We start from the raw sequence: 72,089 nt of genomic DNA, 5'->3' as shown, positions 1-72,089 counted from the left end.
CGGCTGCAGGCCGGTCTCCTGCTGCAACAAGGATGGGAAAGCGTGAAGTTGTGTCATCAGTCTCCGGGGGGGGGGTACAGTCACACCAAGCGTCTTCCCGGTAGACCGCCGCTGTCCTCACCAACCAAACCCTTGGGGGATATAGGGGTATTTAAAGTTTATCTCTAAGCAGAATCATTTTTGGATGGCATGTGGAAGGATTTGCCTCTCGGTTTTTATTCCTGTGTCCCCATAGGAGAGATTGGCCCCTTCATTTGTCCTGATGACCATTGTCACCTAGAGAGAAATTAAAATCAACATTTGTTGAGTTGTCATCCAATTGTAACAGCTGTCTAAGAGGGGATTTCCTCTCACTTTAGGAGATTTACTCTAACTTCATGTTGTGTCTATTGGACAGGAGGTGAAGGGAAATTTCCTCATACAGCAAAAAATAACCTGGAGGGGGCTTAACCCTTCCCTACACCATTCGAAGCCAAAAATGTAAATTTGAGTTAAACCATTGCACTTTCCATAAGATGGGTTCACAAAAAGAGCACAGAGACAGAGAAGAGACCCTCCAGAGAGATCCCCTAGACCTAGAGGAGAGACCCCCCAGACCAGGAGGAGAGACCCCCCCAGACCCTGAGGAGTGACCCCCCATACCTGTAGGGGAGACCCGCAAACCAGGAGGAGAGACTCCCCCAGACCCATTGGAGAGACCCCCCAGACCAGGAGGAGAGACCCCCCCAGACCTTGAGGAGTGACCCCCCATACCTGTAGGGGAGACCCGCAAACCAGGAGGACAGACTCCCCCAGACCCATTGGAGAGACTCCCAGACCAGTAGGAGAAACCCCCCTAGACCCAGAGGAGTGACTTCCTAGACCCAGAGGAGAGAGCCCCAGACCCAGAGGAGAGACCCCCAAATGAGGAGAGAGCCATTCCTGGAGGAGAGAGCCCCAAACTAGTAGAAGAGACCCCCATACCATGGGGAAAAACCCCCCTAGACCCAGAGGAGTGACTCCCTAGACCCAGAGGAGAGACTATCTAGACCCGGAGGAGAGAGCCCCAAACCAGGAGGAGAGAGCTCCATACCAGTAGGAGAGACCCTCAGACCAGAGGAGAGACCCCAAGACTCAGGGGAGAGACCTGCGGACCAGGTGAAGAGATCCCCCAGATCTGGAGGAGAGACCTCCTAGACCGGAGAAGAAAGCCCCCAACCCAGAGAAAAGACCCTCAGACCAGAAGGAGCGACCCCCAGACCCAGGGGAGAGACCCCCATACCAGGTGGAGAGATCCCCCAGACTAGGGTGACCAGACATCCCCGGTTTCAGGGGACAGTCCCTGGATTGAGGACACTGTCCCCGGACCAAGTCTGTCCCCAGTTTTGTCCCAGGATTGGATTTGAACAGGGGCTGGGGCAATTTCAAAGACGGTCAGTGCAGAACAAATGAAAAAAAATCTGAATTACACGCCTCACTCCTACTAGCTTAGGGGAGGGGTGGTCTATTTTTTTATACCATCAGGGAGGTGTGTGATTAGCCCCAAATTTATTCTGCAGCGGGACAACCCCCTCAAACATCCAGCCAAAAATATTAAGAACTATCTTTAGTGTAAAGAAGAACAAGGAGTCCTGTAAGTGACAGTTTGGCCCCCACAGAGCCCTGATCTCACCATCATGGAGTCTGTCTCGGGCTAAGGATTGGAGGCAGCCAAAAATCCACAGAAGATCCGTGCTTAGTTCTCCAAGATGTACAGAGAGCAACCTACCTGCTGAGTTCCTTCTACCTAGAAGAAGGCAAATGGGCGATCACCCCAAATATTGATCGGATTTGGATTTCTCTTCATCTATTTTTTGTTTTGTTAACCGATTCCCGACCGACCATATATTTACGTCACTTTGAAATTTGCCTCTGCCGCGAGCTCCGTGACTGTGCCCACGGGACCCCCGCGGACTCGATGTCCGCCGGTGTCCCGCGATCGGGTCACAGAGCTGCAGAACGGGGGAAGGTCAGTGTAAACACAACGGCCCAGATTCACGTCCAGCGGCGTATCTCTGCGGCGGCGTAACGTATCCGATTTACGTTACTCCGCCGCAACTTAGACGGGCAAGTGCTGTATTCTCAAAGCACTTGCTCCGTAAGTTGCGGCGGCGTAGCGTAAATCGGCCGGCGTAAGCCCGCCTAATTCAAATTTGTATCAGGGGGGCGTGTTTTATGTAAAACGACTGTGACCCGACGTGATTGACGTTTTTGCGGAACGGCGCATGCGCCGTCCGTGGAATTTCCCAGTGTGCATTGCTCCAAAGTACGTCATTGGTTTCGACGTGAACATAAATGACGTCCAGCCCTATTAACGGACGACTTACGCAAACGACGTAAATTTTTCAAATTTTGACGCGGGAACGACGGCCATACCTAACATTGGCTGCGCCTCATATAGCAGGGGCAACTTTACGCCGGGAAAAGCCTAACGTAAACGTCGTAACTTTACTGCGTCGGCCGCGTGTACGTTCGGGAATTCGCGTATCTAGCTAATTTGCATACTCAACGCGGAATTCGACGGAAGCGCCACCTAGCGGTAAAAAAAAAAATGCAGTTAAGATCCGACGGCGTAAGAGACTTACGCCTGTCGGATCTAACGGATATCTATGCATAACTGATTCTAAGAATCAGGCGCATAGATACGACGGGCCAGATTCGGACTTACGACGGCGTACATGGCGCTACGCCGTCGTAAGTCCTCTGAGAATCCGGGCCAACATCTCCCCGTTCTGCCTAGTGACAGGACACTGATCGTCTGCTCCCTCTCATCGGGGGCAGCGATCAAGTGATGTGTCACAGTAAGCCCCGCCCCCTAACATTTAAAATCACTCCCTAGGACACACTTAACCCCTTCCCTGCCCCCTACTGGTTAACCCCTTTCCTGACAGTCACATTTACACAGTAATCGGCGCATTTTTATAGCACTGATCGCTGTATAAATGTAAATGGTCCCAAAAATGTGTCAAAAGTGTCCGATGTGTCCACCGCAATGTCGCAGTCACGATAAAAAAACGTTGATCTCCGACATAACAAGTAAAAAAAAAAAATATTAATAAAAATGCCATAAAACTATCCCCTATTTTGTAGACGCTATAACTTTTGCGCAAACCAATCAATAAACGCTTATTGTGATTTTTTTTTTTACCAAAAATATGTAGAAGAATACGTATCACCCTAAACTGAGGAAAAAAATCGCTTTTTTATATATATTTTTTGGGGATATTTAAAAATATTGGACCAGATTCAGAGAGCAATTGCGCCTGCGTAACCATAGTTGCGCAGCGCAATTGCTTACTTGCCCCAGCGTAACGAGTGTTCTGTATTCAGAAAGCTCGTTACGCCGACTGCAGCCTAAGATATGCGTGGCATAAGGCTCTTATGCCCTCATATCTTAGGCTGCATTCTTGCGATGGCCGCTAGGGGGCGTTCCCGTAGTGGTCAGCGTATAGTATGCAAATTGCATACTAACGCCGATTCACTACGGTACGCGAGCCCTGCGTACGCAGTTTACGTCGTTTGCGTACGGCCTGTTTAGCGTAAGGCTGCCCCTTCTAATAGCAGGGGCAGCCAATGCTAAGGATACCCGTCGTTCCCGCGTCGTGAAATTTGAAATTTACGTTGTTTGTGTAAGTGAATCGTGAATGGCGCTGGACAACATTCACGTTCACTTTGAAGCAAATGACGTCCTTTACCGCAATGCACGTGGGGAAAGTTTCCCGACGGAGCATGCGCTCTACGATCGGCGCGTGGAACGCGCCTAATTTAAATGATTCCTGCCCCCTACAGGATCATTTAAATTGCGCGCGCTTACGCCGGGCATTTTGCCGGAGCGCCCACGCAATTTACAGAGCTACTGCTCCGTGAATCGCGTGTAGCGCAGAAAATTTGCGGGGGCGCAGGGCAAAAATGGTGCCCTGCGCCTACGCAAAAAAAGCGCAATTGTACCTGAATCTGGGCCATTGCTTTTTTTTTTCAAAATTGTCGCTCTATTTTTGTTTATAGCGCAAAAACTAAAAACCGCAGATGTGATCAAATACCACCAAAAGAAAGCTCTATTTGTGGGGAAAAAAGGACGCCAATTTTGTTTGGGAGCCACGTCGCACGACCGCGCAATTGTCAGTTAAAGCGACGCAGCGCCGGATCGCAAAAAAGTGGCCCGGTCTTTAGCCAGCCAAGTGGTCCGGGGGGCTGAAGTGGTTGATTAATAAAAAAATAAACGATTAACACTTCGATGTCTGAAGGCATTCTTCATTGACAGCATCACACCTGCCTAAGACTTTTGCACAGGACCGTAAATGCCATGAATATGAAGCGCGGAGCCCCCCAGGCTCCGGAAAAAACACAACACAATGGCGGTTATTATATTGCGCTGTCACAGATAAGATTGGCGGACAATGCGTTTTATTTACGTGACTTTGGCGGTTTTTTTTTTCATTTCTGGATTATCAGCCGCAGAATCTCCCGGGCCTGTCTGCTTCCCATAATAGATCCTCGTCTGTCCTTCACACCAAATCTGAATGGATAATGAGCTGTCAGCGCGGGCGCCATCCGAAGGGGGGGGGGGGACGCCGCCACACCGGCCACCGCGTCTATTAAAAGGGAATACCACCCACGGCTTAACCCTTTCCTGAACACAGCCCATGTGTGCCTAGGCTAAAGATAAGCCGATATCTCCCCCCCCTCTTCCCGAAAATGGAATCCTCCACTGGGTGACATCATTGGGGTAGATTCAGTAACATTTGCGCTTTTTTTACGTAGACGCAGGGCACCGTTTTTGCCCTGCGCCCCCGCAAATTTTCTGCGCTACCCTCGATTCACGGAGCAGCAGCTCCGTAAATTGCGTGGGCGCTCCGGCAAAATGCCCGGCGTAAGCGCTCGCAATTTAAATGATCCCGTAGGGGGCGGGAATCATTTCAATTAGGCGCGTTCCCGCGCCGAGCGTAGTGTGCATGCTCCGTCGGGAAACTTTCCCGACGTGCATTGCGGTAAATGACGTCGCAAGGACGTCATTTGCTTCAAAGTGAACGTGAATGGCGTCCAGCGCCATTCACGATTCACTTACGCAAACTACGTAAATTTCAAATTTCCCGACGCGGGAACGACGGGTATACTTTAGCATTGGCTGCCACTGCTATAGAAGGGGCAGCCTTACGCAAAAAAAACGACGTACGCAAACGACGTAAACTGCGTACGCAGGGCTCGCGTAACGTTGTGTATCGGCGTTAGTATGCAATTTGCATACTATACGCTGACCACAACGGGAACGCCACCTAGCGGCCTGCGTAAGAATGCAGCCTAAGATATGAGGGCATAAGAGCCTTATGCCGCGCATATCTTAGGCTGCAGTCGGCGTAACGAGCTCTCTGAATCAGGAGAAGTCGTTACGCCAGGGCAAGTAAGCAATTGCGCTGCGTAACTATGGTTACGCAGGCGCAATTGCTCTTTGAATCTGGGCCACTGTCTTCATCAGAGATCTCCGAAATTTAGATTTGCATCTTTCCCGGGAATATTGCAACATTGTATCCGGACTTCATTCCCAGATCCCGGGATCAGCCGCTTCGCTAGAACATTACATAGAACCCCCAAACACTGCGGCCCGGATTCACAGACAGCGGCGCACATTTATGCCGCCGTAGCGTATCTCCTTTACGCTACGCCGACGCAGCGCAGAGAGGCAAACACGGAATTCACAAAGCACTTCCTCCCAAAACTGCGCTGGGTTTCCTAGGCGTAAGCCGGCGTAGGTGGAAGTGGGCGTGAACCCATGCAAATGAGGCGTGACCCCATGCAAATGATGGGCCGAGCGCCAGACAGATACGTATCACGAACTGCTCATGCGCAGTGACGTGGACGCATCCCCCTGCGCCTGCTCACAACCACGCCGGCACAACTGCCTAAGCTACACCAGATCACCGCGTACGCCGTGAACATAACGTACGGCCAGCCAGACACACGTCCAACGCACAATACGCCGGCTTGTGTTCCCTGGTGCAGACCTGAGCATGTCTGTTGCCGGGTTGCACCTCATTTATGGGGAATAACTTTACGCCGGACATACAACTTACGCACATCTCGCGTAGCCTGCGCCGGGCGCACGCACGTTCGTGAATCGCCGTATTTCCCTCATTTGCATGTTTGAATGGCTGATCAATGGGAGCGGCACCATGCGCCCAGCCTAAATGTGCGCCCACTCTACGCCGGCGGGGTGTAGCCTGTTTTTAGGCGCATGTTGGTTTGTGGGTCTGCCGCACACATCGCCGGCACACATTTGCACTTACGTCGGCGTAACGTGTTATACGTCGGCGTAAGTGTTTTGTGAATCTGGGCCTATATGTGTTTTTGTTTTTTAGCAGAGACCCTAGGGAATACAATGGCGGTCGTTGCAACTTTTTATCTAGCACGGTATTTGCGCAGCAATTTTTCAAACGTGTTTTTTTGGGGGGGAAAAAACAGTTTCGTGCTTATTTTTTTTTTAAATTGTAACGTTAGCCCAATTTTTTTTGCATAATGTGAAAGATGATGTTACGCCGAGTAAATAGATACCTAACATGTCACGCTTTAAAAATTGCGCACGCTCGTGGAATGGCGCCAAGGTTCAGTACTTAAAAATCCCCATAGGCGACTCTTTAATTATTTTTTTTACTGGTTACATGTTTTGAGATACAGAGGGGGTCTAGGGCTAGAATTATTGCTCTCGCTCTAACGTTCGCGGCGACACCTCACATGTGTGGTTTAAACGCTGTTTTTATAGGTGGGCGGGACTTACGCATGCGTTCGATTCTGCGTGTGAGCTCACGGCGACAGGGGCACTTTTAAAAAAAAAAGATCACCGCTTCCCAGCCGTTTTGTTTGGAATGCAGAGGCCCGGCGTGACGTCATAACATCGCGCCCGCCCTCCGACGATCAAAGAGACTCTATGATCAGAATCCGGGGGGGGGGGGCGGATCCGGTCTCTGACTCACCGATCGCACAGGCCCCAGGGGGCGCTCATGCGGTACACAGATCGGTCCCGTCAATGTAAGGAGGTTCTCGCTCTGTGTATAAAAGACACCCGTCCATTCAAACCTCACCAACAGTGGCGTCGCTGGGGGGGGGGCTTCTGGGGCTATAGCCCCGAATCTGGGGGCCAGAGTCTCTTACCCGCAGGTGCAGCGGTGCCATACTCCGGCGGCAGTCCCCGGGTTCCTGCTCGCCACTGACTGACATTCCAGCGGTGGTTGGTTGCTAGGACCGCCTCCCAGCGTCTAGCAACCAATAAATCAGCAGCAATCAGTCTGGGAGGAGCCAACCATTCATGACACGGGGCAGTCAAACGCTGTTAACACACCTACAGGATGGGGGGGGGAAGGACTGTGATGACCTCATCAGTGTGCTGCCATTCATAGTCCAATCACAGGCAGAGGCGGGGCCAGGCTGTATTGCTTAGCTGCAGTGTTGTGAAACCCCCACAATGACCCCGGTGGGGGGAGACCATGTGACGTGGGATGCCTAGGCTTCAGGTCACATGACGGAGGCGGAGCTCAGGGAGGAGGGGGCTGTAAGCTGAGAGCAATGAACGGGGGAGGGGTTATCTGAGATCAGGGGGAGGTGTGTGGAGGGGGGGTGTGGAGTAAAAGGCGGGGGCGGGGTCTGAGAGGCGAAGTTGTTGGCTGGTTTCTATTGATACATTTCCTTTTTATATGACTTTGTATCTGATTGTATTTCCTCTCTGCGCAGATTGGATCTTTGGCTCCGCCCCCGACACCGACCGCGACAAGAGCGACATCAACTGCGTCAGCCGCAGTGGGAACGAGACCTGCGAGAACCTGGAGCTGAGCCTGTGCCCCGCCCACCAGGATCCATCGCCACCGGGAGACTTCCTCATCTGTATGGCGGAGGTTGGAGGCCGGCCCCCGCAGACCTGAGACTCCGCCCCTCCCCCCGTCTAGCCAGAATGAGCGATTTGTGTGCTACAGATCTCTGGCTCAGTTACAGGACTTCACCATGAACAGTGGAGGGGATATTTCCTGTGCCCCCCCCCCCATGTACAGTGTTAGGGATATCCTCTCTGCCCCCCCCCCATGTACAGTGTTAGGGATATCATCTCTGCCCCCCCCATGTACAGTGTTAGGGATATCCTCTCTGCCCCCCCCCATGTACAGTGTTAGGGATATCCTCTCTGCCCCCCCCCCATGTACAGTGTTAGGGATATCCTCTGTGCCCCCCCATGTACAGTGTTAGGGATATCCTCTCTGCCCCCCCATGTACAGTGTTAGGGATATCCTCTCTGCCCCCCCCCATGTACAGTGTTAGGGATATCCTCTCTGCCCCCCCATGTACAGTGTTAGGGATATCATCTCTGCCCCCCCCCCCATGTACAGTGTTAGTGTTAGGGATTTTCTCTCTGCCCCCCATGTACAGTGTTAGGGATATCCTCTGTGCCCCCCCCATGTACAGTGTTAGGGATATCCTCTCTGCCCCCCCCCCAATGTACAGTGTTAGGGATATCCTCTGTGCCCCCCCCCCCATGTACAGTGTTAGGGATATCCTGTCTGCCCCCCCCAATGTACAGTGTTAGGGATATCCTCTGTGCCCCCCCCCCCCATGTACAGTGTTAGGGATTTCCTCTCTGCCCCCCCCCATGTACAGTGTTAGGGATTTCCTCTCTGCCCCCCCATGTACAGTGTTAGGGATTTCCTCTCTGCCCCCCCCATGTACAGTGTTAGGGATATCCTCTGTGCCCCCCCATGTACAGTGTTAGAGATTTCCTCTCTGCCCCCCCATGTACAGTGTTAGGGATATCCTCTGTGCCCCCCCATGTACAGTGTTAGGGATATCCTCTCTGCCCCCCCCCATGTACAGTGTTAGGGATATCATCTCTGCCCCCCCCCATGTACAGTGTTAGGGATATCCTCTCTGCCCCCCCCCATGTACAGTGTTAGGGATATCCTCTCTGCCCCCCCCCCATGTACAGTGTTAGGGATATCCTCTGTGCCCCCCCATGTACAGTGTTAGGGATATCCTCTCTGCCCCCCCATGTACAGTGTTAGGGATATCCTCTCTGCCCCCCCCCATGTACAGTGTTAGGGATATCCTCTCTGCCCCCCCATGTACAGTGTTAGGGATATCATCTCTGCCCCCCCCCATGTACAGTGTTAGTGTTAGGGATTTTCTCTCTGCCCCCCATGTACAGTGTTAGGGATATCCTCTGTGCCCCCCCCCATGTACAGTGTTAGGGATATCCTCTCTGCCCCCCCCCCCCATGTACAGTGTTAGGGATATCCTCCGTGCCCCCCCCCCCCATGTACAGTGTTAGGGATATCCTGTCTGCCCCCCCCAATGTACAGTGTTAGGGATATCCTCTGTGCCCCCCCCCCCCCATGTACAGTGTTAGGGATTTCCTCTCTGCCCCCCCCCATGTACAGTGTTAGGGATTTCCTCTCTGCCCCCCCATGTACAGTGTTAGGGATTTCCTCTCTGCCCCCCCCATGTACAGTGTTAGGGATATCCTCTGTGCCCCCCCATGTACAGTGTTAGAGATTTCCTCTCTGCCCCCCCATGTACAGTGTTAGGGATATCCTCTGTGCCCCCCCCCCCATGTACAGTGTTAGGGATATCCTCTGTGCCCCCCCATGTACAGTGTTAGAGATTTCCTCTCTGCCCCCCCATGTACAGTGTTAGGGATATCCTCTGTGCCCCCCCCCATGTACAGTGTTAGGGATTTCCTCTGTGCTCCCCCCCATGTACAGTGTTAGGGATATCCTCTCTGCCCCCCATGTACAGTGTTAGGGATATCCTCTCTGCCCCCCCATGTACAGTGTTAGGGATTTTCTCTGTGCCCCCCCATGTACAGTGTTAGGGATATCCTCTGTGCCCCCCATGTACAGTGTTAGGGATATCCTCTCTGCCCCCCATGTACAGTGTTAGGGATTGCCTCTCTGCCCCCCCCCCCATGTACAGTGTTAGGGATATCCTCTCTGCCCCCCCCCATGTACAGTGTTAGAGATATCCTCTCTGCCCCCCCCATGTACAGTGTTAGGGATATCCTCTCTGCCCCCATGTACAGTGTTAGGGATTTCCTCTCTGCCCCCCCCATGTACAGTGTTAGGGATATCCTCTGTGCCCCCCCATGTACAGTGTTAGAGATTTCCTCTCTGCCCCCCCATGTACAGTGTTAGGGATATCCTCTGTGCCCCCCCCCATGTACAGTGTTAGGGATATCCTCTGTGCCCCCCCATGTACAGTGTTAGAGATTTCCTCTCTGCCCCCCCATGTACAGTGTTAGGGATATCCTCTGTGCCCCCCCCCATGTACAGTGTTAGGGATTTCCTCTGTGCTCCCCCCCATGTACAGTGTTAGGGATATCCTCTCTGCCCCCCATGTACAGTGTTAGGGATATCCTCTCTGCCCCCCCATGTACAGTGTTAGGGATTTTCTCTGTGCCCCCCCATGTACAGTGTTAGGGATATCCTCTGTGCCCCCCATGTACAGTGTTAGGGATATCCTCTCTGCCCCCCATGTACAGTGTTAGGGATTTCCTCTCTGCCCCCCCCCATGTACAGTGTTAGGGATATCCTCTCTGCCCCCCCCCCCCCATGTACAGTGTTAGAGATATCCTCTCTGCCCCCCCCCCATGTACAGTGTTAGGGATATCCTCTCTGCCCCCATGTACAGTGTTAGGGATATCCTCTCTGCCCCCCCATGTACAGTGTTAGGGATATCCTCTGCCCCCCCATGTACAGTGTTAGAGATATCCTCTCTGCCCCCCCCCCATGTACAGTGTTAGGGATATCCTCTCTGCCCCCCCATGTACAGTGTTAGAGATATACTCTCTGCCCCCCATGTACAGTGTTAGGGATATACTCTCTGCCCCCCCCCCATGTACAGTGTTAGGGATATCCTCTCTGCCCCCCCATGTACAGTGTTAGGGATTTCCTCTCTGCCCCCCCCCCATGTACAGTGTTAGAGATTTCCTCTCTGCCCCCCCCCCCATGTACAGTGTTAGGGATTTCCTCTCTGCCCCCCATGTACAGTGTTAGGGATATCCTCTCTGCCCCCCATGTACAGTGTTAGGGATATCCTCTCTGCCCCCCTCCATGAACAATGGAGTGGCAACACTCTGTGACCCCCCCCGTACAGACAGTGTTAGGGATATCCTCTGTGCCCCCCATATCTGCCTTTTATTTCAGACATGTTCTGACATCTGAACTATTCTCTGCTCTGTCAGTAGGAGGCGCTGTGTAAGACTCTGTATAAGGCTCTGTACAGCCCCTTCAGGTGGTGGCCTCAGGCAGTTGCCTCGGTGGCTCCAATCTTCAGCCGGAACTTTCTGGAGATTTTGGAACATTCTGGAAACTTTTCTACATTTTTCTATCTCTGCCGATCCCGTCACCCGCGCAGCTTTTACAGACTTTAGCTTGTGTTTGCACCCTGAGATTTTCTATCCTCTCTGCTGGACTCTGACCCCCCTGACCCCCCTCTGGGCACCGACCCCCTGGTCACCTACCCTCCGGGGACCTACCCCCCTGACCCTCCCACCCCTGGGCACCGACCCCCTGGTCACCTCTGGCACCTACCCCCCTGACCCCCCCACCCCTGGTCACCTTCCCCCCAAGCACATACCCCCCGGTCACCTACCCCTAACACTCCCCACCCCTGGGCTCCTACCCCCTGGTCACCTACCACCTGACCCCCCCGATCACCTACCCCCAGGTCACCTATCCCCCTGACCCCCCACCCCTGGACACCTACCCCCCCGGTCACCTATCCCTCTGACCCCCCCACCCCTGGTCACCTATCCCCCTGACCCCCCCCCCGGGCACCGATCCCCTGGTCACCTACCCCCCAGGTCACCTATCCCCCTGACCCCCCCACCCCTGGACACCTACCCCCCGGTCACCTATCCCTCTGACCCCCCCACCCCTGGTCATCTACCCCCTGGTCACCTATCCCCCTGACCCCCCCCCGGGCACCGATCCCCTGGTCACCTACCCCCCAGGTCACCTATCCCCCTGACCCCCCACCCCTGGACACCTACCCCCCCGTCACCTATCCCCCTGACCCCCCCCCCACCCCTGGTCACCTACCCCCGGTCACCTATCCCCCTGACCCCCCCACCCCTGGTCACCTACCCCCCAGGTCACCTATCCCCCTGACCCTCCCACCCCTGGTCACCTACCCCTCAGTCACCTACCCCCCCAATCACCTATCCCCCCAGGCACCTACTCCCTTGACCCCCCCGGGCACCTACCCCCAGGTCACCTATCCCCCTGACCCCCCACCCCTGGTCACCTATCCCCCTGACCCCCCCTCCCCTGGTCACCTACCCCCCGGTCACCTATCCCCCACACCCCTGGTCACCTACCCCCCGGTCACCTATCCCCCTGACCCCCCCCCCCCCGGGCACCGACCCCCTGGTCACCTACCCTCCAGGTCACCTATCCCCCTGACCCTCCCCCCCTGGTCACCTGCCCCTCGTTCACCTCCCCCCCCCCCCCCCGAGCAACTACTCCCTTGACCCCCCCTGGTCACCAACCCTATCGATGTGACACACAATGACAATGGGAGATTCTTCCAGGAGGACGTTTTAATCCCTTTCTATAGAATTGTATACAATGCTGGGCGGACCCCACGTCTAGTGCAGAACTACAAATCTCAGCATCCCCCCCCCTCCCCCTCTGGGAGCGAAGCATGCTGGGACTTCCATTGACATTGCTGATATGTAGGTGAAGGTCTGCCTGTATAGAAGGGTCGGGATAGATACGTGAAATTGATTTGTAGATGAGATGATCGGATGAAGCCGATCGGGGAGAATTGATTGTTTTACTTTTTTCCTGAAATTACAACAAAAAGTGAAACTATTCATGCAAATGTGTGAAGTTCTGTGTTGTGAATAATTACAGGTTTCATATTTTTTCTGTCCACTGGGTGGCGCTGTTCTCCTTTATTAAGGGCGGCTTCAAAATGCTTTCATTGGGAGAGGAACTATACAGAATATATGAGGGGAACTATACAGAGTATATGAGGGAACTATACAGAATATATGAGGGAACTCTACAGAATATATGAGGGGAACTATACAGAATATATGAGGGAACTATACAGAGTATATGAGGGAACTATACAGAATATATGAGGGAACTATACAGAATATATGAGGGAACTATACAGAATATATGAGGGGAACTATACAGAATATATGAGGGAACTCTACAGAATATATGAGGGGAACTATACAGAATATATGAGGGAACTCTACAGAATATATGAGGGGAACTATACAGAATATATGAGGGAACTATACAGAGTATATGAGGGAACTATACAGAATATATGAGGGAACTATACAGAATATATGAGGGAACTATACAGAATATATGAGGGGAACTATACAGAATATATGAGAGGAACTATACAGAATATATGAGGGGAACTATACAGAATATATGAGGGGAACTATACAGAATATATGAGGGGAACTATACAGAATATATGAGGGGAACTATACAGAATATATGAGGGAACTATACAGAATATATGAGAGGAACTATACAGAGTATATGAGGGGAACTATACAGAATATACGAGGGGAACTATACAGAACATAAGAGGGGAACTATACAGAATATACGAGGGGAACTATACAGAACATAAGAGGGGAACTATACAGAACATAAGAGGGGAACTATACAGAGTATATGAGGGGAACTATACAGAATATATGAGGGATCTATACAGAATATATGAGGGGAACTATACAGAATATATGAGGGAACTATACAGAATATATAAAGGGGAACTATACAGAGTATATGAGGGAACTATACAGAATATATGAGGGAACTATACAGAATATATAAGAGGAACTATACAGAATATATGAGGGGAACTATACAGAGTATATGAGGGGAACTATACAGAATATACGAGGGGAACTATACAGAACATAAGAGGGGAACTATACAGAACATAAGAGGGGAACTATACAGAGTATATGAGGGGAACTATACAGAATATATGAGAGGAACTATACAGAATATATGAGGGGAACTATACAGAGTATATGAGGGGAACTATACAGAATATATGAGGGGAACTATACAGAATATATGAGGGAACTATACAGAATATATAAAGGGGAACTATACAGAGTATATGAGGGAACTATACAGAATATACGAGGGGAACTATACAGAATATATGAGGGGAACTATACAGAACATAAGAGGGGAACTATACAGAACATAAGAGGGGAACTATACAGAGTATATGAGGGGAACTATACAGAATATATGAGAGGAACTATACAGAATATATGAGGGGAACTATACAGAGTATATAAAGGGGAACTATACAGAGTATATGAGGGGAACTATACAGAATATATGAGGGGAACTATACAGAATATATGAAGGGAACTATACAGAATATATGAGAGGAACTATACAGAATATATGAGGGGAACTATACAGAATATATGAGGGGAACTATACAGAATATATAAAGGGGAACTATACAGAGTATATGAGGGAACTATACAGAATATATAAAGGGGAACTATACAGAGTATATGAGGGAACTATACAGAATATATGAGGGGAACTATACAGAACATAAGAGGGGAACTATACAGAATATATGAGGGGACTATACAGAGTATATGAGGGGAACTATACAGAATATATGAGGGAACTATACAGAATATATGAGGGGAACTATACAGAATATAGGAGGGGAACTATACAGAATATATGAGAGGAACTATACAGAATATAGGAGGGGAACTATACAGAATATATGAGAGGAACTATACAGAATATATAAGGGGAACTATACAGAATATATGAGAGGAACTATACAGAGTATATGAGGGGAACTATACAGAATATATGAGGGAACTATACAGAATATAAGAGGGGAACTATACAGAATATATGAGAGGAACTATACAGAGTATATGAGAGGAACTATACAGAGTATATGAGAGGAACTATACAGAATATATGAGGGGAACTATACAGAATATATGAGGGAACTATACAGAATATATGAGGGAACTATACAGAGTATATGAGAGGAACTATACAGAATATATGAGGGGAACTATACAGAATATATGAGGGGACTATACAGAGTATATGAGGGGAACTATACAGAATATATGAGGGGAACTATACAGAATATATGAGGGAACTATACAGAATATAGGAGGGGAACTATACAGAATATATGAGGGGAACTATACAGAATATATGAGGGGAACTATACAGAATATATGAGGGGAACTATACAGAATATAGGAGGGGAACTATACAGAATATATGAGAGGAACTATACAGAATATATGAGAGGAACTATACAGAACATAAGAGGGGAACTATACAGAATATATGAGAGGAACTATACAGAGTATATGAGAGGAACTATACAGAGTATATGAGGGGAACTATACAGAATATATGAGGGAACTATACAGAATATAAGAGGGGAACTATACAGAATATATGAGGGGAACTATACAGAATATATGAGGGAACTATACAGAATATATGAGGGAACTATACAGAATACATGAGGGGAACTATACAGTCACTAGAGGGCACTAAGTATGCTCAGCATCATCTAGTAACCAATAGGAATTTCCTGTGATACTTGGCGCCATCTAGTGACCAAATGTGTTACTCTCCATTTCAAATCGAAAGAAAAAACACTTCTCCAGCACAGGAAATAGCTTAATAACATTTTTATTTTCCCCTCATTAGCAGAGAAGGAATATTCACGCACTTTTTCTGGGTGTATTGTTTGGGGGGAGGTGGAGGGGAGGGGGAAGGGGAGGGGGAGGGGGGTATATATTCTACATTTCAGTCCTCTGAGATGGGAACCGGGGAAGATTTATCTCTGTCCATCTCGTCCTTCAGATGTTGACGACACGTTAGTGACAGGCGTGTAAATCCAGATGGTCATTAAACGAGTCTATTAATCTGGAAGACTTCGTTTATTTCCCGCGTCCTTGGAAGAAGATCGGCGACGGCGGGACGTGAGCGGCGGCGTTTCCTCTTTAACTCTTTCCTCTCCGGATTCATTAGAAAGAACTCTTCCGCCTCTCCTGCAAGTATTTCTGTCTCATTCCTCTGTAGAGATTTTCTGTGGTACTTTGCGCCCTCTAGTGACCAAATGTGGTATTCTCCATTTTAAATCGATGAAAAAAAAGAGAATACCACATTTGGTCACTAGATGGCGCTAATCATCACATAAAATTCTGACAAAGAATACCGCATTTGGTCACTAGATGGCGCTAATCATCACAGAAAATTCTGACAGAGAATACCGCATTTGGTCACTAGATGGCACTAATCATCACAGAAAATTCTGACAGAGAATACTGCATTTGGTCACTAGATGGCGCTAATTATCACAGAAAATTCTGGCATTTGGTCACTAGATGGCGCTAAGTATCACAGAAAATTCCGACAAAAAATACCGCATTTGGTCACTAGATGGCGCTAATTATCACAGAAAATTCTGACAAAGAATACCGCATTTGGTCACTAGATGGCGCTAATCATCACAGAAAATTCTGACAAAGAATACCGCATTTGGTCACTAGATGGCGCTAATCATCACAGAAAATTCCGACAAAGAATACCGCATTTGGTCACTAGATGGCGCTAATTATCACAGAAAATTCTGGCATTTGGTCACTAGATGGCGCTAATTATCACAGAAAATTTCGACAAAAAATACCGCATTTGGTCACTAGATGGCGCTAATTATCACAGAAAATTCTGACAAAGAATACCGCATTTGGTCACTAGATGGCGCTAATCATCACAGAAAATTCTGACAAAGAATACCGCATTTGGTCACTAGATGGCGCTAATCATCACAGGAAATTCTGACAAAGAATACCGCATTTGGTCACTAGATGGCGCTAATCATCACAGGAAATTCTGACAAAGAATACCGCATTTGGTCACTAGATGGCGCTAATCATCACAGAAAATTCTGACAAAGAATACCGCATTTGGTCACTAGATGGCGCTAATCATCACAGGAAATTCTGACAAAGAATACCGCATTTGGTCACTAGATGGCGCTAATCATCACAGGAAATTCTGACAAAGAATACCGCATTTGGTCACTAGATGGCGCTAATTATCACAGAAAATTCTGACAAAGAATACCGTATTTGGTCACTAGATGGCGCTAATTATCACAGAACATTCTGACAGAGAATACCGCATTTGGTCACTAGATGGCGCTAATCATCACAGAAAATTCTGACAAAGAATACCGCATTTGATCACTAGATGGCGCTAATCATCACAGAAAATTCTGACAGAGAATACCACATTTGGTCACTAGATGGCGCTAATCATCACAGGGAATTCTGACAGAGAATACCGCATTTGGTCACTAGATGGCGCTAATCATCACAGGAAAAGCCTATGTAGAGTCTTATTTTTGGTTACTACTACTACCACAGGACATTTCTACAGAGAATACTACATTTAGTCACCAGATGGCATTTATTATCATAGGAAAATGAAGTATACTTAGCGCCATTTAGTAACCAAATATGATATTCTACATAGGAATTTCCTGAGATACTTAGCGCCATCTAGTGACCAAATGCAGTATTCTCTGTAGGAATTTTGCTATGATACTTGGCACCATCTAGTGACCAAATGTTGCATTCTCCATTTAAAATCAATGAAAAAATTGAGAATACTGCATTTGGTCACTAGATGGCGCTGCGTATCACAGGAAATGTCTATGTGGAGTACCCTATTTGGCTACTAGATGGCGCTGGATTTACATCTACAGATCCTTCCTGGTCACCTGACTTTTTCGTTGCTGCAGTTAAGCAGCACAGCCAGCTCACCTCCCCTCCCCCCAGCCAGGGGAACAAATGAGTAGCAGCAGACTGGTATGTTCATCCCTCTGTTCCCTCGTCATCACATGTGCACTGCAGTACACCTGATTGGTCCTTAATGATGTCCCTCACCCTCCCTGTCCACATTCATTGGTGTCTTACCTCCATCTGTCCCCATTTGGTCACTAGATGTTGGCAAGTATCATAGCAAACCCCTACAAAGAATACCGAATTTGGTCACTAGATGGCGCTAATCATCACAGAAAATTCTGACAAAGAATACCGCATTTGGTCACTAGATGGCGCTAATCATCACAGGAAATTCTGACAAAGAATACCGCATTTGGTCACTAGATGGCGCTAATCATCACAGGAAATTCTGACAAAGAATACCGTATTTGGTCACTAGATGGCGCTAATTATCACAGAACATTCTGACAGAGAATACCGCATTTGGTCACTAGATGGCGCTAATCATCACAGAAAATTCTGACAAAGAATACCGCATTTGGTCACTAGATGGCGCTAAGTATACTTAACCTAGTGACCAAATATGGTATTTTATATCAATAAAAAATAGAGAATACAGAGTTTGGTCACTAGATGGCGCTAAGTATCACAGGAAATTCCTACTTGGAATACCCTATTTGGTTACTAGATGGCGCTAAGTAAACTTTAATGCCATCTAGTGACCAAATATGGTATTCTGCACAGGTGTTTCACATGATACTTTGTGCCATCTAGTGAATATTTTCTAGTGGTGCACCGAAATTTCAGAACCGAAACAAAACCGAAATAAAAAAAAATGTCAGTCCGAAACCGAAAATGACTTTTCTTTTTTTTTTAAATAATTACTATTTTTTTTTATGGTGATTTTTTTATTTTTTTACTATTTTTTTTTTAAAATTTCAGTGATATATTTTTTTTTTGGAGGGGGGGGGGGGGGTTAGTGGATTGTCAGTGTGTTTTTTTATTTTTTATTATTATTTGCATTTTATTTTTTTAATTATTTATTGCAATTTTTTTTTTCTTTGTTTTAATCAGCCCTGTTGGGGGGCTTTGGTGAGATATCGGGGGTCTTAACAGACCTCTGACATCTTCCCTCTGAGACAGGGAAAGGGACTAAGGACACAGATTGTAATCTGTTATGTAAATAGTTATCAGTTATGTGAATAGACAGATTCAGTGATCACTGACTCTGTCCATTCGGAGCAGTAAGGACCAGGATTTACCGTCTCCTACCCCGCTCTCCATCCTGACAGTTCCAGGGGGTGGAGGAGGAGCACGGAAGGAAAGAGAAACACGGCGGGATACACGGAGGGATACACGGAGGGAGAGAGAAACACGGCGGGATACATGGAGGGAGAGAGAAACACGGCGGGATACATGGAGGGAGAGAGAAACACGGCGGGGGGGGGGGGGGGGGTGGAGAGGGAAACACAGGGGGGAAACAGAGGGATACACGGAGGGAGAGAGAAACACGGCGGGGGACACGGATGGATACACGGAGGGAGAGAGAAACACGGGGGGACACGGAGGGAGAGAGAAACACGGGGGGGACACGGAGGGAGAGAGAAACACGGGGGGGACACGGAGGGATACACAGAGGGAGAGAGAAACACCGCGGGGGCAAGGAGAGATACCTTAGGCCTGGGGGGCAAGTCAAGTGGCCCATTGAACCTCCGAATCAGCTCACCATTCATGGCCCATCTGTTTTTTCAATGCAACCTCACCAGTGCCCATCAGTGCAGCCAACTACAGTGCCCATCAATGCAGCCTGATCACTGGGACAGGTTACATGGGGTGTATGGGGGGGGGATGGGGATCAGCTAGGGGTGTCAGGGTCTCTGACCTCAGTGATCTCAGCTGAGCAGGTCCTTGCATGCCACGGCCTCCTGGGGGGGGGGGGGTAATGCTCCTGGTCCTGGGGTCAAGTTGCAGGCAGCGCCCAGCCCTGCGTCCCTACTCCCTGGCATGCCCTGCCTCTGCCTGTTTTCAAGAATCCAGTCCCAGGGAGTTGTAGTTTCCTCTGCGCTGCTCTGTTTTCCACCCGCCGGGAGCTTGAGCATGGACTACAACTCCCAGAATGCAACAGCTAGTGGTCAGCCCGACTTCCAAGACCAGAATACAAAATAAAATGGTAGCAGGCATTTTGAACATAAGTTAGGGTGGCCTGGGAGGCTATTGCCACCCTGCCCCCTGGCCCAGCCCTCCCCTGGTGATAACATGAAAACCTGAATGATGATAGAAGGGTGAATGGGAATGTCTGGGTTTATCAGCAGAGCGGCGTCCCCCTTTAATGTGCTGCTTGCTGGATGTGTAGAAGTCATCGGGATGGACGGCATCCTGGGAAATGAGATGTAAATGAGATGTAAATGAGATGTAAATGAGATGTAAATGAGGGTTAATTGATCTCCTCCAGTCGGTGAAGTTTTCTGGGTGGTGCAGCTGTCACCGGACGCCGCGGCACAGCTGGCGGACGCTCGGGGTCCTGGCGGGTCGGCGCTGCAGATTTTTTTTTGCCACCTGCAGATTGTGTGAATAATCTCTCCGGGGGGGCCCTCGGGGGCCCCTTTATTAATGAGGACCTGTCAGTCAATGGGCTCGTTAATAGCTGAGCTGGAAAAGTCTGGAAACTTCCCTGATGGCGTCCGCGTTATTATTTTATATCAATGTTTAATAAAATGATACGGAAGATCCCCCCCCCCCCCCCCACACACACACACTCCCCAGATCCCCTTATTTCTGAGACAGCCAGGTAATTAGTATTTTCAGTAGTGATCACTGGTAGTCATTGTACTTCTCTCCTCTCAGGTTTCTCTCTGTTCCTCTTCTGTGGAGGTGCTGCCACCTGGAGGACAACCAGAAATATTAATGAATTCAACGCTTCGTCTTCACATTGTAATCACATAAATGATACATTAATATCCAATACTGACACATTGGTCATCACAGGGTTACTTACTGTATATAGGAAGACCAACCATGACCATAACACTGCCAGATACTATTGCCATGACCATTCGTAGCCATAACACTCCCAGATCCCACCACCATGACCATCCGTGACCATAATACTCCCAGACCCACCTCCATGACCATCCGTGACCATAACACTCCCAGATCCAACCACCATGACTATCTGTGACCATAATACTGCCAGATCCCAACACCATTACTATCCGTGACCATAATACTCCCAGACCCCAACACCATTACTATCTGTGACCATAATACTCCCAGATCCAACCACCATGACTATCTGTGACCATAATACTCCTAGATTCCACCTCTATGACCATCCGTAACCATAATACTCCCAGATCCCACCACCATGACCATCCGTGACCATAATACTCCCAGATCCCACCTCCGTGACCATAATACTCCCAGATCCAACCACCATGACTATCTGTGACCATAATACTCCTAGATTCCACCTCTATGACCATCCGTAACCATAATACTCCCAGATCCAACCATCATGACCATCTATGACCATAACACTCCAAGATCCCACCACAATGACCATACATGACCATAATACTCCAAGATCCTACCACATTAACCATAAAGCTCTCAGATCCCACCGTCATGACCATCCCTGACCATAACACTCCCAGATCCCACCACCATGACCATAACATTCCAAGATCCCACCACAATGACCATCCATGATTATAAAGCTCCCAGATTCCACCACCATGACCATCCCTGTCCCTGACCATAACACTCTCAGATTCCACCGCCATGACCATCTGTGACTCACCATCTGTAACCATAACGCTGCCAGATCCCATCACCATGACCATACATAACATTCCCAAATTCCACACCCATGACCATACATAACATTCCCAAATCCCACACCCATGACCATACCTGACCATAACATTCCAAGATCTCACCACCATGACCATACATGACATTCCCAAATCCCACCTCCATGACCATCCATGACCAGAACACACCCAGATCCCACAGCCATCGCCATCCCTGACCATAACACTCCCAGATCCCACCGCCATGACTATCCCTGACCATAACACTCCCAGATCCCACCGCCATGACCATAACAGTCCCAGATCCCACCGCCATGACCATAACACTCCCAGATCCCACTGCCATGACTATCACTGACCATAACACTCTCTGATCCCACCATGACCACAGTCCAACATCCCATCACCATGACCATCCGCGACCATTACACTCCCAGATCTCACCGCCATGACCAGAATGTGGCATTTTATACACTCACTTTGCACAGAGATATTCCAGCTTGTGGGACAACAATCTAAGCGCCAGCAGACTGAGAGTGATCATCATTGGGGTAGGTTAACCAAGCAGTTCATCTTTTATGCACACCATAGCCACCACCATGTGTTTTAAAGGAACAACGCATCATTCACGGCATCCACTGAATTCTGACCTCCTGTCTGCAACACTCACTGCCACGTCCAGACAGGAATATAACAGTTCATGCTGCAACGATCCTTCAAGGAGGAAAAGTTACTTAATTTGTAATTAGAACATTCAGAGATTCAGCATAACGATTATTAAATATGAAAACAAACAGTGCAGAAAATATTTACAGGAAAGATGTTATGAAACATAATAAACAGCAAAACAAAAGGGAAGAAAAGTGAAAAATACTTTGAAGTTCTCCCAGTGTTCGGTTCTGTGCCGAGTCCAAACACTTGCAGAGTGAGGCCTCGTACACACGACCGAGGAACTCGTCGGAAAAGACACATCGTTTTCCTCATCGAGTTCCTTGTTAGGCTTGTCGAGGAACTCAACATGCTTGCTTTGCGTACACACGGTCAATACCAAATCTCCTCGTTCTCAAACGCGGTGACGTAGAACACATACAACGGCAGGGGAAGTTCGATTCCACTGGCACAACCCTTGGGGCTGCTTTTGCTAATCTCATGTTACTGCGTGTTAAGTAAAAGTTTGGTAAGAGACGATTTGCACTTTTCAGTCTGTTACAGCGTGACAAATGTGCTATCTCCATTACAAATGCTACTTTTACCGAAGGTGCGCTCCCGTCTCATACTTTATTCTGAGCATGCGCGGGTTTCTTAGCATACACACGATCGTGTTTCTCATCCAAAACCAGCCCGACAAGGATAACGACGAGGAAATTGAGACTCCTGTCGAGGTTCTCTTTTTTCCTCGTCGAGTTCCTTGACAGTTTCCTCGATGAAAAACGTACATATGACCGGTTTCCTCGGCAAAAAAGCTCTGCCACCAAGTTTCTTGATGGATTCTGACAAACGGTCGTGTGTACGAGGCCAAAATCCATCTGATCTTACAGCGTCACCGTCCTCATAAATAGAAGAGTGACAGCAGAAAGAAATTACTCTTCATATTCAGTTATAGATTTAGGGCCGGATTCTCGTAGAACCGTGCATCTTTCTGCCGGCGTAGCGCATCTCATATGCGCTACACCGACGTAACATAGAGAGGCAAGAACAATATTCACAAAGCACTTGCTCCCAACGTTGCGCCAACGTAACGTCAATTATTCGGCGTAAGCCCGCCTAATTCAAAGTAGGTGGACGGTGGGCGTGATCCATTTAAATGAACCGTGACCCCATGCAAATAATGGTCCGAACGAACGGCGCATGCGCCGTACCGTGGACCCATCTCAGTGCGCATGCTCAGAATCATGTCTAAAATACTCCATAAGATACGTCGAATCACTGCCTACGACGTGACGTAAGCTACGCCCAGCCCTATTCACGTACTAGGTAAACAACGTAAAATTTGACGGCTGTTCCGTAGTCCATACCTTTGCATGGGATGCGCCTCCTTTAGGTGGAGTAACTTTACGTCGGACGTACGCCTTACGTAAACGCCGTATATTACAGCGACGGGCGCAAGTACGTTCGTGAATAGGCGTATCTCGGTCATTTACATATTCGGCACGTAAATCAATGGAAGCGCCCCTTGCGGCCAGCGTAAATATGCGCCCAAGATACGACGGCGTAGGAAACTTACGTCGGTCGTATGAAGCCAAATTTCAGGCGTATCTTGCTTGCGGCCTCAGGCGTATAGATACGACAGCGCATCCGTGCACTTACGCGGCATATCTGTAGATACGTTGGCGTAAGTGTATGTGAATCCGGGCCTTAATGTATAATGAGAGCTCAGAGATACCGGCATCTTATCTTTTACCAGCGAGCGTGTTCCAGATCTGATAATGTCCAATCAAAGGGTCTGAGGGGTGTGTCCATAAGTGTGCTGGAGCATTTTATTGTCCTCAATCGACACATATTTCATGCCAACTATTCTAAATACATCTATAGTCCCATGTGACAAGGTTTACAATCCAAGAACCAACATAATGAAATGAAATTACGATTTGTTAGACACCAAACACGATATATGTACTATGAATGTCTCTCTTAGGAGGTGTCTAAATCATTGTCACCTTTCCATAGAGGAGTGTATCTACTTTTTAGGAAGGTAACTCTGTCTCAGCAGGAATTATAGAATATGAACTTAGTTTGGCTTTGGTATTAAAAAATAAAAAAAGACTCACAGATTTGTTCTGCGGAAGGTTTATGACCCAACCATTTATAAAGGCCTCATTCGGAGTTTCTAACTCACCCTGATAATGGAGATTTTATTACACCTCTACATTCCTTCAGAGCTGGTTTGTGTTCTGCCAATTGATCAAATGTGTCACCTTCTCTGGCTGTCCACCACAGACATGAGATTTAAATCTGACCGTTTCTCTACACTTGTGGCACTCAATGGAACGCCCCATTCTCCCCACACAGTCTACACTCACCATCTATACTCCCCGTTCAGGTGTCCTGTGTCTACAAGGTGAGTGTTCCGGTTCTGACGGAAATAATCTTCAATTCTAGGAGTTGTCCCGAGACAATTGTATGATTGGCACTGATTGGCACATGTAGACCTTCCACTTCCAATGATTCCTCCTGATAATAGAATCCCCCACGACCACCAACCATCTACTCCTTCCTGCATTACATTCCCCACCAGATGGGCTGCTCTCCCGACTCTCACCACACAATCCGTTCTCCTCCGATCGAAGAGGAGAGGGAAGGATCACCATCTCCTGCCCTCCCACAATCCCAGGCCAAGTGGAAGATTCCAGCTCAGCTTCATGACAGTTCTGATTTGTGGCACGAAAGGAAAACAGAAATATCATTGAATTCACCGCCATGAGAAGAGGAAACCAATCCCTTCACTTCCATAATTCAAATATCTGAAATAAGAACTGTCTGTACTGCCCCAGAGAAAGTTACACTGGAACGTGGCCACCGTGGAAGGTAGGGGAGGATATTGAGGATGTGTGGACAGAGTAAGGAGAATGTGGTTGGTATTAGAGTATATGGAAGGTATCGGAGGATATGGAAGGTATCGGAGGATATGGAGGATTTGGAGGGTATCGGAGGATGAGGAGGGTATCGGAGGATATGGAGGGTATCGGAGGATGAGGAGGGTATCGGAGGATATGGAGAGTATGGAGGATATGGGAGGGTATCGGAGGATATGGAGGGTATCGGAGGATATGGAGGGTATGGAGGGTATTGGAGGATATGGAGGGTATCGGAAGATGTGGAGGGTATTGGAGGATATTGGAGGATATGGAGGGTATCGGAGGATATGGAGGATATGGAGGGTATCGGAGGATGAGGAGGGTATCGGAGGATATGGAGAGTATGGAGGATATAGAGAGTATGGAGGATATGGGAGGGTATCGGAGGATATGGAGGGTATCGGAGGATATGGAAGGTATCGGAGGATATGGAGGGTATCGGAGGATATGGAGGGTATGGAGGATATGGAGGATATCGGAAGATGTGGAGGGTTTCGGAGGATATGGAGGGTATGGAGGATATGGGAGGGTATCGGAGGATATGGAGGGTATAGGAGGGTATTGGAAGATGTGGAGGGTATCGGAGGATATGGAGGGTATGGAGGATGTGGAGGGTATCGGAGGATATGGAGGGTATCGGAGGATGTGGAGGGTATTGTAGGATATGGAGGATATCTGAGGATATGGAGATACTGTGTTAGAGGATATCGGAGGATATATGGTGATGATGTCACATGATGTATCGGGGTGATGTCACTCAGTGTATATAGGGGGGTGATGTTACGCGGTTTATGGTGATGATGTCTCGCGGTGAATCGGGGTGATCGGCTTTATTTCTCTAACTCTTCCAATATTCTGGATTCGCTGTGTTCGCCGTTTCCTCGCAGTTTATTGATTGGCTGATGAGAGAATAGAGAACTGATGGCGGGCTGACCCCCGAAGGAGACGACATTCTCCATTATTTATAGACTCATCACAGCCCATTCAGCACAATCAATAATCTGAACAATCGATTGGCTGCTTCTCACTGACCAGCGCTCGGCCCCCGGGGGCCAGACTTCATTATACCCGAATCACAACACATGTAATTAATGATCGTGGAGGAGCACAGCGCCCATCCCCCGAGAGGTGTAATGGGAATATATACTGGTGTGTACTGGGAGAGCTCGGAATACTGGAAGAGCTGGGAGCACTGGGGGGTGCAGGGGGAACTGGGAGCACTGGGGGGTGCAGGGAGAACTGGGAGCACTGGGGGGCGCAGGGAGAACTGGGACCACAGGGGGGCCCAGGGGGAACTGGGAACACTGGGGGGCACATGGGGAACTGGGAGCACTGGGGGGTGCAGGGGGAACTGGGAGCACTGGGGGGCTCAGGGGGAACTGGGACCACTGGGGGCGCAGGGGGAACTGGGAGCACTGGGGGGCCAGGGGGAACTGGGAGCACTGGGGGGCTCAGGGGGAACTGGGACCACTGGGGGCGCAGGGGGAACTGGGAGCACCGGGGGGCCAGGGGGAACTGGGAGCACTGGAAGGCGCAGGGGGAACTGGGAGCACTGGGGGGGCGCAAGGGGAACTAGGAGCACTGGGGGGCGCAGGGGGAACTTGGAGCACTGGGGGAGCGCAGGGGGAACTGAGAGTACTGGGAGGCGCAGGGGGAACTGGGAGTACTGGGGGGCGGAGGGCAGAACTAGGAGCACTGGGGGGTGCAGGGGGAACTGGGAGCACTGGGGCAGACATAAGGTAGGTTCGGTAGTGCGGAAGGCATGCAGTCCTCACATAGGTGGCCGGAGACTTGCTTCCCTAAACAGATGTTCTTGTGGTCGATCATTGTGACCTGCTATGATTGACGCTCCTCTGCACCCCTCACCCCAGGCAGGCTTGTTGCTTCCTCCCTTCACCGGGTACAAACAGGTGTCCGGGATGCCCCTAGACTGTCCCTCCTCCATTGGAAGCTGTGCCTAGGCTTATATGGCCGCCCAAATCTCACAGGCTCCCCCAAGATGGAGGCCAGAGTCCATGGCAGAGGCCACATTGGGGCCAGGACTGACCTCCCCAGAGAATGGTCAAAGGGAAAGACCTCTCTTCAACGGACATCCAACTAAAGACATGTAGTGACATCTAGTGGTAGAAAGTGAGAGCTACACCAGAAATCTCACTGGAGGGAAACAATGCAAGACTAACACCCTGTTACACAAGAGCCCTTGGTGGCACAGGGGGAAGGTCAGGGGATCTGAAAAAACTGGGGGCACAGGGAAACCGAGGAGCATGGGGGATGGGCAGGGGGGAATTGGAAGAACTATGAAGGACGGGGGAACTGGGAGCACCAAAGAAGTTACATAGTTAGTCTGGTTAAAAAAAAAGTCCATCTAGTTCAACCAAGTTGGGAGTGTTAGGGAAGATGGGAGAACTGGGGGCACTGGGAATACTGGGAACATGTCTCTTTCTCACTCACCAGTTACCCGCAGGTGGTCTGCACAGATGATGCAAAAGCAAATCAAATTCTAGGTGGTCAGCAGATGACAACTGCGCCAGACACCAAATTAGTACCTGCTGCTTGGACACCTGATTGGTTCCTGCTCTTTGGAGACCTGAGTGGTTCCTGCTCCTCTGACTCTTGATTGGCCGTTGGTCTTCTGACACCTGATTGGTTCCTCGGACACTTGATTGGTTCCTGCTCCTTGGATGACGGATTAGTTCCTCAAATACCTGATTGGTTCCTGCTCCTTGGACACCTGATTGGTTCCTCGGACACTTGATTGGTTCCTGCTCCTTGGATGACGGATTAGTTCCTCAAATACCTGATTGGTTCCTGCTCCTTGGGTACCTGATTGGTTCCTTGGGCACCTGATTGGTTCCTGCTCCTCAGACACCTGATTGGTTCCTGCTCTTTGGGTACCTGATTGGTTCCTTGGACAATTGATTGGTTCCTGCTCTTCTGACACCTGATTGGTTCCTGCTCCTTGGTCTGTGGAGCAAGTTAGTACCTGCTGCTTGGACACCTGATTGGTTCCTGTTCTTTGGACACCTGATTGGTTCCTGCTCCTCTGACTCTTGATTGGCTATTGCTCGTCTCACCTAATTGGTTCCTGCTCTTTGGAGACCTGAGTGGTTCCTGCTCCTCTGACTCTTGATTGGCCGTTGGTCTTCTGACACCTGATTGGTTCCTCGGACACTTGATTGGTTCCTGCTCCTTGGATGACGGATTAGTTCCTCAAATACCTAATTGGTTCCTGCTCCTTGGGCACCTGATTGGACACCTGATCGGTTCCTGCTCCTCAGACACCTGATTGGTTCCTGCTCCTTGGGTACCTGATTGGTTCCTTGGACAATTGATTGGTTCCTTCTCCTCTGACACCTGATTGGTTCCTGCTCCTTGGTCTGTGGAGCAAGTTAGTACCTGCTGCTTGGACACCTGATTGGTTCCTGCTCTTTGGAGACCTGATTGGTTCCTGCTCCTCTGACTCTTGATTGGCTATTGCTCGTCTCACCTAATTGGTTCTTTGGACACTTGATTGGTTACTGCTCCTTGGATGACTGATTGGTTCCTTAGACATCAGATTGGTTCCTGCTCCTTGGACACCTGATTTGTTCCTCAGACACCTGATTGGTTCTTGCTCTTCTGACATTTGATTGGTTCCTGCTCCTTGGACACCTGATTGGTTCCTTGGAAACCTGATTGGTTCCTGCTCCTCAGACACCTGATTGGTTCCTGCTCCTTGAGCAATTGATTTGACCCTGCTCTTCTGACACCGGATTGGACCCTGCGCCTTGGGCACCTGATTGTTTCCACAGGCACCTGGTTTCTGCTCCTTGGACACCTGATTGGTTCCTTGGACCCTTGATTGGTTCCTTCTCCTTGGACACTTGATTGGTTCCTGCTCCTTGGACACTTGATTGGTTCCTGCTCCTTGGACACTTGATTGGTTCCTGCTCCTTGGACAATTGATTGGTTCCTGCTCCTCTGACACCTGATTGGTTCCTGCTCCTTGGGCACCTGATTGGTCTCTTAGACACCTAATTGGTTCTTCAGACACCTGACAGTTGATTGGTTCCCCGGACAGTTGATTGGTTCCTCGGACAGTTGATTGGTTTCTCGGACAGTTGATTGGTTCCTGCTCCTCTGACACCTGATTGGTTCCTGCTCCTTGGGCACCTGATTGGTCTCTTCGACACCTAATTGGTTCTTCAGACACCTGACAGTTGATTGGTTCCTCGGACAGTTGATTGGTTCCTCGGACAGTTGATTGGTTCCTGCTCCTTGGACAGCCTGGAGGCCCCGCTATACATTTCTGGCAGGATTGTTTAGGTTGGCCAATGGCGTTATTTGGAAAGGATTTTCTATCAGAGGCTTTTTTTTTGTGAAAAGTTCTGATTGGTGGATCTGTCTGATCTGTAAAATAAGATCCATCCTGGAAGAAGGATTCTGGGGAGGAAAAGCGGCCTCATCCCAAACAACCTGCAGCTGACCTCCCCATCCCCCATCAGGAACCCCCAGAGTCAGGGGTACCTCATCGCCTTTGTGTGTTCCGGCTCCTCCTGATACATAAAATAAATAAAAACCCCGCAGGGCTCTCACCCACAGAGTCCCTGAGAGATTGAAGAGATTTTCGGGGATTGGCTGAATTATCAGTTCTTGGTGGAACTGTCCCCCGGAGTACCAGGAATACGGAGAAGACGGGTCGATTGTGGAATGACGTCGCTCCCTGACGCTGTGTGTCCTTAGGGGGGGGGGGGGGGGGAATTATGGAATGTTTGGGGTTAATCCGCTCCCCTCCCCCCCTCGCTGTACGTTTTTAGCGCAGGATCTATTAATACATGACAGACGCTCATCTTCCCAGATGGAAATCTCCGGCTTCTCGTGTGAATCTGGCAGCCAGCCACGGGCTGACGGTGACCTCTGACCCCAGTCTGATCTCCCCGCCATGGGAGGGGCCCCTTGTGAACGACGACGACAGGGGCCCCACACCCCAGAGAGGACGTCTCCGCTCATCAACCCAAAATATATTATATTGAGCGGAAGAACGAGAGACGACGATCGATGAGAGAATCTGAGAGCGTTCGCCGCCCGAGAAAACCGTCAGAAATTCCGATATTTCGGTGAATTTATCGGAATCAGCGGGGGAGGGGGAAATGAACGGAATTTTTCGGTCTATAAATGTCTCCTGAGGGATACAGAAGCTCCTCCCACCTTCCCGGATCTGCGATATTGTTATTTTATTTTTTACAGAAAGAAAAGAAAAGAAACAATCTGAAAGCAAAGAAATGTGACGGAACACAAATGCGTTTTGTTATAAAAATGTTGCAAATAAATAATCTTTCTTCATAAATTTCAGGACAAAATGTATTCTGTTCCTCTGCTTGGGTGAAAATAAACCAAATCCTTGGCCCAGATTCTCGTATCTGGGCGTAAAACTGCGGCGGCGTAACGTATGTCATTTAGTTTTACAGGCAAGTGCTTTATTCACAAAGAACTTGCCTGTAAAGTTGCGGCGGCGTAGCGTAAATCAACCCGGCGCAAGCCTGCCTAATTCAAATGAGCCGGGTAGGGGGCGTGGATCATTTAAATTAGGCGCGTTCCGGCGCCGAACGTACTGCTCATGCGCCGTCTCTAAAATTTCCCGACGTGCATTGCGCTGAATGACGTCGCAAGGACGTCATTGGTTTCGACGTGAACGGCGTCCAGCCCCATTCACGGAACGACTTACGCAAACGACGTAAATTTTTAAATTTCGACGCGGGAACGACGGCCATACTTAACATTGGTTGCCCCTCATATAGCAGGGGCAACTTTACGCCGCGCAAATCTAACATAAACGTCGTAACTTCACTGCGTCGACCACGCGTACGTTCGGGAATTCGCGTATTTTGCTAACTTGCATACACGACGGGGAAAACGACGGAGGCGACACCTAGCGGCGAAAAAAAAAATTGCATTTAAGATCCGACAGCGTAAGAGCCTTACACCTGTCGGATCTAATGGATATCTATGCGTAACTGATTCTAAGAATCAGGCGCATAGATACGACGGCCCAGATCGGGACTTACGACGGCGTACATGGCGTTGCGCCGCCGTAAGCCCTTTGTGAATCTGGGCCAGTGTTTATTATTTATGTCTGTAGAAAAATCAAAGAGTTCACAAACTATGGGATATACACAATGCGCCGGATTCACGTACAGCGGCGCATAGTTATGCCGGCGTAGCGTATCGAATATACGCTACGCCGACGTAGCGCAGAGCGGCAAGCACAGTATTCACAAAGCACTTGCTCCCAACGTTGCGCCAGCGTAACGTAAATTAGTTGGCGTAAGCCGGCCTAATTCAAAGTAGGTGGAAGGGGGCGTGATCAATTTAAATGAAGCGTGACCCCATGCAAATGATGGGCCGAACGAACTGCGCATGCGCCGTCCCGTGGAAGCATCCCAGTGCGCATGCTCAGAATCACGTTGGAAATACTCCCTAACATACGTCGAATCACTGCCTACGACGTGAACGTAACTTACGCCCAGCCCTATTCACGTACTAATACGTAAACGACGTAAAATACGACGGCTGTTCCCTGGTCCATACCTTAACATGACCTACCCCTGCTTTATGAGGCTTAACTTTACGCCGGACGTAAGCCTTACGCAAACCGCGTATATATGAATGCGCCGGGCGCAAGTACGTTCGCGAATCGGCGTATCTCCCTCATTTGCATATTCGAATCGTAAATCAATGGAAGCACCCCCTGCGGCCAGCGTAAATATCCGCCTAGGATACGACGGCGTGGGAAAGTTACGTCGGTCGTAGGAAGCCTATTTTCAGGCGTATCTAGTTCTGTGGGTCCGGCGCACAGATACGACGGCGCACACTGACACTTACGCGGCGTATCTCGAGATACGTCGGCGTAAGTGCTACGTGAATCCGGGCCTATATTACCAAAAGTATTGGGACGCCTGCCTTTACACGCACATGCGCTTTAACGGCCTCCCAGTCTCAGTCCGGAGGGTTCCATATTGAGACCCCATTGCTATGTTTCTGGCACCCCCTTGTCTATTAGTCCAGAAAATGGGCATTTTTGAATTGACATTGGGGTAGATTCAGGTACATTTGCGCATTTTTTACGGAGGCGCAGGGCAACGTTTTTGCCCTGCGCCCCCGCAAATTTTCTGCGCTACCCGCGATTCACGGAGCAGCAGCTCCGTAAATTGCGTGGGCGCTCCGTCAAAATGCCCGGCATAAGCGCGCGCAATTTAAATGACCCCGTAGGGGGCGGGAATCATTTAAATTAGGCGCGTTCCCGCGCCGATCGCAGAGCGCATGCTCCGTCGGGAAAATTTCCCGACGTGCATTGAGGCAAATGACGTCGCAAGGACGTCATTTGCTTCAAAGTGAACGTGAATGGCATCCAGCGCCATTCACGATTCACTTACGCAAACTACGCAAAGTTCAAATTTCGCGACGCGGGAACGACGGGTATACGTAACATTGGCTGCCCTACGCGAAAACCGCCGTACGCAAACGACGTAAACTGCGTACGCAGGGCTCGCGTAACGTTGTGAAACGGCGTTAGTATGCAATTTGCATACTATACACTGAGCACAATGGGAGCGCCCCCTAGCGGCCATCGCAAGAATGCAGCCTAAGATATGTGGGCATAAGAGCCTTATGCCGCGCATATCTTAGGCTGCCGTCGGCGTAACGAGGTTCCTGAATCAGGAGCATTCGTTACGCCGGGGCAAGTAAGCAATTGTGCTGTGTAACTATGGTTACGCAGGCGCAATTGCTCTCTGAATCCGGGCCATTGATTTCAATGGGGTTCAGGTTTCGGCATCTGAACTTCATTGAAGTTTCGGAAACTCGGCTCCAACCAAACCCAGGGCAGTTCATCCATTATACCAACCAATCACATCCCCGCTTTCATTACAGTAATGAAAGGTGATTGGTTACTATAGGTCACCTCCCCTTTGTGCCCAGTAAGTGACATCTCAGTAAGTGCAATGGGCCCAGACCTGGTAGAAGGTTGTGAGCAGCGGCGGTGCGTCCATAGAGGGCGCAGGAGCGCCGCCCCCTCTCTCTCGCACCGCCACTGAATACAATACATAGATTCGTGCAGTGCATGAATCTATGAATTGTCGCCGCCGCCCACTATTCAGATGGCCGGCCCCCTGGTGTGCGCCGGCCATCTAAATAACGGCAGCTGGTTGGCTTTGGAAGTGTCTATGAGGGCCAGCGGCTCTGACAGGCTTCCCGATTACAGCCCGAGGGCTCTAATAGGCTTCCAAATAGTTAACCAGGGGACGCACGGGGGGGGGGGGGGGGGGGTGCGTTCCCTGGTTAACACTGACAGGCGTCTCAGCCAATCAGGTTCACCGGTTCTCTTTACCGGTAACCTGATTGGCTGAAGCGATGTCGAGAGAGGGATTACTTCGAGGGATCGTGGAGGAGGATCCAAGAATGGCTGACCGAGAAAGGTAAGTGCCAGGCGGCGGGGGCAATCTGGTGGCATTTTAGGGGCAAATTGGCGGCAATTGATGGCACAGTGGCGACAATTGATGGCACAGTGGCGACAATGGTATGGCACAGTGGCTGCGCTTGGCATGGCACAGTGGCGACAATTGGTGGGCACAGTGGCGACAATGGCATGGCACAGTGGCGACAATTGATGGCACAGTGGCGACAATGGTATGGCACAGTGGCTGCGCTTGGCATGGCACAGTGGCGACAATTGATGGGCACAGTGGCGACAATGGCATGGCACAGTGGCTGCGCTTGCCATGGGGACAGTGGCGACAATTGATGGGCACAGTGGCGACAATAGTATGGCACAGTGGCTGCGCTTGCCATGGGACAGTGGCGACAATTGATGGGCACAGTGGCAACAATGGCATGGCACAGTGGCTGCGTTTGCCATGGGACAGTGGCGACAATTGATGGGCACAGTGGCGACAATGGCATGGCACAGTGGCTGCGCTTGCCATGGGACAGTGGCGACAATTGATGGGCACAGTGGCGACAATGGCATGGCACAGTGGCTGCGTTTGATGGCATGGCACAGTGGCGACAATTGATGGGCACAGTGGCGACAATGGCATGGCACAGTGGCTGCGTTTGATGGCATGGCACAGTGGCGACAATTGATGGGCACAGTGGCTGCATTTGATGGGCACAGTGGCGGCAATTGATGGGCACAGTGAGGCTGCAATTGATGGTTTTTTTTTTCCGTTTGTTTGCGCCCCCCAAATTTTGAGCACCAGCCGCCACTGGTTGTGGGGGACAGGCTGATCGTTTCCTGGCAGGATGTTTATGGGAAATATTGTACAAAGAGGTCCGTCCTCCCTGGAGAGAGAAGTATAAATAGAGATCCAGAATGTGAATTGCTGCTCAATATAGAAGCAGCTGTTCCTCTACAATCACCATCATTGTGCTGGGGACCGAGCCTGGACTGTCCGAGCTCCACCTTCCTCCAATCACATCGCAGCTTACAGGTCCTCACCAGGAGAACAGTATGGGGGGGGGTCATTCAGACAGCGACATTTTCCGAGATCAGCCAAGCCGTCCCCGAGTATTTCCGAGGCTACATTGCATGCCATAGAAGTCAATGCGGAACAAATTATCTGAGTTCCCATTGACTTCTATGGGAAAACTCGCTTTGATATGCGAGTGCTTTGGATTACAAGCATTCTCCTGGAACGGATTATACTCGTAATCTGAGGTTCCACTGTATATAAATATATATGTAATAACAGAAAACATGGGCGTTGCTTAGGAATACCCCAGATGTTCGGCAGAATTTCTACATCTATTGATATTCACGATCTGACAAAGAGACGTTGCTTATCAAACAACTGACTGGTTACTATGGACAACACAGACATGTTTCCTTCCTCGGGGGCTGTACATGACCTGGGAACCTGCACTGTGCCGGGATTTGGGAATTCCTCTGTTTCCCGGCTCTCCAACTCTCATCATCCTCCCGTCTCAGATCCAGTATAGAACTGGGATGGCTGCATTCTCATAGACAAATTATTATACCTGGGGAGAAGGTGACACAACTGTGTTTATGTGGGTTGGGGGGAGGGGATCATTTTTCATGGCGGCCTATTTCATTAAATATAAATAGTTAAGGAGGCTGATTGCACTCCAGTAATGGGTACATGCTATCTAGGGAGGATTATGAGGCTTAGATATGGAGGACCACACTTGGAGTAGCTATGGAGCTTGGAGATGGAGGACCACCACACTTGGAGTAGCTATGGAGCTTGGAGATGGAGGACCACCACACTTGGAGTAGCTATGGAGCTTGGAGATGGAGGACCACCACACTTGGAGTAGCTATGGAGCTTAGATATGGAGGACCACACTTGGAGTAGCTATGGAGCTTGGAGATGGAGGACCACCACACTTGGAGTAGCTATGGAGCTTGGAGATGGAGGACCACACTTGGAATAGCTATGGAGCTTGGAGATGGAGGACCACACTTGGAGTAGCTATGGAGCTTGGAGATGGAGGACCACACTTGGAGTAGCTATGGAGCTTGGAGATGGAGGACCACACTTGGAGTAGCTATGGAGCTTGGAGATGGAGGACCACACTTGGGGCAGATATGAGACTTGGATAAGGGGTACCACAACTTGGAGCGAGTATGGAGCTTGGACATGGCGGACCACAACTAGGAGCTGATATAGGGCTTGGATATGGAAGACCACAACTTAGGCCCCGTACACACGACCGAGGAACTCGACGTGCCAAACACATCGAGTTCCTCGTCGAGTTCAGGGTGGAAGCCGCCGAGGAGCTCGGCGGGCCGCCTTTCCTCATTGAACAACGAGGAAATAGAGAACATGTTCTCTTTTCGGCCCAACGAGTTCCTCGACGGGTTCCTTGCTGAAAAGTGTACACACGGCCGGGTTTCTCGCCAGAATCCAGCTCCGATCGAGTTTCTGGCTGAATTCTGCCGAGAAACTCGGTCGTGTGTACGGGGCCTGAGAGTTAATATAGGGCTTGGATATGAAGGACCACACATGGAGCAGCTATGGGGCTTGTACTGTATATGTAGGGCCACACTTGGAGAAGATATGAGGCATGGATATGGGCACTGTGGTGGGCTCTAATTGGCACTGTGGTGAGCACCGATTGGCACTTTATTCGGCACTAGCAGGGCGTTATGATGGGGCACTGGCTGGCACTGATAGGTGGTACTGATTGGCACTGACAGGTGGCACTGATGGGCAGCACTGATGATGAGGTACTGATTGGTTACTGACAGGTGTTACTGCTGGGCACTGATTGGCACTGTAATGGGTACTGATTGGCACTGTGGTGGGCTCTGATTGGCACTGTGGTGAGCACCGATTGGCACGTTATTTGGCACTAGCAGGGCGTTATGATGGAGCACTGGCTGGCACTGATGGGCAGCACTGATGATGAGGTACTGATTGGTTACTGACAGGTGTAACTGCTGGGCACTGATTGGCACTGAAACGGGCTCTGATTGGCACTGTGGTGAGCACCGATTGCCACTTTATTCAGGACTAGCAGGGCTTTATGATAGGGCACTGATTGGCAGCTTCTTTTTACAATTGATGGGGGCTGTGCCGATAATCAATGTGCTGATTATCAGCACAGACCCTCCCCCGATCGGCTCTCCCTGTCAGCGCGAACCAAGGAACGCCGTTTAACGGCACTTCCTGGTTCACGCTGTGATTGGTCCCAGCTGATCACGTGGTAAGAAGCCTCGATCAGAGATACAATGTGTCAGATTAACACGCCACACTCGCAATCGCCGCACTGCACGCCCCCCACGGGCGCGCACCGGCAGGTTATCCTGCTGGACGTCATATGGCGCCCAGTCAAGATAACAGAACCACTTCCCGGGCCGTCATTCTGCATACGGCGGGTGGGAAGTAGGGTGACCACATTTCCAAACTGCCATTCAGGGACAATTTTGTCAGGGATCGGGGGGGGGGGGTGTTGAATGTAGTTTCGGGGTTGACGGGATTTCGATGGCGAGCGATTTGTCGGGTGAATTGGTGTTTTTGGCACTTATATCCTTCCAATACCATGCTTGGAATGTATTTTTATTATTACATTGTAATAATAGACTCCCTCAGTATGGCGGCCCCCTCTACTAACTATAGACCCCCCTTCCTCAGTACGGACCCCCCTCTACTAACTATAGACCCCCCTTCCTCAGTACGGACCCCCCTCTACTAACTATAGACCCCCTTCCCTCAGTATAGACCCCCCTCCCTCAGTATGGACCCCCCCTCTACTAACTATAGACCCCCTTCCCTCAGCACGGACCCCCCTCTACTAGGTATAGACCCCCCTCCATCGGTACGGACTCCCCTCTACTAACTATAGACCCCCCTCCCTCATTACGGACCCTCCCTCCACTACGTATAGACCCCCTCCCTCAGTACGGACCCCCCTCCACTAAAGTATATACCCCCTCAGTAAAGACCCCCCCCCCCCCCACCAAGTATAGACTCCCCTCCCTCAGTACAGACTTCCCCCTTCAGAAAACTAAAAAAAAAAGCATCAATTGCCACCACTGTGCCCATCAAACTGCAGCCACTGTGCCCATCAAACGTCAGCCACTGTGCCCATCAATTGCCAGCCACTGTGCCCATCAAACGCAGGCGCATGGCGCTCGCATGTCACTTTTTTTATGCCTATTAGAGCCTATGGCTCTAATCAGGTGCTTCAAAAAAATACCCCGCCACTGTAATTCTGGTTCCCGGTGCCCGAAAAGGGGCCAGGCGCCTGAATAGGGGGTGGCAGTGGTGACAATAGCTAGATTCGTGCAATGCATGAATCTATCTATTGGTGATAGAGGGATGGCAGGAGAGAGGGGGCGGCGCCTGTGCGCTCTTTATGGACGCACCGCCACTGATTACATACATTAAAGGGAGTTTACTAAGACTGGAGCAGCTGTGCATGACAACCAATCAGCTTCTAGCTTTCATTTCCAAAGCTTAACCAAACAAGCTGAGGCTAGAAGCTGACTGGTTACTTTACACAGCTGCTCCCCCCATTCTGCTTAGCAGCAAGCATATTACAACTTTGTAGGCATTTAGAATGCATTGAGTTGTCACATAACCTGGCAAAGTTACAAACACCAAAAGGCCTCATTTAATAGACAGCAATGCAGAATATACAGTAATAAGCAATGATTATATGCACAAGTACAGAAGCCCATCAGATGTAGTTGATGACAATGTAAGGTACAGTTTGATTGGCTGCTATGGATAACAAGTAACAACACTAGTTGGCACATGGCTATTTGATTAAGTAAAAAATCCTGACACTCACACAGCAATCTAATACAAGTGTACTGAGTGACTTGCCATCCTCTGGACCTTGTATATTAGATGTGTACAGTCTATAGCAGAGACACTCACCTGGAAAACTTCATACAGCATTGTAATCTGGATGAAGGGCTCAAGCAGAAGCTGTGACAGGAGATCTCCCTCTTGTGCTGTTCCATCAGTCACTCCCGACTCCTCTACACAGGCACAGTGTGAGCTGCCAGCCAACTCTGCCAAGGAAGTGATTGCAGTGTCCTCCTGCGCTGCATCGCTGCACTCCCTGCCACTTCCAATCCAGGGACAGAGGAGGAAGGGCAAGCCTATGAGGCCCCGATCCTCACTGCAAAGCCCAGGCACTGTCCATCCTGTCAGAGACACAGCCCTGCCCCCGCTCTTCACTGGAGTTGTCACATCCTCTCCTCCGCAGGCAGTAATCCAGTATTACCAGTGTGTCTGAGCCGCTGGATTATTGCCTTTGGGGCTTCCCCTGCTGAGTTCTGACAGACTCATCCAGCATGGCAGAGTCTGGAGAGCGTTAGGCGCGGAGGAGGAAAGTTAACAAACTCCTCCTCCGCTTTGCATGCTGGGGAGAGTCGGGCTGTGTTGAAGTCACTGGTTGTTAGATGCCAGGCGGCCCTAGCAACAAGTGACCAGAGTCTCAGGTGGAGCGGAGACAGAGCGAGCAGCAGCGCTACTGCAGGGTTTGCTCACTCTGTCAATTCCATTCGGGGACACTCTATTGTCCCGCAATGGAGGTGCCTGGGACCCGGGACAGACCTGCTAATTGCGGGACTGTCCCGGGCAATCCGGGACACGTGGGCACCCTAGTGGGAAGTGGTTGTAAAACCTTTCATGTATCCAGTGAAGTGACTGGCATCAGGTGAGACACGGAGATTAAACAAATCCTCCAACGTAAGTTTATACTCAGCCCTCTCTCGTACATCCAAATTGCAGAATTTATACAGCTTGCCTGAGCTTTCAGAAAGTAGGGGGGCGGATAGCGGAAGTTACACTCTGCAGAGCCCAGTAAAAAAAAAGAGCTCTGAGAGCTGATTGGAGGGAAAAGACACCCCCCCCCCGCCCTTCACACAGCACATAGGAACAGAGCTGAGGCTCTAATTCGTAGGCTGGGTGCTGGAGCTCCCTCCCCTGTCACCTTTTTACTGCTTGGTGTCAGGAAAACTTGTCAGAAGTGACTCATGCTCATAGCAGAGGAAAGAGGGAGCAGGCAGAAATAACACTTAGTGGACTGAGACAAGTACACACTATAGAGGAATGTGCTTTGTTCAGATTTCATGTCTGAGGTTTACAACCACTGTAAGGTTTCTGGTTGACCCAAAATCGGAAACATCTCTTCTTCTGACCAATCCTGGACCAGAATTTTCATAGCTGAAAGCAGTGACCATGACAGATATTGTGCCATGTGGTTGGACGACACATAGAGTCCTGGGGGAGACCAGAATGCATGGGTGTGCGCAGAACTTTTTTTTTTGGTGGGGGGCATCATTTTAAAGTCACCCATGCAATATAAAATGATGTATATTCTCTAGGCTATAAGCACTGAGTAGGCGGCGCCGACGCTGGCCGGATCTACACAACATGTACACAGGCAGGCAGCCAATCACTGAAGAGGAATGGTGGAACGGCCAAGCTGCCGAGCCATCTCATCCGATGATCGGGCTGGGGGTGAGGGAGGGACATTAGATGTGTCAGGACAGAGAGCAGCCGGCCAACACTACAGCTGGCAACTACAACACCTTCTTGATGATTTCAGGGGGGGGGGCAATTGCCCCCCCTTGCCCCTACCTGCAGACGCCCATGCCAGAATGTCCATCCATCGGGTTGATGTACAATAGATGGAGCCATTAGAAGTGAGGGGTATAGGTGAGTTCTGTGCTACGGTGGCAGGCTGGTGAGAATGAAGCTAGTGGTCATGCCATACTCCAGGTGCTCAGTGTGGTCACTTACAGAAGGGTGAGGATTGCCAATGACTGAAACTCCTCTCCTTTAAGCAGTCCTGAGGACGGCAGCCTCACAGGAACTGATATGAGGAGTAGAATGGTTGAACAGATGGAGCCGATCACCATGGAAATGACGGACGGTGTTGCCAGGAGCCGAGCCTGATTACAGCTGAGCCGATTGTTGCTCAACCAGTTGAAGCTGGTTACCATACCAGATGGTAAAGGGAAGGAATCAGTTGCCATGGATACAGTTGCCTAGGTTTACATGTGATCCAAATAAGGAGAATGGCGTCTCCTCAATGAGAACATTCGGGGTGATGGTGCCGCGTCAGCAGGATTGTGGTGAAGCAGTGACAGCTGAAGGTCAATGGGGAGGACTTTTCCACCTTTGGTGATAGTGGAGGTGTGGAAGACATGGGGACGACACCGGCTGTTAGAGGACACCATTCCCAGATAAGGGAAGGTCAAAGATGGAACAGAAGGCTAATCTCTTAATAAGTGAAGGACAGGAAAGAACGGGAGTAGATAAGGCCAGATGATATATAATTCATGAATAAAACAACTCCATAGGGCCTGGTAAATGGCGCCATCTTTCCACGAAGACCCAGCATGCTCCTCCACCACACCAATCGGCATCCCATTATCACCTCTGCCGTTTCCAGCTCTGACCCCTAGAACTGGGGTTTCCACCACCAACCATCCCGGGATAAGCTTTTCAAACCAGTTTTTTCACTAACTGGTCTTTCCTGCGAATCCACTTCACATTCCTTCCATTCTTTCACAGCCAGGATGACCTACCGCTACGGCAGCAATATCTTGGTTTGGGTTCCAAGAAATTCATAAAGTGAATAGCCAACAGGAGAGCCATCAACCCAACCGATAAACAATTGTCTGCAAGCTGAAAGATTTCATATGGTGAAGACAAAGGGTTGGGTGAACCAAGAAATTCTACAATTGCTGCTAATCCGTTCCACTTGTGGGCCCACCGAGCCACGGAAAGGCCTCCCCCCATTTCTATCACACACCGATTCATGGAAAGGCCTCCATTTCTACCACACTGAACCATGGAAAGCCTCCATTCCTACCACACTGAACTATGGAAAGGCCTCCATTTCTACCACACTGAACTATGGAAAGGCCTCCATTTATACCACACTGAACTATGGAAAGGCCTCCATTTCTACCACACTGAACCACAGAAAGGCCTCCATTTATACCACACTGAACTATGGAAAGGCCTCCATTTCTACCACACTGAACCACAGAAAGGCCTCCATTTCTACCACACTGAACTATGGAAAGGCCTCCATTTCTACCACACTGAACCACAGAAAGGCCTCCATTTCTACCACACTGAACTATGGAAAGGCCTCCATTTCTACCACACTGAACCACAGAAAGGCCTCCATTTCTACCACACTAAACTATGGAAAGGCCTCCATTTCTACCACACTGAACCACAGAAAGGCCTCCATTTCTACCACACTGAACTATGGAAAGGCCTCCATTTCTACCACACTGAACCATGGAAAGGCCTCCATTTCTACCACACTGCACCATGGAAAGGCCTCCATTTCTACCACACTGAACCATGGAAAGGCCCTCCCATCGAGCCATGAAAAGGCCTCCATTTCTATGACACTGAACCATGGAAAGACCTAATTTTCTATCACACTGAACCATGGAAAGGCCTCCATATTTACCACACTGAATCATGGAAAGGTCCCAATTTCTTTCACACACCAAGTCATGGATGAAATAGAATGTATAAAAAAGGCCTCAAATTCTACCACACTTATCCATGGAAAGGTCTCAATTTCTATCACACACCAAGTCATTAAAAGATCTCCATCTTGATCACATACAAGCCATGGAAAGGACCTCCATTTCTACCAAACTGAACAATGGAAATGCCTCAATTTTTACCACACTGCACCATGGAAAGGTCCTCAATTTCTACCAAACTGAACCATGGAAATGCCTCCATTTTTACCACACTGCACCATGGAAAGGTCCTCCATTTCTACCAAGCTGAACCATGGAAATGCCTCCATTTTTACCACACTGAACCAGGGAAAGGCCCTCCCACCAGCCATGAAAAGGCCTCTATTTCTACCACACTGAATCATGGAAAGGTCCCAATTTCTATCACACACCAAGTCATTGAAAGGCCTCCATTTTGATCACACACAGGCCATGGAAAGGTCCTCCATTTCTACCACACTGAACCAAAGAAAGGTCCTTCATTTCTACCACACTGCACCATGGAAATGCCTCCATTTCTACCACACTGCACCATGGAAATGCCTCCATTTCTACCACACTGAACCACGGAAAGATCCTCCATTTCTACCACACTGAACCACGGAAAGGCCTCCATTTCTACAACACTGAACCATAGAAAGTCCTCCATTTCTACCACACTGAACCACGGAAAGGCCTCCATTTCTACCACACTGCACCATGGAAAGGCCTCCATTTCTACAACACTGAACCACGGAAAGATCCTCCATTTCTACCACACTGAACCACGGAAAGACAAACTCATCTGGAGTTTTGTTCCCAGAACCTTACAGCAGATTTTAGTAAAGAAAATATTTTATGGCAAAAAATTCTCTGAAAAAAATAAATAACACCAAAGCAATTCTTTAAAGGGAGAAGAAGAGGTCGCAGATCCAGGATAGTGACTCTACTGGGGCACCATACTTCCCTCCAGCGGGTGACATGAGGGTTATACTGCCACCCATTGGAACAGCCCTGGCAGTGCCACCATACAGGGAGTATGAATATACTGAATATAGCAAAAGATGGAAGAGGACTGTCTTGTAAAGATTGGGGGTACAATGACATGTTTGGGGGGCCGTTGAGTTACTCCTCCCACAGGGATGAAGTGCTGGATGGAGCAACATTTGGCAGTCGGTTGACACCTCGAGCGTATAGAAATCACAAATCTCCCATCTATGTCCAACCCAAAGCCCCAGAAATCAGGACGATCGGCCCCTCGAATGGCAGAATCGGATATAGAAGTAACAATGTTTTCTTCTATTTGTGAACTCTTCGTCTTCTTCAGTAATTGGGGGAGGGGGGGATCATCTATACAATGAGAAGTGCGTCACTGTACGGCCGTCTGCGGTCACCGGGTTCACACGTGGGCCATCGTGGCCCTTCTGCAGGCCATGTGCCCCCCCTCCCCTCCAGGCTGTACATCGCAGTGAGCGGAGGCTCTGCGCTCCTAATGACGGGCTTGGCCGCTGCCGTATTGTGAATCCAATGTTCTCCCCTCCTCCGTATTGTCAAAGGCTCCATTGATCTCCTGTCCACCCAATTAACCGCACACAGAACGGCCATTGTCCTCGGCCCACGTAATCATCCCGCGCACAAACTGTTTTCTATTCTCCTCATTTACACAGAAATCCGAGGAAAAGAAGATCCAGCCAGAACTCGGAGACCTCCATCCTCCTGGAATCGCCCTCCTGAGGACACAACACAGACAGGTTCTCTTTAGAATCTCTCCAATTCAGTAAACGGAGCCCAATCAGACCTGAATTTTCAGGATTCGGACAAAGGGCAGGGAAGTTCCACGGGGTGGCAGGTGCTCCGTATATCTGAGGAAGCTGTCGTGTATGCAGGGCCACCATCAGGAATTTTGGGGCCCTTGCACAGATTCAGGAATGGGCCCCCTGGAGCAGAGTTCCAGGGGGGGGGGTGCTGCCACCGCAAGTTGAGAAGCGGCACAAATCGAGAGGCCGGGGGGAGGGGGGCTGCCGACGCAAATTAAGGTCGGGGGGCTTTGGGTGCTGACGAAAAAAAAAAAAAAGGGTATGTCGTCCTGGTCCCTTAGAGGTGGGGGGGGGGGCTTTGGGTGCTGACAAACAAAAAAAAAAAAAAAGAGGGATGCCATCCGGGGTCCTGGGGACCACCAGGCCTCTTAGAGGTCGGGGGGACTTTGGGTGCTGACGGAAAAAAAAAAAGGGGGGATGCCATCCGGGCCCCTGGGGACCATCGGGCCCCTTAGAGGTGTACTGCCTGTAGCCCCCTGATGGTGGCCCTGCGTGTATGTTCCGTATGATTGGTGCATTATTGACCCAAAAGTTGTATTTGGTGTGATTGTATTTCAAGCAACCACAACAACTGACTGCTGAGATAACATTATTTACAGGATAAGACACATATGGAGTCCTTTACCACTGTCACACACATCAGAGGAGCCTTTCCCAACCATCAGTCATGGATCAGGGCACAGACAGGATGGGGGTGTTTGGCTGATGGCCATCTGTTTGTGGGGGGGGATGGGGGGGGGGCGCTACTGACCCACATATAGCTGGCACCAGTCGAGCAAGTCAGTCTTCCACCTCTACGTGCAGGTCCAGCTGGATCTTTGGGGGAGGAGACAGATCTCTGCAGGTGCATCCAGATCTCTGGGGGTTTAGCTGGATTTTTGGGGGTTGAGCCGGATCTCTAGGGGTCCAGACGGATCCCTGAAGGTGCGGCCTGATCTCTGGGGGTTTAGCAGAATCTTTGGGGATGGAGACGGATCCCTGCAGGTGAAGCCAGACCTCTGGGAGTTTAGCAGGATCTTTGGGGGTGGAGCCAGATCTCTGGGGGTGTAGATGGATCCCTGCAGGTGAAGCCAGACCTCTGGGAGTTTAGCAGGATCTTTGGGGGTGGAGCCGGATCTCTGGGGGTGTAGACGGATCCCTGCAGGTGCAGACAGATCTCTAGGGGTTTAGCAGGATCTTTGGGGGTGGAGCCGGATCCCTGCAGGTGCAGACAGATCTCTAGGTGTTTAGCAGGATCTTTGGGGGTGGTGCTGGATCTCTGGGGGTGTAGACAGATCCCTGCAGGTGCAGACAGATCTCTAGGGGTTTAGCAGGATCTTTGGGGGTGGAGCCGGATCTCTTGGGGTGTAGACAGATCCCTGCAGGTGCAGACAGATCTCTAGGGGTTTAGCAGGATCTTTGGGGGTGGTGCTGAATCTCTGGGGGTGTAGACAGATCCCTGCAGATGCAGCCAGATCTCTTGAGGTTTAGCAGGATCTTTGGGGGTGGAGCTGGATCTCTGGGGGGTGGGGCCAAATTTTTAGGGATGTAGCTTGATTTCTGTGCCATCGTTCATAGCCAAGTCTGATCAGAGGAGAACGGTAAAAGTGATATTCCTGGAGGGAGAAGATTAAAACATCAGGTTTTTCTTTATACACCAGCTGAGGGATCAATAGGCTAAAATAAAGGTGGGGCGGGGGGGTGTAGCTGACTGGTCCACAAACTCATGAACCAGCCCCTGCAGAACCCAAGCTTCATTTATATTGGGTTTGAAGAACACCAGTCAGGATAGGAATATTGATCCAACATTGCTGGCTCGGTTTTCACCATCCTGGACTCACCATGGCCCACGGCCTGGAATAAGCATGCAGTCAGTGAAGTCCAAAAGGTCTGAATTCCCATCACGCTTGTTCCAGGGCCTCAATGTTAGGGTCCTGACATTTCCCTTGGCTATTTCTGTAATTTTAAGGAAGGTGACAACGGATGACCAGAGAGGTCCATCACAGGACTGTATAGGGACACCCAACATTCTTCAGAAGCCTCAGGGGTGGAGAAACACCAAGGAAACCCAATCGTACAAAGTAAGAGAGCAGCTCCTGGGGGGCGGGGGCAGAGAAAAGGACGTCCCCCGCACAGGATGAAAAGGAGGCGGGGACAGAGCAGTCTGGGAACCCAAGGCACACGAGGAGCTCCAGAATGGAATGCAGCAGAACGTGGGAGGGTCCACTGTCACTCAAATTACATCGCTGGGCCGGACTATAAATGGGGGCGGAGCCGTGACACCACTCTTAGCCAGACTGTTGTCAGTCAGGTAACGCCGGAGCCGCTGTAAGCTGGGGATTGGGGGGGGGGAATTAGGTTTTACTGTCTTTTCACACTGTGCGTACCAAGAACCGTGCGTCCACCCCAGACACCATGGCGGGCGAGGCGGCTCCCCCTGCTGGTGGAGAGAGCTACAAGTACAGCCAGAGGTCTCCGAGATCTTATCTCCACCCAGAAGGGAAGTTCATCAGACGGAATAATTCAAAATCCAATCATATTCTTTATTCAGACAACTGGAAACAAGTCTCCACCCACTGAACAGCGCCACTCAAAGGCGGTTCTAGGAATTGCACTTTGCTCCCAATGTAACCCCCCTAGTGTCTGCAATTATTATTACAGTTTTCATTATTATTTCACACTCGGATTGGTCGGCTGCATTTTATTTTTATTGGATGGTAGAGCAGAAGTGAAAAACACCCCATAGGAGGCAAAATACGACTTCATGTCCCCTCCCCTCCCTCCCTCCATACATACATTCCTGAGAGGAGAAAGATGGCAGACTCCCCCATAACGATTATACTGAGAATTCTGTATGTACATTCGCATAGCCCTCCATTGAAACTGCACGTCAATTTCAGATCAAATGTTCTTTCTCAGGCAGATCGAATGTGTGATTGTGGAAAAATACCACCTTATGGCCACTAGATGGTGCTACATAGCATAGGAAATAAGTATGCTCTTTAGCTCCATCTAGTGGCTACAATGTGGTATTGCCCACATTCGAACTGCAGAGAAAATAGCCTGAGAACAATCGATTTTGCTCCATTATTACAATTTTTATACAGGATTTATATGGCGCCAACAGTTTACGCAACGCTTTACAGCACGAGGGCAGACAGTACAGTTACAATACAGTAGGAATCAGACATGTGCACTGCCAAAAAATTTGTTCGCTTTCGTTTCCTTTGTTTTTGTGTTGTTTTTTGCTTTTCAGGTCATTCGTTATGATCGCCCTCCGATTCCTACTTGACATGTGCAATTCGTTTCGTTCCGAATTCGTTTTTTAACGAATTTCGACAAGTTCGTTCATTCTGAAATATCCAAATTAACGAAAACCTGTTTAACTAATTATTCTGAAAATTCGCAAAAAAATCCCAAAAATGATAAAAATACGAAAATCTGAAATAACTAACTAATTAGACAAAAAAATGTGTCTTCGTTTCATTCGTTTTAGTTTTTCGGGTCATTTGTTAGGATCGCAATTTGTAAATTCGTTAAAATTTGTAAATCCGAAAATAAGAAAGAAATGAAAAAAAAAAAAATGAAAATTCGAAATGATAACTAATAATAACTATTCAATTATAGGTATTCGAATTTTCTTTCGAAGTTTGGCTGTTAGTGAACGTAACGAATTTATCCTAAATAACGAATGCCGCAAAATTAAGAATAAATAATATTATTATTATTAATAAAACGTTTTTATTATTACCGTATTTATCGGCGTATACCGCGCACTTTTTTGCCCTGAAAATCAGGGCAAAATCGTGGGTGCGCGGTATACGCCGATACCCGCTTTCCCGCGCCGAGTTTGAATACTGCGCCGATATATATCGAGCGCAGTAAACTCGGGTATAGTCGGGCAGTCTCAGCTCCTTCCGCGCTCACGTCCTGGACGTACAGGACGTCAGCGCGAGAGTTGCCGAGCCTGCCCGACAATACACGAGTGTACTGCGCTCTGTATATGTCGCCGTAGTATTCAAACTCGGCGCGGGAAACGAGCGGGGACCCGACGAAGAGGCCACCCGAAGCCGCAGACGGACCCGACAAGGCCGCCGATGGACGCCGCGCAAGACACCAAAACTGTAAGTACAAAAAAAACTTTTTTCCACAGGATTGGGGGCAACTTTAGGGGTGCGCGGTATACGCGGGAGTGCGTTATACCGTGATAAATACGGTATTTATTAATTATTATTAAATGTTACGTTCCATTCATAGGCATCAGACGACATGTGCACTGCCAAAAAATGTGTTCGTCTTCGTTTCGTTTTTTTTTTTTCAAGTCATTCGTTATTGTTCGTAATTTGTAAATTCGTGAAAATTTGTAAATCTGAAAATTAGAAAATAACGAACAAAATCCAAAAGTTCGAAAAAGAATGAAAGTTCGAACTAACTAATAATAACTATTAAATTATAGGAATTCAAAATTTCCTTTCACATTTTGGCTGTTAGTGAACGGAACGAATACGCATTTATCCGAAGTTACGAATTATCCAAAATAACGAATGGCGTATCTAAACAAATGGAAACAAATTATGAATAATTAATAATAATAATAATAATAATAATATTAATAATAAAATTGAATTGTGTGGGTTTGGGCGCCTTTTTGCCCATTATAAATCACTTGTGTTCAATAATAATAATACGTTTTTATTATTATTTATCATTATTTTTTTCACAAGAAATTATTTATCATTATTAAATGTGTTGCGTTCCATTGGTTTAGATGCGGCATTTCAGATTGTTCGTAACTTTGGAATAATTCGTATTCGTTACGTTTCACCAACAGCCAAATTTGAAAGGAAATTCCAATACCTATAATTTAATAGTTCGTAATAGTTAAGTTATTATTATTATTATTAGTGTTTTTTCTTTCATTTATGTTATTATTAGTTCGTTATCATTTCAGATTTTCAGATATTTCGAATTGACAAATTTTTTATTTTACGAATTTTTCGATTTTTACGAATATTCGCAAAAAATGTATTAAACAGGTTTTTCATTGATTCGAATATTTCCGAATGAACGAATGCCGCATCAAAACAAATGGAAACAAATAATATTATTATTAATAATAAAAAAGCTTTTATTATTATTTATTAATTATTATTAAATGTTACGTTCCATTCGTAGGAATCAGACATGTGCACTGCCAAAAAATGTGTTCGTCTTCGTTTTGTTTTTTCGTGTCATTCGTTATTTTTCGTAATTTGTAAATTCGTGAAAATTAGTAAATCCGAAAATTCGAAAAGAAAGAAAGAAAATCCAAAAATTCAAAATGATAACTAATAACTATTAAATTACAGGAATTCAAAAATTTTTCAAAGTTACGAATTATCCGAAATAACGAATGCCGTATCTAAACAAATTTAAACAAATTAAGAATAAATAATAATAATAAAACGTTTTTATTATTATTTATTATTATTAATTTGTTACGTTCCATTCGTAGGAATCAGACATGTGCACTGCCAAAAAATGAATTAGTCTTCGTTTCATTCGTTTTTTTTTTCCCCACGTTTTTTCGGGTCATTCGTTATTGTTCGTAATTTGTAAATTCTTGAAAAATTAGTAAATCCGAAAACTAGAAAAGAAAGAAAGAAAATCCAAAAATTGGAAAAAGAATGAAAATCCAAAAATTGGAAAAAGAAAGAAAATCCAAAAATTGGAGAAAGAAAGAAAATCCAAAAATTCTAAAAAGAATGAAAATCCAAAAAAGAATGAAAATCCAAAAATTCTAAAAAGAACGAAAATCCAAAAATTCTAAAAAGAATGAAAATCTAAAAATTTGAAAAAGAATGAAAATTCGAAATGATAACTAATAATAACTATTAAATTATAGGAATTCAAATTTCCGTAAAATTTTTTTTGGCTGTTAGTGAACAAAACAAAACGCATTTATCCGAAGTTACGAATTATGCGAAATAACGAATTCCGTATCTAAACAAATGGAAACAAATTAATAATAAATAATAATAATACGTTTTTATTAGGGTTGTCCCGATACCGATACTAGTATCGGTATCGGGACCGATACCGAGTATTTGCGGGAGTACTCGTACTCGCGCAAATGCTCCCGATACCTAAATAGAATACTTTTTTTGTATTTATCAACATGTTCTATGAAAATTCTTTGAGTTTTTTACTACTGCGTGACAAGCAAATAAAACATTTTTTTTCTTTTATACTCATTTTTATTCTTTTATAATGTCTTGAGTTAGAGTTCTTCATAATTCTAAAGAAAATATCCTTAGTCTGTATTGTGGTTTGAAAACTGTCACATGACATTTAAAAAAAGTATCGGTATTCGGTATCGGCGACTACATGAAAAAAAGTATCGGTACTTGTACTCGGTCCTAAAAAAGTGGTATCGGGACAACCCTAGTTTTTATTATTTATCATTATTAAATTTGTTACGTTCCATTCGTTTAGATGCGGCATTTCAGATTATTCGTAACTTTGGATAAATTCGTATTCGTTACGTTTCACCAACAGCCAAAATTTGAAAGGAAATTCCAATACTGTACTTATAATTTAATAGTTAGTAATAGTTAAGTTATTATTATTGCTTTTTCTTTCATTTACGCTATTAGTTCGTTATTATTTCAGATTTTTGGATTTTTTCGAATTGACAAATTTTTTAATTTCCGAATTTTTAAATTTTTACGAATATTCGCAAAAAGTTTATTAAACAGGTTTTTTCGTTGATTCCGAATGAACGAACTTGTCGAAATTCATTAACCACTTCCGGACCGCCACATGTACATATACGTCGGCAGAATGGCACGGACAGGCACATTGGTGTACCTGCACGTCCCTGCCTAGACGTGGGTCGGGGGTCCGATCGGGACCCCCCCCGGTACATGCAGAGGTCGGAAACCCGCGGGGAGCGATCCGGGACGAGGGTGCGGCTATTCGTTTATAGCCGCCCCCTCGCGATCGCTCCCCGGAGCTGAAGAACGGGGAGAGCCGTATGTAAACACGGCTTCCCTGTGCTTCACTGTGGCGGCTGCATCGATCGAGTGATCCCCTTTATAGGGAGACTCGATCGATGACGTCACACCTACAGCCACACCCCCTACAGTTGTAAACACACACTAGGTGAACTCTAACTCCTACAGCGCCCCCTGTGGTTAACTCCCAAACTGCAACTGTCATTTTCACAATAAAGAATGCAATTTAAATGCATTTTTTGCTGTGAAAATGACAAAGGTCCCAAAAATGTGTCAAAATTGTCCAAAGTGTCCGCCATAATGTCGCTGATCGCCGCCAATAGTAGTAAAAAAAAATAAAAAAAAATAAAACTATCCCCTATTTTGTAAACGCTATAAATTTTGCGCAAACCAATCGATAAACGCTTATTGCGATTTTTTTTTACCAAAATTAGGTAGAAGAATACGTATCGGCCTAAACTGAGGAAATTTTTTTTTTTTTTATATATGTTTTTGGGGGATATTTATTATAGCAAAAAGTAAAAAATATTGCATTTTTTTCAAAATTGTCGCTCTATTTTTGTTTATAGCGCAAAAAATAAAAACCGCAGAGGTGATCAAATACCACCAAAAGAAAGCTTTATTTGTGGGGAAAAAAGGACGCCAATTTTGTTTGGGAGCCGCGTCGCATGACCGCGCAATTGTCTGTTAAAGCGACGCAGTGACGAATTGTAAAAACCCCTCGGGTCATTTAGCAGCATATTGGTCCGGTCCTTAAGTGGTTAAAAGAACTAATTCGGAACGAAACGAATTGCACATGTCTGGTAGGAATCAGAGCCCCCCCCCCCCCCGGCTCGTTATAGCCTCCCATCTATTCACACAAAGGCAGTTTTTCTGGATGAACAGCTATGCAAATTTTTATATAAAGACTGCCCTTTGCATAACGGTTGGAGCCTCTGTCAGATTTCTGTTTGTTTCCCTTACTGGGTACATTTCATCTCACTTCCTGGCAGGACAGGAAGTGATTAGAAATCTCTCCAGTGGGGACATGGAGAAAGAGGGTGTGGTCTTCTGATATTGTTATTATTGCTGTCTGTCCCAGTGACAACCTCCCCCCCCCCCCATTTCTTATACAGGTGTCACCAGGACAGGAAGTGAGGAAAATTCCCCTCAGTGGGGGTCACAGTCACAAACAAAAGCCGGAGATTACATTTAATTCTTCCCTTATTCTAAAAACTAAGCGGATTGGTAGAGTCCGGCTTTAATTTCAGGTCCTTCATTTGTCCTTCAATATTTATTTGCAGCAGCAGAATTTCTATTGGCCGCTTTCTGCTCGTGGGCGGGGTCAGAACACTGGGGGGCGGTGCATTTATCACCTCGATACCTATAAATTATATTCATCGTTCTCTGTAATATATTAAAGTGATCTCAGAAAAAAAAATGATACAAATAAGTGATCTGTGACCAATCACAGGGCTGGGAATCATTGTCTGGTCTGTACATGTTTGGCGCAGTTTTCAGATCTGCGAGGCCTGAACACGGTGCGGCGCGTTCTCCGGGGGCCTCGATCCGCGCAGACAAGCGATTTCAAGTAATCGGACTTTCCGAGGAACATCCAGAACCTTCTGCCCTGAGATCAGGAACCGTGCGGGTCAGGAACCGTGCGGGTCACATGACTACAAGAACGTCACATCGTCCTGAGACTGCACCCAGCGCCAGTGGGCGTCGTACTCCAGCTGCATCTTATTGGACAGTTTGCATTTGTCTAGGTCCACCCGGCCGTTCTGGGCCGCCCTGACCTTGGCCTTGTCCTCGGCGGCTCTGGCGTCCGGCTCCGGAGTGTGCTTGGCGGACCCGTTTGGCGTTTGCCCAGACTGGGAGCTCTGGGAGAGGACCCGAGGCCGGGGCACCTTCCCTTTATCCGCATTGCCCTGGCAGGTCACATAGTCCCCCCGCTCTGCCTTGGAAGGAGAGCCCCGAGGTTTTTCGCCATCCGGCTCGTTGGAGGTCGGTGGCGGCGGCCCGTGGCGGTACGGGGCGGAGGACACGACCGGCTCGCTGATGCTCAGGCTGTACTCGTCCATGTCGTCGGCCAACGTGTCCAGGTAACTCCCGATGGAGATACTGTCCAGCTTATCGTTGGGGTCCTGGAGGCTGTTCCAGCTGCCGCGGCGGGACGTCTCCCGACTCCCCGTCAGGCTGTACTGACTGCTGGTCAGACTACTACAGCGGCTGGTGAGGTTCCCCCTCTCCTCCAGGATCCACTTCACCGACTCGATCCCTTCATTCACCGCCAGCAGCTGCTGCAGGATCTGAACATCGATCGCTCTCAGGCAGGCCTGCAAGGAGGAACAACGAGAGGGTGAGGGGCAGAGAAAGACCCACATGGGCACATTATAATTATCACTGATTATTAGTATTCATTATTTATTATTATTATTCATTGATTATTATTCATTGATTATTAGTATTCATTGATTATCATTGATTATTCATTCATTATCATTGATTATCATCATTATTATTATTCATTAATTATAATTATTATTATTATTCATCAATTATAATTAATTATTGTTCAATAATAATTATTCATCGATTTTCATTAATTATTATTATTCCTTGATTATCATTCATTATCATTGATTATTATTATTCTTCATTGCTTATCATTCATTGGTTAGCATTGATTATTATTATTCATTGCTTATCATTAATTATTATTATTAATTGATTATCATTCATTTATTAGCATTGATAATTATTATTCATTGATTATCATCAATTATTATTATTCAATGATTATCATTCATTAATTATCATTATTATTATTCATTAATTATAATTAAGTATTATTCAATAATAATTATTCATTGATTATCATTAATTATTATTATTCATTGATTATCATTCATTGGTTAGCATTGATTATTATTATTCATTGATTATCAATTATTATTATTCATTGGTTATCAATTATTATTATTATTATTATTAATTGATTATCATTCCCCTCTTTCCATCACAGCTCCCTGTGATGGAAGGTCAGCTGAAGGTCATCGGATGAAAGTTTCCCAGAAGACCAGAAATGAAACGGTTAAACCGAAGACCCCCATTCCTCCCCCAGCCTGCTAATTAATGAGATTCTCTGACCTCTGACCTCACTGGGATTAGAGAGCAGAATGAGGAGATGATGTCATGGCGGGTGACAGGAAATACATTCAATGGTACAGGTCACATGACGTCATCAGTCTATCGCCCGCCTCCCCTCCCCCCCCCATTCAGCAAACGGCGAAAGGATTTTGTTGAAGTTTTGTTTTTTTCACATATTAATCTCTATTTCTAATAAACCCGATTCACGCAACGTTTACCCCTCTGATGGCGAGACGAGCAAAAAACGTTTTCAATGCGCAACACGGAACCGAGAAAGTAAATGTCTGAATTGGTGGCTGCTGAGGAAACATTCGCCGTTCCGCAGCGGATTCAATCTATGAGAAATGGAGACGGATCCGATTCTCCTGATGGAAACTGAAGATATTTATCTGCCGACAAGTGAGATGGAGACGCCGCTGGGGGGGGGGGTCAGGAAGAGTCTCGGGAGGACGGATTGTTTCCCCAACACGAGGTGACATTTATATCATCACCATTACAAACGTGTCTGTGAATAGAGGAGTCACCGGAATCATTTCTGGGGGGCGTTATGTTCCATCCGATCCCAACTGAATATGAATGGGAAGGTTTCCTAAAATGGAACTTCAGATTTATTTTTTTCAATGCCAATAAAAAAGTGTTGTTATCTGGGTTCAATAACACCCAGCATCTTCAACCATTTCCTGTGAGCCCAGGGTATCATGGACCCGCCCCCTGGAGGTATCATGGACCCGCCCCCGATGGACAATTTCCATGATGGACAGCGATGGACAAAGTCAATGATGGACAGCGATGGACAAAGTCAATGATGGACAGCGATGGACAAAGTCCATGATGGACAGCGATGGACAAAGTCAATGATGGACAGCGATGGACAAAGTCAATGATGGACAGCGATGGACAAAGTCAATGATGGACAGCGATGGACAAAGTCAATGATGGACAGCGATAGATAAAGTCAACGATGGACAAAGTCAACGATGGACAAAGTCAACGATGGACAAAGTCAACGATGGACAAAGTCAACGATGGACAAAGTCAACGATGGACAAAGTCAACGATGGACAGTGATGGACAAAGTCAATGATGGACAGCGATGGACAAAGTCAATGATGGACAGCGATGGACAAAGTCAATGATGGACAGCGATAGATAAAGTCAACGATGGACAAAGTCAACAATGGACAAAGTCAACGATGGACAAAGTCAACGATGGACAAAGTCAACGATGGACAGTGATGGACAAAGTCAATGATGGACAGCGATGGACAAAGTCAACGATGGACAGCGATGGACAAAGTCAACGATGGACAGCGATGGACAAAGTCAACGATGGACAAAGTCAACGATGGACAAAGTCAATGATGGACAAAGTCAACGATGGACAAAGTCAACGATGGACAAAGTCAACGATGGACAAAGTCAATGATGGACAGCGATGGACAAAGTCAATGATGGACAGCGATGGACAAAGTCTATGATGGACAAAGTCTATGATGGACAGCGATGGACAAAGTCAATGATGGACAAAGTCAATGATGGACAAAGTCAATGATGGACAAAGTCAATGATGGACAAAGTCTATGATGGACAAAGTCTATGATGGACAAAGTCTATGATGGACAAAGTCTATGATGGACAAAGTCAATGATGGACAAAGTCTATGATGGAAAAAATCAATGATGGACAAAGTCTATGATGGACAAAGTCTATGATGGACAAAGTCTATGATGGACAAAGATCACGATGGACAAAGATCACGATGGACAATGACCATAATAGACAATGACCATGATGGACAGTGATGGAAGTCTATGATGGACAATGACCATGATGGACAGTGATGGAAGTCTATGATGGACAAAGATCACGATGGACAATGACCATGATAGATTATGACCATGATAGACAATGACCATGATGGACAAACACAATGATAAACGGTGATGGTGTCGCCCCCCTGATTCCTATGATTGGGATAAGTAATAACAGACAACAAACAGACACGTCTCCTGTACAATAATCCCTCCAACTCCCATCTGTTTATTCCATCCGCCAATCCCACCAGCTGCTGAGCCAAACCAGAGGAAACATCTGGGAACCCCATCGCCCCCCCCCCCCACACACAGCAGATAGAAGTCTGAGGTCCCCGGAGAATTCGGATGATCCAGACTTCTGTGTGTACGTGACATAGAGAGCCAGCGGAAGGGACATGGATGGACTCCAGGGACGGACTCCATGGACGGACTCCAGGGACGGACTCCATGGACGGACTCCAGAGACAAGACTGGGAAGAGATTGGTGGGAGGATCAGAGAACGTTCCCCCGCTGCCGATCTCCTCGGGTCATCTGGAAGTATTGGAGAAGACACACAATACAAATCACACATCGGGGCTTCCTTCACAACATTCACACAATTGTATGCAAATCATGTGATTGGACGATTATCAGCACAACTTCACAACATTCACTGGGTGAAAGTAAGAGGTGAACGTGAAGAGAGGAGGGAGAGAGGAGAGCGCGGTGGCGAGGCTGGGTGGATATCCGGTCCTCAGTATCAGTGGAGAGAGGGCACTGAAGGCAGCACTTTGCTGAGAAGAAGCAGCTCTGAAGGGTGACAAAGGAAAGAGAAAGGCGCCTTTAAGTGTAGTAGGTAAAAGATTTATTACAGGCACAATGGGAATAAAAACACTTACAAAGGTAGTAAGAGGTCAGACAAAGGAACTGTGCATGCTCCGAAACGCGTTGCCGCCCACTGATGAAGGGTTCTCTACAGTTTCAGCTGTGACATGGGAGATATCCTGCCACAGGAAAGGTAAAAAAGGGACAGCCAATTTCCAAAAAGAACAAAATCCAAGAGTACGCTAAACTCTCCACAAATCCATTGCAGGAGGCCAATTGGGAATTCTTTCAATTGCACCCAGAGGGTCAAGAAAGTGTTTTCTTATCCCTATTAAAAGGGGAAATGTCCACTCTTTCCAATGATTTACAATAGATGTCTATGAGTCGGCTGACCAGCTAAAAAACAATGCACTCCCTGTGAGGCCGACAGAGTAGGGAGGCGGAGTCAGAATAAAGGTTTGCTCCCTCTAGTGGCTAAAATAAGAAAAACATCCAATGTGAAAGTCACATAGAAAATGATGAACTGAGGAATGTCTGGAAAACCCCTAAAAAAGCACACATTTAGTACATCTCTGCAAAACATTTCCAGGTTTTACCCCATTAAAAAACGCAGGAAAAATAGACAGAGATCCGCCAGAAATCCAGAGAGATTCCAACTTCCTGTACGGAACCGACAACACAGAGCCTCCGAAAGAGCCGGACACAGCACGGGGACAGTATGGGAGGGGAGTGCTGGGAGTTACAGAGAAGAAGGGAGGAGTTAGGGAAATAGAGAGGGGGATGGGCAAAGGAGATGGGAGGAGTTAGGGAAATGAGTAGGGGTTAGGGAGAGGAGAGGGGGGAAAGAGATGGGAGGAGTTAGGGAATGATAGGGGAGGGGTTAGTGGGATGAAGAAGGGAGAGTAGTTAGGAAGATGAGGAGAGGGGGAGGGGTTAGGTAATGAGAGGGGAGGGGTTAGGGGGATGAGGAACAGGAAGTAGTTAGGAAGATGGTAGAGGGGAGGAGGTAGGGAAATGAGGAGGGAGGGTATAAGGAATAAGGAGAAAATTAGATGGGAGGAGTTAGGGGATGAGTGGGAAGGGGTTAGTGGGATGAAGGCTTTTATCTGAGCATCTGGGAGGGCTGGATAAGGGGCGGAACTGGGGATAAGGGTTGGATTCGGTGGTTACAAGGGACAGCCCTACTGACCAACTCCGTCCACAGCCCTACTGTCCCGACTCCGTCCACAGCCCTACCGACCCACTCCCTCCACAGCCCTACCGACCCACTCCCTCCACAGCCCTACTCGCCCGACTCCGTCCACAGCCCTACTCGCCCACTCCGTCCACAGCCCTACTCACCGACTCCGTGTCCACAGCCCTACTCACCGACTCCGTCCACTGCCCTACTCACCGACTCCGTCCACAGCCCTACCGACCCACTCCCTCCACAGCCCTACTGTCCCGACTCCGTCCACAGCCCTACTCGCCCGACTCCGTCCACAGCCCTACTCGCCCGACTCCGTCCACAGCCCTACCGACCGACTCCATCCACAGCCCTACCCGCCCGACTCCGTCCACAGCCCTACTCGCCCGACTCCGTCCACAGCCCTACTGTCCCGACTCCGTCCACAGCCCTACTGTCCCAACTCTGTCCACAGCCCTACTCGCCCGACTCCGTCCACAGCCCTACTCGCCCGACTCCGTCCACAGCCCTACTCGCCCGACTCTGTCCACAGACCTACTCGCCCGACTCCGTCCACAGCCCTACTGTCCCAACTCCGTCCACAGCCCTACTCGCCCGACTCCGTCCACAGCCCTACTCACAGACACCGTCCACAGCCCTACTTACCGACACCGTCCACAGCCCTACTCACAGACACCGTCCACAGCCCTACTCACAGACACCGTCCACAGCCCTACTCTCCCACTCCGTCCACAGCCCTACTCACCGACACCGTCCACAGCCCTACTCACCGACTCCGTCCACAGCCCTACTCACCGACTCCGTCCACAGCCCTACTCACCGACTCCGTCCACAGCCCTACTCACCCACTCTGTCCACAGCCGTACTGTCCCTACTCCGTCCACAGACCTACTCGCCCGACTCCGTCCACAGCCCTACTCACAGACACCGTCCACAGCCCTACTCACAGACACCGTCCACAGCCCTACTCACAGACACCGTCCACAGCCCTACTCTCCCACTCCGTCCACAGCCCTACTGCAATGGTTGGTGGTGAAGGGGGGCCCCATGTCAACTTTTGCATCGGGGCCCACAAGAAGTTTCAAGCTCCGCCTCTGGCCTGATATCACCAATTCCGACCCTTCTGTACAATATGCAGTCAGGGTACAAGTGAGGACACCACTGATGGGAAATTTTCAGGTGATTCTCTATTGTAGGAGTCTGACACCTCGGTGGGGGTCGCAGTGATATTAGTAGTCACCATCACCCCCCCCCCCTCAGTCCTGCAGGTGGGGGGGAGGGGTAGTGTGTACCAGGAACAGACAGGAAGAACCTGATATGCTGCCATGCTCCAGTGACACGGCCTCTGTGTGATTACAATGCAAAGCGTGAAAAGCCTCTGCTTGTATTACAGGCTAAACAAACTGCACGCCCGCCGCCGCCATTAACCCCCGCAGTCCCAGCCAGACAGGCCTGGGAACCCACCGCTTTCCCCGGGGACAGGAAGTCCACAGAGACGAGGAAACCTCCCAGAGGGTCCAACACCTCTTCTCTGTGTATGGAAAGGAAAAACTTTCTTTTAGATTTTGGGTGGAGTGTGGGGGTCCGTCGTCCCCTCCGGGGAGATTCTCCCTATTTGGCCTTGTGTCACCCAGACAGGAAGTGATGGGCAATATAAAATCAATCAATATATGATCACCAATGTAAGGGACATTCTTCTCACTGATCACCAATGTAAGGAACATTCTTCCCACTGATCACCAATGTAAGGGACATTCTTCTCACTGATCACCAATGTAAGGGACATTCTTCTCACTGATCACCAATGTAAGGGACATTCTTCCCACTGATCTCCAATGTAAGGGACATTCTTCTCACTGATCACCAATGTAAGGGACATTCTTCCCACTGATCACCAATGTAAGGGACATTCTTCTCACTGATCACCAATGTAAGGGACATTCTTCCCACTGATCACCAATGTAAGGGACATTCTTCTCACTGATCACCAATGTAAGGGACATTCTTCTCACTGATCACCAATGTAAGGGACATTCTTCCCACTGATCACCAATGTAAGGGACATTCTTCTCACTGATCACCAATGTAAGGAGCATTCTTCCCACTGATAACCAATGTAAGGACCATTCTTCCCACTGATCTCCAATGTAAGGGACATTCTTCTCACTGATCACCAATGTAAGGGACATTCTTCCCACTGATCTCCAATGTAAGGGACATTCTTCTCACTGATCACCAATGTAAGGGACATTCTTCCCACTGATCACCAATGTAAGGGACATTCTTCCCACTGATCACCAATGTAAGGGACATTCTTCCCACTGATCACCAATGTAAGGGACATTCTTCTCACTGATCACCAATGTAAGGGACATTCTTCCCACTGATCACCAATGTAAGGAACATTCTTCTCACTGATCACCAATGTAAGGGACATTCTTCCCCCTGATCACCAATGTAAGGAACATTCTTCCCACTGATCACCAATGTAAGGGACATTCTTCCCACTGATCACCAATGTAAGGGACATTCTTCTCACTGATCACCAATGTAAGGGACATTCTTCCCACTGATCACCAATGTAAGGGACATTCTTCTCACTGATCACCAATGTAAGGGACATTCTTCCCCCTGATCACCAATGTAAGGAGCATTCTTCCCACTGATCACCAATGTAAGGGACATTCTTCCCACTGATCACCAATGTAAGGGACATTCTTCCCACTGATCACCAATGTAAGGAACATTCTTCTCACTGATCACCAATGTAAGGGACATTCTTCCCCCTGATCACCAATGTAAGGAACATTCTTCCCACTGATCACCAATGTAAGGGACATTCTTCCCACTGATCACCAATGTAAGGGACATTCTTCTCACTGATCACCAATGTAAGGGACATTCTTCTCACTGATCACCAATGTAAGGGACATTCTTCCCCCTGATCACCAATGTAAGGAGCATTCTTCCCACTGATCACCAATGTAAGGGACATTCTTCCCACTGATCACCAATGTAAGGGACATTCTTCTCACTGATCACCAATGTAAGGGACATTCTTCTCACTGATCACCAATGTAAGGGACATTCTTCTCACTGATCACCAATGTAAGGAACATTCTTCCCACTGATCACCAATGTAAGGAACATTCTTCTCACTGATCACCAATGTAAGGGACATTCTTCTCACTGATCACCAATGTAAGGAACATTCTTCTCACTGATCACCAATGTAAGGGACATTCTTCCCACTGATCACCAATGTAAGGGACATTCTTCTCACTGATCACCAATGTAAGGAACATTCTTCTCACTGATCACCAATGTAAGGGACATTCTTCTCACTGATCACCAATGTAAGGGACATTCTTCTCACTGATCACCAATGTAAGGGACATTCTTCCCACTGATCACCAATGTAAGGGACATTCTTCTCACTGATCACCAATGTAAGGGACATTCTTCCCACTGATCACCAATGTAAGGGACATTCTTCTCACTGATCACCAATGTAAGGGACATTCTTCCCACTGATCACCAATGTAAGGGACATTCTTCTCACTGATCACCAATGTAAGGGACATTCTTCTCACTGATCACCAATGTAAGGGACATTCTTCTCACTGATCACCAATGTAAGGAACATTCTTCCCACTGATCACCAATGTAAGGAACATTCTTCCCACTGATCACCAATGTAAGGGACATTCTTCCCACTGATCACCAATGTAAGGGACATTCTTCTCACTGATCACCAATGTAAGGAACATTCTTCTCACTGATCACCAATGTAAGGGACATTCTTCCCACTGATCACCAATGTAAGGAACATTCTTCTCACTGATCACCAATGTAAGGGACATTCTTCTCACTGATCACCAATGTAAGGAACATTCTTCCCACTGATCACCAATGTAAGGACATTCTTCCCACTGATCACCAATGTAAGGAACATTCTTCTCACTGATCACCAATGTAAGGAACATTCTTCTCACTGATCACCAATGTAAGGAACATTCTTCCCACTGATCACCAATGTAAGGACATTCTTCCCACTGATCACCAATGTAAGGGACATTCTTCTCACTGATCACCAATGTAAGGGACATTCTTCCCACTGACCACCAATGTAAGGGACATTCTTCTCACTGATCACCAATGTAAGGGACATTCTTCCCACTGATCACCAATGTAAGGGACATTCTTCCCACTGATCACCAATGTAAGGGACATTCTTCTCACTGATCACCAATGTAAGGGACATTCTTCTCACTGATCACCAATGTAAGGGACATTCTTCCCCCTGATCACCAATGTAAGGAGCATTCTTCCCACTGATCACCAATGTAAGGGACATTCTTCCCACTGATCACCAATGTAAGGGACATTCTTCTCACTGATCACCAATGTAAGGAACATTCTTCTCACTGATCACCAATGTAAGGGACATTCTTCCCACTGATCACCAATGTAAGGGACATTCTTCTCACTGATCACCAATGTAAGGGACATTCTTCCCACTGATCACCAATGTAAGGGACATTCTTCCCACTGATCACCAATGTAAGGGACATTCTTCCCACTGATCACCAATGTAAGGGACATTCTTCCCACTGATCACCAATGTAAGGGACATTCTTCCCACTGATCACCAATGTAAGGGACATTCTTCCCACTGATCACCAATGTAAGGGACATTCTTCTCACTGATCACCAATGTAAGGGACATTCTTCCCACTGATCACCAATGTAAGGGACATTCTTCTCACTGATCACCAATGTAAGGGACATTCTTCTCACTGATCACCAATGTAAGGAACATTCTTCTCACTGATCACCAATGTAAGGGACATTCTTCTCACTGATCACCAATGTAAGGGACATTCTTCTCACTGATCACCAATGCAAGGGACATTCTTCTCACTGATCACCAATGTAAGGGACATTCTTCTCACTGATCACCAATGTAAGGGACATTCTTCCCACTGATCACCAATGTAAGGGACATTCTTCTCACTGATCACCAATGTAAGGGACATTCTTCTCACTGATCACCAATGTAAGGGACATTCTTCTCACTGATCACCAATGTAAGGAACATTCTTCTCACTGATCACCAATGCAAGGGACATTCTTCTCACTGATCACCAATGTAAGGGACATTCTTCCCACTGATCACCAATGTAAGGGACATTCTTCTCACTGATCACCAATGTGATTCTTGTCACGTTTCCCAGTCATTGTAGAGTGTTGGGCTTTTTGCTCTATTGGTGAAAAGCACTCGATGGAAGCTGACATCTCACACATCTTATTGGTGACTTGGGTATGAATGAGACGTTCGCAGACCTCATGGGGGGTAAATCTTCCACATCCCATCCATAGGAAAAGATGTTCTGTCTTCAGCCAATCACAGGAATTGTTTATGATTTTGTTCCTTGTTTGGTGAACATTGTTTCTATTTTATAAACATTCATTCCGTGGAATCAGAAAAAGTCACATCAGAGTTCTGATAACAACAAATACTAAAGGAAATGTATCTTCTATCCAGAGCTGGGTATATACAGGGGGGTATATAGAGCTGGGTATATACAGGGGGGTATATAGAGCTGGGTATATACAGGGGGTATATAGAGATGGGTATATACTGGAGGGTATATAGAGCTGGGTATATACAGGGGGTATATAGAGCTTGATATATAGAGATGGGTATATACAGGGGGTATATAGAGCTGGGTATATACAGGGGGTATATAGAGCGGGGTATATACAGGGGGGTATATAGAGCTTGGTATATAGAGCTGGGTATATACAGGGGGTATATAGAGCTGGGTATATACAGGAGGGTATATAGAGCTGGGTATATACAGGGGTTATATAGAGCTGGGTATATACAGGGGGTATATAGAGCAGGGTATATACAGGAGGGTATATAGAGCTGGGTATATACAGGGGTTATATACAGCTGGGTATATACAGAAGGGTATATAGAGCTGGGTATATACAGGGGGGTATATAGAGATGGGTATATACAGGGGGTATATAGAGCTGGGTATATACAGGGGGATATATAGAGCTGGGTATATACAGGGAGGTATATAGATCTGGGTATATACAGGGGGGTATATAGAGCTGGGTATATAGAGCTGGGTATATACAGGAGGGTATATAGAGCTGGGTATATACAGGGGGGTATATAGAGCGGGGTATATACAGGGGGGTATATAGAGCTGGGTATGAACAGGAGGGTATATAGAGCTGGGTATATACAGGGAGGTATATAGATCTGGGTATATACAGGGGGGTATATAGAGCTGGGTATATACAGGAGGGGGGTAGATAGTGATCTATATATCGGAGGATCGGATGGGCATATTTTCTATTTATAGACAGTATATATTATATATATCGCTCACTATATATAGTACACCCCTCCCCCATATATATAATAGATTGTATGTCACCCCCCCCCCCCCCGGACTCACCATCTCCCCCCGCAGGTGTCGGATTTTCTCTCCCAGTTCTCCCGGTTCGGGGTTGTCCATCCTGCGGCCCCCGGGCGGGCCGGACTCCTCTCTCAGGCCCCTCAGTAATCCCTCCGGGGTCTTCCGGCCCAGTTTGGTCTCCAGATCGCGGAGATCCGGAGGAGGAGGATCGGGGGGATCCATCGCTGCCAACCGGAGCCCCTCCAGCGGCCGGCCCGGAGCTCCGAGATCCCCAAGTGTCATACCGAGAGCGGCCAGAGGGGCGCCCGAGAGACGAGGAGGAGAGAGAGAAACACCCCCTCCCCCTGTATCCAATATTACCCCCCCCTCCAATACATTGTATTTAATATTACCCCCCCCCCCCTTGTATCCAATATTACCCCCCCCCCCTTGTATCCAATATTACCCCCCCTGTATCCAATATTACCACCCCCTCCAATACAGTGTATCCAATATTACCACCCCCCAATACATTGTATCCAATATTACCCCCCCCCCAATACATTGTATCCAATATTACCCCCCCCCCTTGTATCCAATATTACCCCCCCCCTTGTATCCAATATTGCCACCACCCCCTTGTATCCAATATTACCCCCCTCTGTATCCAATATTACCCCCCCCCCCTTGTATCCAATATTTCCACCCCCCACCCCCTTGTATCCAATATTTACACCCCCCCCCAATACATTGTATCCAATATTACCCTCAATACATTGTATCCAATATTACCCCCCCCCCCCCAATAGATTGTATCCAATATTACCCCCCCTCCCAATACTTTGTTCCCACTATTACCCCCTCCCCCCTCCAATACGTTGTATCCAATATTACCCCCCCCCCTCCCAATACTTTGTTCCCACTATTACCCCCCCCCCCCTCTATACATTGTACCCAATATTACCCCCCCCTCCCAATACTTTGTTCCCACTATTACCCCCCCCCCCCCTCTATACATTGTACCCAGTATTGTTTTCTGCTTTGAGCTCCACTGATCCTTCATAACACAGAGATCTCTCATCCTCCATATCCCCCTATAAGAGGATCGAGAGAGATTCCAATTCTAATGACAGATCTGTGTACCCAGCATTCCCCGAGAGGTACAACAAGTCCCAGCACCCCCTCCCCTCTTCTGATCTGTGTACCCAGCATTCCCCGAGAGGTACAACAAGTCTCAGCACCCCCCCCTCTTCATCTGTAAATTGTCAGAGGTGTAAATGGAGGTTTGGCTCAGTGGGTACCGTAGTGAAAAAGATACAACTTGATGGGTAAAGTGAGTGTGCCCATCATTTGCTGCCAGTGTGCCCATCATTTTCCGCTACTTTGCCCATCAATTGCTGCCAGAGTTCCCATAATTTTCCGCTACTTTGCCCATCAATTGCTGCCAGTGTGCCCATCAATTGCCGCTACTGTGCCCATAAATTGATGTCAGTGTGCCCATCAATTGCCGCTACTGTGCTCATCATTTGCTGCCAGTGTGCCCATCATTTTTCACTACTTTGCCCATCAATTGCTGCCAGTGTGCCCATCAATTGCCACTACTACTGTGCCCATCAATTGCCGCTACTACTGTGCCCATCAATTGCCGCTACTAATGTGCCCATCAAATGCTGCCAGTGTGCATCCCCCGCCCGCCCGACACTTACATGTCTCGGTGGAGCAGCGGGTCACAGCGGCAGTTTCCTCCACGCTCCTCAATGTCTTCTCCCGTCCTCTCTTCCCATCCCCTGCCATGATTGGACGCCTGATAGGCGTCCAATCACAGCGCCTGTCGTTTCAGCCAATCAGGTGACAGGTAACAGATCCGAGCACCTGATTGGCTGTTCAGTGAATATTCGCTTTCCTAACACAACACTGAGTGAACTGCAAGCGTCCAGCATGGCGTCTGCTGTTCACCTTTTTGGACGCCTATAATGCCGCGTACACGCGATCGGCCCATCCGATGAGAACGGTCTGAAGGACCGTTGTCCTAGGTTAACCGATGAAGCTGACTGATGGTCCGTCGTGCCCACACACCATCAGATAAAAAAACGATCGTGTCAGAAAACGGTGGCGTAAAACACAACGACGTGCTGAAAAAAAACGAAGTTCAATGCTTCCAAGCATGCGTCGACTTGATTCTGAGCATGCGCAGGGTTTTAACCGATGGTTGTGCCTACTAACGATCGTTTTTTTTCCCATCGGTTAGGAATCCATCGGTTAAATTTAAAGCAAGTTGGCTTTTTTTTAAACCTATGGTTAAATAACCGATGGGGCCCACACGCGATCGGTTTGGACCTATGAAAATGGTCCATTAGACCGTTGTCCTCTGGTTAACCAATCGTGTGCCTTAGAGCCTACGGCTCCAATCAGGTGCTTCCAGAAAATACCCCGCCACTGTAATTCCGGCTCCTGGGGGCCCGAAAAGGGGCCGGCGCCTGAATAGGGGGTGGCAGCAGCGATCATAGATGGATTCATTCAATGCATAAATCTATCTATGGTGATAGAGGGGGTGGCAGGAGAGAGGGGGTGGTGCCCCCCTGCGCCCCTTATGGACACACCCCCACTGGCAACAAGTAAACCAATGAAATTCTTGCAGGTGGTAGGGCTGCCAATTCATCTTGGCAAAATGCCTCCAGGCAATGCAAAGTCTTTGGTCATCTTGCATGAATTTTCCACTTCTTAACCCCTTCGCATTAACCGCCTCCCGGCCCTTTAAGAGTCCTGAAAGCTGGGAGGCGGGGGGCGGGCATTCGGGTTGGCTGTCACAGCGGTCACGTGATCGGGAAGCTCCGGATCGCATCGGAAGCGTACGGATCCCTGCCGGCTACCATGCTGGTGCGCTCTCAGCATGGTAATTTGTCCTAACAGGGCTGCATATATGTGGCAGATTGGCGTTATGACCCACCCGCCGAATGGCCGCATATGTGCGTACGGCCGGCATCAAGAGGTTAATAATAAGTGATTGAACAGAAATGAATGGCCTATTCAAGGTTTTGGATGTCTTTTTTATATCCTTTAACATCTTTATAAAGTTCCTTTACCTTGTTACACAGCTTCACCTTCACCGATACAATTATTGCTTACCTTGTTACGCAGGTCTTTTTCCAGTTCTTTTCTGCTCCCCATGGCTCAGTGTCTATCCTGCTCAGTGCATCCATGGGAGATCCAACAAACTCATTGACTAATTTTAAAAACAGATGTGGGAATTGAACCTTTAATTGGGGGGGGGGGGGGGGGGGGGGTGACGAACGAATTTTCATCGGGGACTTCTGGTATCATTGGGATCTAAATAGGAGCCAAACAACTGTTTGGATGCCGAGATGGCACATTTCCCAGAAGTATGGATGCCGGGGTTGCCACATTTCACAGAAGTATGGATGCCGGGGATGCCACATTTCACAGAAGTATGGATGCCGGGACGGCACGTTTCCCAGAAGTATGGATGCCGGGGATGCCACATTTCACAGAAGTATAGATGCCGGGGATGCCACATTTCCCAGAAGTATGGATGCCGGGACGGCACGTTTCCCAGAAGTATGGATGCCAGGGTTGCCACATTTCACAGAAGTATGGATGCTGGGGATGCCACATTTCCCAGAAGTATGGATGCCGGGACGCCATGTTTCCTAGAACAATGGATTCCAGGGATGCCACATTTCACAGCAGTATAAATGCGAGGGGGTGACACATTTCACAGACGTATGGATGCCGGGGATGCCACATTTCACAGAAGTATGGATGCCGAGATGCCACATTTCACAGAAGTATGGATGCCGGGGATGCCACATTTCACAGAAGTATGGATGCTGGGGATGCCACATTTCACAGAAGTATGATGCCGGGGATGCCACATTTCCCAGAAGTATGGATGCCACATTTCACAGAAGTATGGATGCTGGGGATGCCACATTTTACAGAAGTATGGATGCCGGGGATGCCACATTTCAAAGAATTGATGCTGAGGATGCCACATTTTCCATAACAATGGATGCTGGGGATGCCACATTTCCCAGAAGTATAGATGCCGGGGGTGCCACATTTCAAAGAAGAATGGATGCCGGGGATATTACTTTTTACAGAACTATGGATGCCGGGTTGCCACATTTCCCAGAAGTATGGATGCCGGGGATATTACTTTTCACAGAAGTATGGATGCCGAGATACCACATTTCCCAGAAGTATGGATGCCAGGGTTGCCACATTTCCCAGAAGTATGGATGCCAGGGATGCCACATTTCCCAGAAGTATGGATGCCAGGGTTGCCACATTTCCCAGAAGTATGGGTGCCAGGGATGCCACATTTCACAGAATTATGGATGCCGGGGATGCAACATTTCCCAGAAGTATGGATGCCAGGGTTGCCACATTTCCCAGAAGTATGGATGCCACATTTCCCAGAAGTATGGATGCCAGGGATGCCACATTTCACAGAATTATGGATGCCGGGGATGCAACATTTCCCAGAAGTATGGATGCCAGGGTTGCCACATTTCCCAGAAGTATGATGTCAGGGTTGCCACATTTCCCAGAAGAATAGATGCCGGGGATATTACTTTTCCCAGAAGTATGGATGCCGGGGATATTACTTTTCCCAGAAGTATGGATGCCGGGGATATTACTTTTCCCAGAAGTATGGATGCCGGGGTTGCCACATTTCCCAGAAGTATGGATGCCGGAGATGCTACATTTCACAGAAGTATGGATGCCGAGATGCCACATTTCACTGAAGTATGGATGCCGAGATGCCACATTTCACTGAAGTATGGATGCCGGGCATGCCACATTTCCCAGAAGTATGGATGCCAGGGTTGCCACATTTCCCAGAAGAATAGATGCCGGGGATATTACTTTTCCCAGAAGTATGGATGCCGGGGATATTACTTTTCCCAGAAGTATGGATGCCGGGGATATTACTTTTCCCAGAAGTATGGATGCCGGGGTTGCCACATTTCCCAGAAGTATGGATGCCGGAGATGCTACATTTCACAGAAGTATGGATGCCGAGATGCCACATTTACCAGAAGTATGGATGCCAGGGTTGCCACATTTCACAGAAGTATGGATGCCAGGGATGCCACATTTCCCAGAAGTATGGATGCCAAGGTTGCCACATTTCACAGAAGTATGGATGCCAGGGTTGCCACATTTCACAGAAGTATGGATGCCGGGCATGCCACATTTCCCAGAAGTATGGATGCCAGGGATGCCACATTTCCCAGAAGTATGGATGCCAAGGTTGCCACATTTCACAGAAGTATGGATGTCAGGGTTGCCACATTTCACAGAAGTATGGATGCCAGTGTTGCCACATTTCCCAGAAGTATGGATGCCAGGGATGCCACATTTCCCAGAAGTATGGATGTCGGGACGCCACGTTTCCTAGAACAATGGATGCCGGGGATGCCACATTTCACAGACGTATGGATGCCGGGGATATTACTTTTCACAGAAGTATGGATGCCGAGATGCCACATTTACCAGAAGTATGGATGCCAGGATGCCACATTTCACAGAAGTATGGATACCAGGGTTGCCACATTTCCCAGAAGTATGGATGCCGGGGTTGCCACATTTCCCAGAAGTATGGATGCCGGGGTTGCCACATTTCCCAGAAGTATGGATGCCAGGGTTGCCACATTTCCCAGAAGTATGGATGCCGGGGTTGCCACATTTCACAGAAGTATGGATGCCGGGGATGCCACATTTCACTGAAGTATGGATGCCGGGCATGCCACATTTCCCAGAAGTATGGATGCCAGTGTTGCCACATTTCCCAGAAGTATGGATGCCACATTTCCCAGAAGTATGGATGCCACATTTCCCAGAAGTATGGATGCCACATTTCCCAGAAGTATGGATGCCACATTTCCCAGAAGTATGGATGCCACATTTCCCAGAAGTATGGATGCCAGGATGCCATATTTCACAGAAGTATGGATGCCAGGTATATTACTTTTCACAGAAGTATGGATGCCAGGGTTGCCACATTTCCCAGAAGTATGGATGCTGGGGATACCACATTTCCCAGAAGTATAGATGCCAGGATGCAACATTTCACAGAAGTATGGATGCCAGGGATGCCACATTTCACAGAAGAATAGATGCCAGGAATATTACTTTTCCCAGAAGTATGGATGCCAGGGTTGCCACATTTCCCAGAAGTATAGATGCCAGGATGCCACATTTCCCAGAAGTATGGATGCCAGGGTTGCCACATTTCCCAGAAGTATGGATGCCAGGATGCCACATTTCCCAGAAGTATGGATGCCAGGGTTGACACATTTCCCAGAAGTATAGATGCCACATTTCCCAGAAGTATGGATGCCACAATTCACAGAAGTATGGATGCCAGGATGCCACATTTCCCAGAAGTATGGATGCCAGGGTTGCCACATTTCCCAGAAGTATGGATGCCAGGGTTGCCACATTTCCCAGAAGTATGGATGCCACAATTCACAGAAGTATGGATGCCAGGGTTGCCACATTTCCCAGAAGTATGGATGCCAGGGTTTCCACATTTCCCAGAAGTATGGATGCCGGGGATACCACATTTCCCAGAAGTATGGATGCCGGGGATACCACATTTCACTTTTCGCTGAACTACTACTCACCTGAACCTTTTTCTGAAAAAGCAGGAACAAAAATTGTCTCTGGACAGCCGAACTCTGAACAAATTGTAGCCTTTTATTAAAAGGACAGCACTACAAGTCACAGCAAAATAAAATAAAACCTGACTACTGACGCGTTTCGCACTGAAACTAGTGCTTAGTCATAGCTTTGACAAAGCACTAGTTTCAGTGTGAAACGCGTCAGCGGTCGGGTTTTATTTGTCCAGAGACAATCTGTGTTCCTGCTTTGCTAAGTGCATTGCCTGCACCTGAGGATATTCATCTGGGTTCCCACATGGAGTGGCTTCTCCCTTTTCCCCTGAATCTTTTTCTGCATGGGCGGGTTCACATTTGTGGGTGTCGAGACTAGGGTTGTCCCGATACCACTTTTTTAGGACTGAGTACAAGTACTGATACTTTTTTTCAAGTACTCGCCGATACCGATACTTTTTTTTTAAATGTGTCCCCAAATGCAGCCATGTCCCCCCACAAATGCAGCCATGTCCCCCCACAGATGCAGCCATGTCCCCCCCATATGCAGCCATGTCCCCCCACAGATGCAGCCATGTCCCCCCATATGCAGCCATGTCCCCCCCCATATGTAGCCATGTCTCCCCATATGCAGCCATGTCCCCCATATGCAGCCATGTCCCCACACATATGCAGCCATGTCCCCCCCATATGCAGCCATGTCCCCCCCATATGCAGCCATGTCCCCCCCATATGTAGCAATGTCTCCCCATATGCAGCCATGTCCCCCATATGCAGCCATGTCCCCACACATATGCAGCCATGTCCCCCCCATATGCAGCAATGTCTCCCCATATGCAGCCATGTCCCCCTTACCTGCATCGCGCCGCATCCCCGCTGCCGCCGACTGGTTAATACGGGCGGGGAACATTACAGCTTTGAAAAGCCGCGTATAGACACTCCCCCTTGCTCGGGATTGGACAGTTCACCCGAGCAAGGGGGAGTGTCTATACGTGGCGGGGCGGGAAAGACTACAGCTATTCAAATGAAAGCTGTAATGTTCCCCGCCCGTATTATCCAAGCTGGGATGC

The 72,089-nt window shown here is 48.2% G+C and overlaps 1 protein-coding gene across 1 annotated transcript; it reads right to left on the bottom strand.

Annotated features, from left to right (window-relative positions):
* Window positions 1-52,243: 52,243 nt before the first annotated feature.
* On the bottom strand, window positions 52,244-64,692 carry LURAP1 (leucine rich adaptor protein 1). Its single transcript, XM_040360946.1, has 2 exons — window positions 64,439-64,692; window positions 52,244-53,337 (listed from the first exon to the last, which is right to left on the bottom strand). The coding sequence occupies exons 1-2, from the start codon at window positions 64,679-64,681 to the stop codon at window positions 52,675-52,677; spliced, it is 906 nt and encodes a 301-aa protein (XP_040216880.1). The 5' UTR covers window positions 64,682-64,692; the 3' UTR covers window positions 52,244-52,674.
* Window positions 64,693-72,089: the final 7,397 nt, after the last annotated feature.

The sequence above is a fragment of the Rana temporaria genome, chromosome 7 (assembly GCF_905171775.1).
Source record: "Rana temporaria chromosome 7, aRanTem1.1, whole genome shotgun sequence".
NCBI lineage: Eukaryota > Metazoa > Chordata > Amphibia > Anura > Ranidae > Rana > Rana temporaria.
Note: the sequence above shows the minus strand (reverse complement) of the source record. Positions and strands in the feature narration are given on the sequence as shown.

What these genes read in the sequence shown, in the direction of transcription:
- LURAP1 (XM_040360946.1), bottom strand. Translation starts at nt 64,681, where the DNA reads ATGACACTTGGGGATCTCGGAGCTCCGGGCCGGCCGCTGGAGGGGCTC. An exon ending in GACACCTGCGGGGGGAGATG is followed by an intron (nt 53,338 to 64,438) that starts GTGAGTCCGGGG and finishes TCCTCCTTGCAG; the next exon opens with GCCTGCCTGAGAGCGATCGA.